Raw genomic sequence first — 72,089 nt, forward strand, 5'->3', positions numbered from 1 at the left:
TGAACTCCAAGTTGCCAAATGTTTAAAATCTCAAGTCGAACACATTATTTGTCATTTTTCAGTGGCTGTTCCACTCCGGACAGACTTAATACCCAGAAGTCCTATCGCCTTTTACCATCAAGATCTATTTTTTAAAAAAGTACCAGCTGATGACTTTGGTTACGTTTTCATTTGACTTAGCATGTCATTTGGAATTGAGGGATAAGATCCATGAAATGAAAATATGAATATTAAAATAGAGCAGAAAATGGATTATTTAGTCCTGCCAAAAATGCATCTGTTTAGAGTAAAACGTAATAGAATGTTCTTTGGAAAAATTATCCACGGGAAGAAACCCAAAAAGCAGCTTTTTTACCCTTGCTTTGCAATTCTTTCTTTGGCCTGGCATTCCATAAATAGATGGAGGAGACTAAAAGGTTAATCTGTAGTAATTCATTTTAAAATGTTATAATATGCTTTGCTAGTTTTGAAATATTTCTGCTATGTAAAGAATTTAGAAATAAAAGTATTTATTTTTGACGTACTTGCCTTCTCAAGGTATTTTTACTGGAGGTGTGTGTACCCTTGTGTATACACATGGGCACATATGAATGAACATGACGACATTCTTGTTATTTCTAGGTCTCTGGAAAAATAAATCTGATATATAAATTTTTAAAGTATATTAGTTGCCTCTGTTATATAAATAAATCACATTCATTCTTCCATCCTTCCTCCAATTAGTCATTTCTTTCAACATTATGTAGCCATATACCAGGCCCTATGGTAGGCCTGAGGTATGTGACCTAAAAGGCCTGGTCCCTATCCTTGTATTGCTGACTGTGTAGTGATGTCAACACCTGCAAAAATCATCTACAACATTCTTTTGCTTCTGGGTTTTTGAGTCATTGCTGACTTGATGTGTGTATGTCTTATTTTTGATACCATATTATTATGGATACTGTTATTATTATCTTGATACCATTATTATATATTATTTTTATTGAAAAATTTTTCTTATTTTTAATGTTTATTCATTTTAGAGACAGAGAGACCAAGTGTAAGCAGGGGAGGGGCAGAGAGAGAGGGAGACACACAATCTGAAGCAGGCTCCGAGCTGTCAGCACAGAGCCAGCCACAGGGCTCAAACCATGAACTGTGAGATCAAGACCTGAGCTGAAGTCGGACGCTTAACTGACTGAGCCACTCAGGTGCCCCTATAATATGTTATTTTTGATACCATTTTTTCCTGCCACTCTTCGATGCACTTTCTAAGCAAGCTATCTTCCAATCTTATTTCAGAACAATTGGACATTCCAGAATCAGTTGGTGATTCTATAGTAACACAAACTGTGTGTTCTACAAAATGTCTCCTTGGAGAGAACAAATGTTACACTATATAATTCATGGGTTTAAAACCTTCATAGTGCCTTAGGATTTACCTCCATTAAAAGAGCAGCTCAAGGAAATTTAAAATTAATAGATGCTATCTGGTTTGCCTATTGTTATTTTTGAGGCCCGTTACAGAAGAGAAATTATGCAAATGGCTGTCAGGCTGCTGCTACTGCACTCACACTGGGAATGCATTATAATTTGTTTCTCAGAAACACTTATCTGGAGCAGATTGAGCTCTCAGCCATTTTCAGGGCCATGTCCCTTCCTGCAGATGCTCCACTTTGAACCAATAAGTATTGTTAGAGGGTTGAGGTAGGAGGGGGGGAGGTGGGGAAGGAAGGGAGGAAAAATCACTAGGAAGGGTCCATAATTCCATAATCTGGAAGGGTCAGGGGCAAATTCCTGGTAAAGATGTTTTAGCCAGTCCTCCTGAGCAGGCTGTCAATGACCTTTGAGACTATATCCTGCTGACATTCTATATCCTCAGTCCAACTATATGATGCTATAATTATAGAAGATGCTGTATGTGAGCATCTATTATGTGCACTGTGGGTGATACAAGAACACAGAACACATTATCCTTATTCTTAAAATTCTTAATGACAGTAAATGGAAATACAAAAGGTTGCAATGAGTAGCAGAGGTGGGGTCTTCATTCTCTAAACCATGCTCTTATAGCTGCATATGTGAGTGCTGTTGTTGGCAGATTTCCTTCCTGCCTGTCTACACTAATCCTTTTCACTCCTTTCTCAGAATCATACCTAAATTTGCCTACTCCAGGAAGCACTCCCCCTGGAGTCTTGGTTCTGGGTTGAATGGACTCTTCCTCAGAAGTTATGGATGCAGCTAATCCAAAGTTATTTGGCTCTTGCTGTCTGCTGCTTTGCAAGATTCAGCTTATTTCACATGGGCTTTCATGCTCCCTCGGCTGACCAGAAAAGAAGCTCCCTGCAGGCAGGTGGGCCCTGCCTTCCAGTTCCTAGCTCCTCCTCTGTCCTCTTAGCCTGGTGCTCTGCACACAGGGCATGCAGGGCATGCTCCTGAATGCTGTTGAAAGTCACTTTTCTTTCCTTGGGAATTCAGGTCAGAAACTCATGGGTGCATCCCCTGGGTGCTTCTGCCACTTACAAAAGTGAACCTGCTACAGGCTTTCTTAGTCCTTGACTTAGAAGAAGATGGGTAGTTTGATTGTGCCATGTCTGAAATGAAGGGGCAATGCAACCTAAAAATTGGGGGAATATAAAATTAGAGCTATTACATGATGTGCACATGGGGCCTGGGATTCTGCTGCTTCTGCTGTTTTGATTCTGCTGCTTGTGCTGGTGGGAGACACTAAATAGATTAGGTTCGCTACCAATTAGCATCATGTTAATCTTGGCTGTCAGGGAAGCAAAGCCACCAAGGATTTGGTAGATTTATCAGTCCCTCCCCCAATAGCTGTCTGAGGCTAACACCACTTGGAACCTGGGTCAGAAGATAGTCCTCTGCTGACGATGTGTCATACATTCTGGTCCATGTGCTCCTCAAAGGCACCATTTTCTGGGCATGAAGTGTTCTGCTGCTTTTTGGAGGAGTTAAGAATGCAATCTCGGATAAGCCGGATTCAGAAAATAGGTCATCGGTGTGAGTTGCAATTATTTTCCTTCCAGCTTTCTTTTCTGTGCTTGGTTTAGATCGCTTTTCTGCAAAGGGCAGGCGCAGCTGCCTTGACTGGTGTGCAATAGAGGTGGGTGACCACAGCCACTCTAGCCTCAGGCCCTTGTGAGGCACCACCCAGATTCCTAGGTCCACGCATGGCTAGCATCTGCCTTTTGTTGGGGCTGTTAAAGTCCCATTAAAGGAGTGAAAAAATACCCTCCTCGAGTATTGACTTTTCACACACACACACACACACACACACACACACACACACACAGCTTAGTTCATAGCCACTTGATTTGCCACCTGCAGTTTATAATAGAATGGGACGTGTGGGATTATAAACCACTTTATTCTGCACAGAATTTCTCAGCTTGAGGCCAAATTGAAGGGCATTAGTCATCAGTAATTTGCAGTTATTTTTAATGTATTTCACTCAGAGAGGTTTAAGGCAGCTAACGCTAAGATAAATTTCCCCATGCTTTGGTGAGGAAGTGAAAAATCTGATCATTTAGTTAATCCTTTGTCATAGCTGTGGTTATGTATTGTTCCTAAGTGAGTGCAACGTCCTGACTGATTTGTGATTTGGTAACATGACAATCTGAATGATAGTAGATAAATTCAATTATGCCACGATTCTTCCCTCTCTCCCCAATATTTGTATAGGTTTAAGGTTTAAAATTCATAATACATTAGAGAAGGGAACCTAGAGATGAACTCCGAGATCATGGGAATTACCAAGGGAGCCCTGGCCAATGCCAGTTCCTGCCCCGCCCCAAGATTCAGTGTCAGCAGCCTTGGGTTTGAGCAAGTACCCTGAGTGGTGCGTGGAGCAAACTTTGAGAAACAGTGATTAATTCAACCACCTCATTCTTCAGATGAGGAGGGAAGAACAAAGAACTGAAGAGATTTAAGATTTTGCCCAGGGGCCCCTGGGTGGCTCAGTCAATTAGGCCACTGACTCTTGATTTTGGCTCAGGTCACGATTTTGAGGTTAGTGAGATCGTGCCCTGAGTCAGGCTCTGTGCTGACAGCCTGGAGCTTGCTTGGATTCTCTCTCCCTTTCTCCCTGCCCCTCCCCCACGTGCACAAACACTCTAAATAAATACATTAATTAAATAAACTTAAGAAAAAAATATTTTGCCCAGATCCCAGGAATATAAGGTCTCCTGCTTTCCAGTTCAGTGCACGCCTCACCAGCCAAGAGAGAAATCCCTTGCTTCCCCAGCTCTGGAATTAGCGTGGCACTGCGTGGTTCTCAGCCCCTTCCGCAGTAGCAGAGATCCGGTTCCCTTCACTGGCACGCGCAGGGGGGAGGGAGACCTTCCGGTGAGCATTGCCGCTGCTTCCTGGCCTCCGGGTCCTCCTCGTGGGAGGCCTCCTGTAGGGTCCCTCGCTGCTCCCTCGCTCCAGCAGGGCCACCTGCCCAGTTGGAGGTCCAAGAGATTCAACAGCTCAGAAGGACGCAAACCAACTTTTTACTTTTTTTTTTTTTCCTGCTGCTTGTGACTCCCCAGGAAGGGCCCCGCTCTGCTCAGGGGCCCTTCACAAAGCTCACCTCCTTCCTCAGGCAGCGCCTCCTCACTCCTGTCCCAACCGCAACTTTTGTACCCCTGCTGGTGACGCCTCGGGGAACCCCAGCCCAATCCCGCACGCTCAGCCAGCCTCCTCGGGCTCCGCCGTGAGCATGGTGGTTCCAGAAGTTTCCTGGAAGGCCGAGGTACGCCAGCGGAGCCTTTAAAGGTGGGAAGGAGCTGGAGAATGTTTCCCACCCGGGAATAGCAAGGTGCCTGAGGTGGGAAGGAACGCGGAGCACTGGGCTGGCTGCAAGATGGCAGGTTGCGGGCGAGAGACGAGCAGAAGGTGTGGCCCCAAAGGGAGAGGGGCCTTTCTCGCCAGGGTGGGAGGAGACTGGATCCTGTTCTAGTTGCAATGGCATTTTATGCAACTTTGAAAAAAGAGCCCAATCGTAGCTGTGTGGAGAGCAGACTGTGGGGGGCAGGGGGCAGAACTGAGGCCGGGGACAGGAAGGGAGCCCGGGGCTGTGGGCCAGGGGAGACGAGAGTGGCCTGGACACCTGGAGGAGGTGGCGGGGCTGCAGGGAGCGCCCTGGTGGAGGTGCCTGGCCGAGGTGATGAGTGGTCAGTTTTCTCATTTGCCCAAAAGGCTCTGTGGGGGCCTGCGGTGGCCCTGGTGGTAGTGGTGGTGGTTGTGGCAGATATCCAGATTCAGGAATTTATTTTTAGAGTAGAGCTGACAGGACTTACTGATTGTCCGCAAGGAGTGCTAATTGATTACTTACATCACATGTGAAATAATTGGAACTTGTTAGGAAAAGAAATCTTGTAAATCTGAAAGATTTTCTTCCCATCCATACATAGCCTTAAAATGATCAAATCATATAGTTTTCCATTTTGATCCACGATGTAGCTTGTTGACTGTCTTAATCAGTTTGGGCGATCACAACGGTATATCATAGACTGGGTGGCACAGACAACAGACATTTATTTCTCATCGTTCTGAAGGCTGGGAAATCCAGATGGGGGTTCCAGAACAGCCGAGAGCCCAGGCCCTGGTCTGCTTTGTCCTCACATGGTGGGGATAGAGCAATCATCTCTCTAGTGTCTCTTTTTATAAGGGTATGAATGCCATTCATGAAGTCTCCACCCTCATGACCTAATCACTTCCCAAAGCCCTCACCTTGGAATACCGTCATACTGGGGGTTAGGGCTTCAATGTAGGAATTTTGGGATCATACCGATAGGTAAAAAGGTTTTATTTACCTGCCTAAAAATAGATTTCATTTTTGGAAGCAATCGTACTTTACAAAAACCGTGAGTAGCTGAAAAAGCATTAACAAATAGAACACATTCTGTAAAATCCTTGTGTTTACTGAGAAAAATAACTTCATTTTTCTCTGGTGAAATCCTATGCTTGAAGGTGGAAAGTCATTACTTATACCCCATGGATTGAATCAGTTGTAAATAAACAAATAGATACAAAAATAGTATCTATAGCAATTAGTGCTTAGAAGAAATAAACAGGATTATCTGAGAGAGAATAATAGGGGAAATTACATGGGGTGTTTTTAACTCATCTCTACCATTGTTTCTCAAAGTGGGTGTGGAGTTGAGTGGAGAACGTTAAAATTACTTGAAAGTCCTTGATAAAAATACAGATTCCTCCACCCACTATTGGCTCAGAATTGCTGGGGAGTGGGCCCAGAATCTACATTTTCAATAAGTTGCTGAGGGATTTTTATGAGTGTTGCTGGGTCCTCCCAAACTATCCCAGCCGTGGTTCCCAATTTAAGTCCTCCATTTTCCGGTCTCTCCTTTTGCTTCATCTGTCTGGCAAGCCTTCTGAGCATCTGTGTGTCCAGCTCCAGCTTCCTCTTGAAAGCCCAAGTCAGATGCCATCCCCAAATCCTCCTGGCTGGGTGGACCATCTCCCTCCCAATGTTAGTTGTCGTTAGTCTGTAGTCTACAACCTATAGTGTATACTTACTGCTGTGTAGTGATTTGTGTTTAAGCTGTATCCTTTCACTGTGTGAACCATATGCCCACTTAGGTCAGGACTGAGTCTGATTCATTATAAAGTCTTTCAGTGGCTTGCAAAGAGTGGGTGCTTGGCATACACTTTGTGGAATGTCTGGCTAAGCTCAAGCCTCACTCTCTGGACTGTGGGCTTCTGCCACTTGACCATGTTCTAAATGTCCCAATCATAGCAGGTCAACGCTGTGCTGAGATTGGACAGCCAGTTTTGTGTTCAAGTTCATCTTCTAAAATGAAGGTAACACTGAAGAGTGATGAGGGAGAGTGCAGTGATTTCTAGCCAGCTGCTGTGGATGCACCCTGGCAGCTTGTTTTAGAAAGGCTCCCAGTTGCAATATAATTGAATGAGGGCTCCCCACAACTGATGTATTCAACAAGACATCATAGGATAGGTGGAAAGAGGCTTCCCCAGCACTTTGTTCTGAAAAAACCAATCCATTGTGATCATACCTTCTGGGGATCCTTTTTTGTTGCAATAGCTTTGCTCTTAAGGGATCTTCAAGTGGCACCTCTTTCAGTCTACTATCTGTGTAGCCACCAAAGTAACCTGTTAAAACATGTCAGATCATGCCCTTCCTGCTCAGATCCCACAAATGGCTTTTGATCTCAGTCTAAGTAAAAGCCAGGTCCTTACCTTACAGGGGCTGATAAAGACCTACGTGATTTATCTGCTTCTCCCTCACCTCATATCTCTCTGACTCCACCACCTACTTCTCTCCCTTCTCTTCTCTTATTCCAGTGTAGCCTGCAACTGGCTTCTCGCTATTCCTTGAATATGCTAAGTAAACTCCTGCCTCAGGGCCTTTGTACTTACTGTATCCTCTGTCTGTAATAGTTGCCCCCCAGAGTTTTACTCTTCCATCTTTTTCCTGTCATTTCTCAAATGTATCCTGCTCAGTGAGTCTTCCTTGGTCTTGTTACCACCCTGCCTGTCACCCACTCTGACTTTCTGGTCACCTTTCCTACTTTATTTTTCTCATAGCAATTGATTACTACCTATCATCTATATATTATACTTATTTATTTTGTTGATTGTCTCTCTCCCCCTCCTAGAATATAAGCTCCATGAAGGCATTGTTTGGGTCTGGTTTTTTTTTTAATGTTTTTATTTATTTTTGAGAGACAGAGAGAGACAGAGCACTAGTTGGGGAGGGGAAGAGAGAGAGGGACACACAGAATCTGAAGCAAGCTTCAGGCTCTGAGCTGTCAGTACAGAATCCTACCCAGGGCTTGAACCCATGAACCGTGAGATCATGACCTGAGCTGAAGTCAGACGTTTAACTGACTGAGCCACCCAGGTGCCCCATGGTTGGTTTTGATCATTGTTGTATCTTCAACACCTAGAAACATGCCAGACACATAGCAGATGCTCATTAAACATTTCTTAAATCAATGAGGCAGAGTAGGGTAAAAAAAAAAAAAATTAAATCCTGGCTTCTAGCTTAACTTCCTTAATCTTTCCATGCATCAGCTTTCTTATCTGTAAAATAGAAATAGTAATAGTTACTTCCTCATGGAGGTGTGGCATGTGGTATAATGTCCAACATTCAGTATTTACTCAGCAAATTCCCTATGATAGATACGGTTTTACAATGTTACGAAAAGGGTATCTAGTGGTGATATTCCTCTTTTCCAGCTAGCAGATTTTTCCACGATGTAATAATAAATAATGTATTTTGTGCTTCCTATTTGTTGAGACTACCACACAACTTTAAGAGGTGAGTGCTTTCATTATTTCCATTTTATGGATGAAGAGACAGAGGCACAGAAGGGTGAGCAATCCTCCCCTTGCCAGTATAGCTAGTAAGTGTAAAAGCTGGGATTTGATCAAGTTCAGGACTAGAGACCATATTCTTTACCTTATTTTTCATTGCTTCTCAGTATGTACATGAGTGGAAAAGAGAAGAAAAGGAGTCGTTGTCGGTTGACTTATCTCCTCCATAGGAGCATGAGAGAGGTTCAAAGATAGATGGTGTTGGGTGTTCTTCTCACCTCTTTGGTGGAAGTAATTCTTTTGCTCCAGCCAGATCTTGTCAGGGCTCATTAATTCCCTCTCCAGCTGCCCATGGTCCCTTTGTCGTGCCTTCAATTAATCCTTACCTGGAAGCGGTGCCAGGGGATGTCTTTGGTTGTCACAATGGAAGGGGTATACAGTCTTTCCCACAATCCACACTCGACTAATCCAAGGCATGCACTTTCTTCAGGGGTCAGCTGAAGTCATTGCTTTGAGACTACAAAATACAGCCTTCCATATTTAACTATACTCAACCTCTTCTTTTGTTTCACAAATGTCTGTTGAGCTGATATAAAAGTAGAGGGGACGCATATGAATTAGTCTCTCTGCCTTGTTTGGGACCTCATTTGGGATCTGAGGTTTATTCACAGACCGACACCACAAGGCAGCTTATCATATATGAATACTATAGAGTTTCAAAGGAAAAGGAGCTGCCTATTTGTGGAGGGATAAATGAACATGAGCTGGCTCTTGACAGGGTGGTAGGACTCCTGATTAATGGATATGGTGGGATGAGCATTCCTGGTGGTAGAAATCATTCAGACAAAATTACAGAGGTGCAGACATCCAAGGATGGTTTAGGAAATGGTGAGGGGTTTAGTTGAAATTCATCATAAGCTTGATACAGGGAAATAAGAGGAATTTTTAAATTTATTTTTTATTTTTTAGAGAGAGAGCATGTGAGTGGGGGAGAGGGGCAGATGGAGAGACAGGATCCCAGGCAGGCTCCATGCTCAGCATAGAGCCCGATGCAGGGCTGAATCCCACCATCCTAGGATTGTGACTTGAGCCGAAATCAACAGTTGGATGCTCAGCTGACTGAGGCACTCCGGTGCCCCTGAAAAGAGTTTTAAGATAAGATTGGAAGGCTGCATTTAGGTTATGGAGGTCTTAAATATGTGACTGAAGAATTTGGACTTTAATTTAGCAATAGGAGGCCATCACAGGTTACTTTTTTAAGTAAGCTTGTGACATGAATGAATCAATGGTTGTGTGTGTTTATTTGCAATTATATTTACAGTTAACAGTGGTTATTTCGAGTGTTGTAGTATTTTTCTTTGTTTATTTTTCTTCATTTCCTTACTGTTCTATGAAACTACAATGGTTTTTTAATTAAGAAAACCTCACTGGTTCTTTTTTTTTTTTTAATTTTTTTTTTTTAATGTTTATTTATTTTTGAGACAGAGAGAGACAGAGCATGAACGGGGGAGGGGCAGAGAGAGAGGGAGACACAGAATTGGAAGCAGGCTCCAGGCTCTGAGCCATCAGCCCAGAGCCCAATGCGGAGCTCAAACTCACGGACCGCGAGATCGTGACCTGAGCTGAAGTCGGACCCTTAACCGACTGAGCCACCCAGGCGCCCCAAGAAAACCTCACTGGTTCTTAAAGTTCTGATTTTTAATCTTGTATTCGACAAGCATTTATTGAACACTTATTATACAATGGACATTTGCCTGTGAGGCAGAAAAAAATGAGGAAGGCATGACACGTGTTCTCTAGGAGCCCACTGGTGGAAAAGACCAACATGTGAACAGTGAATGTCAGGCAATGTGGTAACTGCTAGAAAAGAGTAGGTGATACATAAAGGAAAGGTCACCTCTAATGGGAAGATTAAGAAAAGCCTCCTAGAAGAGATGACATCCAAGCTGTGCTTGAATGTATTCTTTGTAGCCACGTGTAGATGGGTTCTGTTTGTTAAGCCAGTTCCTAAAAATGGGCCTAGTCTCTTACCAGCCTTTACCATTGTATCACACACTTGCTTATATGATAGTTTGGAATTATATTCTAGTTTGTTCAAGCTTATATGATATGTCTTTTCTTATTTTATGTGTCTCTGGGTGTTTATTATATTTAATATTTATGCAAATTCCCTCTGAGCTTCCACTGTTTACTTTTCTGATTGCTTTTTAAAAGCTATTCTCTAGTTTAAAAACATTCTTCTATGGTTTGTAGTTCATACAGGGTATATTATAACACTTAGACAAGTTATTCTGAATAACATACTCAGAAATGGAAATCTTAATCATAAATTTTCTCACAAGTCTAAAATGTTGCTGGACAAGTTTCTATTTAAATCATACTCGCTAGGCTTGACTGACTGCAGGAGTTCACAGGGTACATGCTTCAGATTGCTTCATTTTCAGCAAGGTAAGGCTGCACCTCCACTATAAAATAATGCAAGATATTCAAAAAGGGTACAGGCCAGGCTTCTTTGGGGTTCTTAGGAATTAAAACCAGTTTATGCGGGAGTTAGATTGGCTTGTGAGAAGAGAGAGCTTCTTAGAAGAATGTAGTAAGAAATTTCATGGATGTCTAAGGACAGACAAAGCTTAGCAGACCTCAGAGGGCCTGGGTGTAGAATTGGTAGGGAACCCACTTACCAATCCTCTTTTAAGCATGGTCCTTTTGGTTTCTTTCTTCTCTACTTTTTTGGTTTCTTTCTTCTCTACTTTCTTCTTCTCAATGTGGGTTTCTACTGCTTCACATGATTTCTGTTCTCCCACAATCTCAGCAGGCATCTGGGCCAGAATAATCTCCTTGTAGGGATCTCTTATTTGTTAAAAAAAAATTATTTAGTTTTGAAAATAAAATAACATATGCACTAGCTCAAAAAATAACGAGTAGTATAGAAAGGTATAAATTTTCTCAAAATTATATTAATCTCTCCCCTTCCTGATAGCTCTTCCTAAAGTGTAAGAGTTTCTTTTGTAGTTTTCTGGAAAATTCAAACATAAAGATACACCCATATATAGATACACACACATAAACATACACATAAAGTAGCTGTAAGTATAAACACTTTTATTTACAGAAGTTACCATCTTTACATACTGTTCAATGCTTTTTAAAAAACATAATTGTTTATTTTGTTATTCTTTCCATATTAATTGACACAAAACTCATTTCCTTCCTTTTAAATGATTATATGTGGTTATATGGTATTTCATTTTATGTAATTATTATGATTTATTGCATAGTCTCTTCATAATGATGGACCTTACAGTTGTGTCTAGTTCTACTAGGAACAGTGCTACAATGAACATCCTTGCATATTTATCTATTAGAAGTTTCATAGAGTTTTAGCTCTTTCATTTGTTCTATGATCAATTAAAGTTACTTTTTGTATGTGAGAAGAAGAGGTGGAGAAACCTCTTTTCTTTCTGTATATGGCTATACAGTTGTTTCAGCACTGTTTGTTGAAAAGCTTTCCTTTCTGATAATATAGAAATATGATTGATTTTAAAATACTGACCTGGTATCTTGTATTTTTAATAAACTCACTAATTAGTTCTACTAGCTTTATTGTAAATGCCATCGTATTTTTTAGATAGATGAACATGTCATCTGCACATAAAGTCTATTTGCTTCTTCCTTTCTAATCTCCAATCTGGATGCTTTTAATTTCTTTTTCTTGCCTTATTGCACTGGCCCCCCCACAATATTGAATAGAACTAGGGAGAGCAGACATCCTTGCCTTCTTCCTGATCTTAAGGTGAAAGCATTCAGTTTTTTACAGTTCAGTGTGATGTTAACTCTAGGGTTTTTATAAATGCCTTTACCAAGTTGAAGAAATACCCTTATATTTCTAGTTTGCTGAGCATTAAATAAAATCCTGAATGGATATTGAAGTTTTTAAGTGCTTGTTCTGTATCTGTTGAGGTGATCACATGGTTTTTCTTTTTTAGTCTGTTCATATGATGTATCTAAGTGTTCTTCTCTGACTGAAATGAAATTTAAAATTAAAAAGTACTTGAAAAGAAGTTTTATGTTGGATTGTACTCTGATCTGTATCTGTTGGGTTAACCATATTGATTGTATTATATATATTTCTTATTTTGTCTTCTTGTTTTGTTATGGGTGGCAATGTCTGTTACTATTACTGTGTTTTGTTGGTTTCTCCTAGAGGTTTAAGTTTTTATGAATTTTGACACTTTGTTTTTGGTGGTGAAAGATTTTATAACATGTGTAAGCACATTATTGATTTAAACTCTGGTGATTCTAATAATGTGCAGAACATTTCCTAGTGCATAGTAATTGCTCAATTATTATTACTGAATGTACAAATAACCCTTTATGTTCTTTAATAGTTTTTTCCTTGAATTTGCTCTTTTCTGATATTAACATTATGATTTTTTTTTCTTTTTTCTTACCATTTGACTGGTTTATCTTTGATATCCTTTTTACTTTTAACCTTTCTGAATTATAAAGAGTCTCATGGAGAGTTTATTTTAGATGTGGATCTCTACAGATTTGGTTTGTTCTGTATTTTGGCTTCATTGAGAAATCTTATATTTATTTATTATAGGATGCATGCTTCTTAATTTACATTATATTTTCTGTTTTTAATGACTCCCCCATCCCTACCCCAACCCCATCTCTTTCCCCATGGATTGTCTTTTCTTTGTATGTTTTTTTTATGTGTCAGAAGAAGTAAGTGTACTTTTTATGATAATGTCAGAGATTTATAGTCTATTTTTTTGTCTTTTAAACTTCTTTTATACATTGACATAGGGGTTTTAAACTCTGTTTATCAATTTATCAATTATCTGTTGCCTACTGAGATGGGTAAGAAAATTAACACATATATTTTCTCCTTATTTTTGCTAATGTTGGTTAGCTTTATAATTTCAAGTAGTATCCTTAAGTATCAATTTCTTGCTTTATCATCTTTAGAAAGTAAAGAAATGTGAGGAAATTCTACCGTTATTTTTCCCTCTACCTCCCCCCATACTGTTGAATTTGGTTTATTATTAGTTTTTATTGTTGAAATGTATAATGTTCTCGGTGTGAAGTAAATGTACATCATACTGTTGTTTAACCTTATTTCTAAATGTAAATAGGTTCAGACCTATCGGACTTTTTACTAGAGCTCCATGTTTATCTCTTGATTTGCTGGATTTGGCATTCAAGTCATTTTTTTTTTTTAAGTGGGACTCACGGAGTCACTGAGCTGTTGCATGTCTGAAAATGTCTGTTGTCTTTATACTTGAACGACAAATTGGCTAAATATAAAAATATTTGTTCACACTTTTTTCTCCTTCAGAACTTTGTACATATAGGTTACATATATTCTCATATTGAGTATTGAGTGGAGGGGAACCTAAGCTTTTGTTCTGTTGCTTTTTCTTTGTTTTGTGGTGTGTGTGTGTGTGTGTGTGTGTGTGTGTGTCTATATTGGTTCTGTGTACCTGAAAGATTCTCTCTCTGCTGTGATATTCAGTAGCTTTATCAGGAAATGTCTGTCTCTCTGAGACTTGTTCACCTTGTTCTCTGATGTAGGGGCACTCGCACTGGGCATTAGGTGCAATCATGGTTGATGGATATTGATTTTGCTCTTCTTTCTGAAATACTGTTTAAAGTGCTGTGCTAGGGTCATCCCACCTGGCAGGAGCCATCTTTTCTGCATATCTTTAGAAATGTAATTTGTTTTAGAATAGAACCTGGTTACTTCTTCTACTTCCTTTTAATGACCCACATAGCCTAGTTTTGAGTAATTATAGAATACTTTCTTAATAAATTCTTATTGAATATATAAGTGAATGAGCCTTGACTCATTTCCCTGCTGCTAATTCTCCCCCTCTGACTATTTCTTTCTAAATTGGGAGTGTTGCTGAGGTTTTTCAGAATTTTGTCTGTTCACCGACTCCCAAACCCACCACACCTCTAGGAAAAGAGAGCCTGGTTGAGAACAGCAGTTGACTGTGGGATCTCCCATCTCTCACTCTCCCTGAATTCTGTTTTTCACATATTATGGCATGACATTGTGTCATTTCTTTTGTTTAATCGCTGCTAATGTATCTTTGCTGGATTTCAACATTTTGTTGTTAACTTCGTTCATTCACTTAGTTTTAGAGAAAGTTGTTACCTGACTTCACTGTTGCACCTTACCCCAGAAGTCTTAAGGGTTTTCTAAACAGGTTTAGAACCTCAAAAGCAGAATTGAGTTTGTTATTTTTACTTATATTTGTTGTAGAACCTAATCTAGGGCTTGCATACAATTAGCGTTTAAAAACTCCATACAGAATACACAGTGATAAATTTCATGGTAATTTTGTCTAATCTATGACCTGTTGTTGAAAGAAAGGGAGATGGTGTACAATCGCCTTGGAATCACCAGGTCTAGTTTTTTTGATTAATCCAAATTAGTCCAAAGAATTGACAGGCAAAGCACAAAGAAAGAAAGAGCAGTGGGACAGGGAAGAAAAAGCCACACTTCAGAATGAGGATGTTTAGTGCTCACTTCAACCCTGGAAGAATTGAGCTCATCTGTTTGTTTTTGACCCCATGTCGATGTCAGCTCTTAGAGCCTCTGAAAAGACACAGGTGAATGAACAGGGAATTTTCCAAGAGCATTTTCCTCCCTTGGATTAGTATTACTTTTTCCTTCTTCACTAAACACATCCGTTTTAAGGGCACCAGGTGAGATTTGTTGCATGGATTCTCTTTCTTGCCAAAGTCAAAGCTCACCATGGACTATTCTTTATTTTTCTTCTAGGCCCTTCACCAGTGGCATAGGGACTGCCCACCCAGCTGGTTAGTGTGTGTTTCTCTCTTCTTTTATGTGACTCTGTGTTTATAGCCTTGGGCAGATTCAGCTTCATGCCATGGGGCAGTTTCTTTCTCAGGGACAAGATGAAAAAGATTATAGATCTTTGTGGTGATGAGTCTTTTTGTTCATTTCAGCGTCTGTAAATTGATGTTCTTTTTCTTTTCTTCCTTCAAGAAGAAAGAACAGGAGTTGGATGGACAGAGGAAGGTCACTTGCCTTCTTCTGCCTATTGATTTTCTTGTGCTGTTCAGCAGTTCACTAGTTCCTCCTAACTATAGTTCTGTATTTAGCGGCAGTTTGTGCTGGGACATCAGCCACAGAGGGGCATTGCCTGTGCCTCAGTCAGCTAGAGGTGGATTGGGAAGGTGACTTTCTGACAGTATGAATGTGGGTGCTTTAGAATCAAATGCTGGTGTGTATTTTTGTTGGTTAAAAATTTACTGTTTCTTACATGAGTAAAGTGCTAGCCTTCATGAGACTTTGAGACTTTAGAATATCATGGAGAGTGGTGGTGGAGAAACTCTTTAGGGAGGTAGGTTTGACCAAGTGTATAAATTCCAGAATGTACACTGACATACATTAGTTACACTGAATTTTAAAAACTTTTTATTATGGGGGGCACACTTGGTTGAGTGTCTGACTCTTGATTTTGGCTCAGGTCATTGATGTCACGATTCGGTTCATGGGATGGAGCCCTGTGTTGGGCTCTGCACTGATGGTACGTCGTAGCCTGCTTGGGATTCTCTCTCTTCCTCTCTGCCCCTCCCCTGCTCACACACGCTCTCTCTTTCAAAATAAATAAACATTAAAAAAAATAAAAATAAATAAAAACTTTTCATTATGGAAATTGGAAAACATACAAAAGTAAACAGAATATAATCATGAACCCCCATGTATTCAGCTTTAGTAATTACTCCTCACGGCCAACGTTGTGTCGTATAAATGCCCCTTCTTATTTTTTCCTCATATTGTGGCACCTGTAAATATTTCATTGTGTATTGCTAAAAGATAAGGAAACTTTTAAAAAATATAACCACAAATACAATTATCACAGCTAAAACAAAATTAACAATGCTTCCTTAGTATCATCAAATAATTAATCAGTGATCTGAATATCTGATAAATGTTATATATTTTTTTGTGTGTGAATCCACTTTACTTCACATTTGGTATGTATTTTAAGCCTCTTTTAACCCTAAGGTTATCCTTCTCAATTTATTTTTGTTTGCAACTTAATGTTTGAAGAAATTGGATCATTTGTCTGGGAGAGTTTCTTGGAGAGATTTAGGGTCTGGATTTTGCTTACTGTACATGGATGGTATTGTCTAACATGTTGCTCTGCCCTTCTTATTGAAATACAGTCAACACACAATGTCACATTGGTTTCAGGGGTACAACATAGCGATTCAACAGTTCTGTGTGTTATGATGTGGTTGCCCTGTCCCTTTTTATTCCTGTAAATTGGTAATCTGGAAGATCAGATTTGGGTTTAATTTTTTTTGGAAATACCATTTCTTAGGTAGTGGGGTGTTCTTCCATTAGGAAGCCTAATGCCTGACTTTGTGTGTGTGTGTGTGTGTGTGTGTGTGTGTGTGTGTGACACTAGAAATCTATGGAATCATGTTTGACAAAACCTAACTATGGAATATTCTGTGGCTTATTTTTTAAAACCATGTTCTCTGCTGATGATTGAAACTAGAACTCTTAAGGAAGTCTTTAGACATTCAATCCTGATAAGATAAAGCAGCAGCTGTGCTATTAGTTTACAGCCATATGTGAAACTCCTCACCACAGTGTGATGTGTAACCTGGGCAAGCCACCCCTCTCTTGTCGGAGCAGGGATCTGGAACTGAGCTGGCGGTGTGAGATCTGCTCCCGTTGTTGGCAACAGGCAGAGGTCATGTTTGGTCCATTTGTACTTACCAACAGAAAGAATATTCTCAACCACCAAAAAGAGACATAGCTTCTGCTCTCCAGGAGTTTGCCTTCACAAAACAAAACAGGACAAGAAAAAGACAATTATTCTTAGCTTCCAAGGGATTGTGTTACCACAAGGATAGAGTCTCTTACTAAATCAACCAATTTCCCGGTCGGTCTGTCTCTCTCTCTCTCTCTCTCTCTCTCTCTCTCTCTTTCTCCCTCCCTCCCTCCCTCCCTTCCTCCCTCCCTCCCTCTCTCCCTCTCATCAGCTTAAATAATGAGAAGTTTGGCTGTTTCCTAGATAATTGGCTAATGATGTGTGACAAAGATAGGAAAATATTGCTTTAATACTGTGTAACCCCCTTTCACTCAATGAGGATATCTTTCCCAGGTGATGTCCTCTTTGCCTTGCTAATAGCTATTCCTGATAGTGGAAGGATGTGGGTGCCACAGTAATACAGGGCAGCAGAATCTTGCTCTGAGAGAGTGGTGACTTTGATAAGAAATCCATTTGTGGCATCAACTTACATAATACGACTACATGCAAAAACAAAAAGTGTTCATCAGGTCTCATTTTAGAGCAGCTGCACACATAGACACGGCCAGGCCGATAGGACTTCGGTTTGGCTTGTAAACTGCTCAGGCCCACCCTGTGCTGACAAATGTATCACTTGCTTGTGCCAAGACAGACTAGTCCTGTCTGTCTTTCAAAGAGGGTAGTAGCCTGTATAACCTGAGGTTGGTAGACTCCTGAGGGGTTACCCCTTCATTTCAAGTCCACACAAATTCCAGGGATTGTGGGAGGCCCAGGTGCCTCTGTGGGGACTTCAGAGGTTCTGCAGAGTCCTGAGGTCTCAGGTTCATCCCCTCACTCCTGGCTCTTTTTCCGTCAGTCCTGACTATTTCCATGAGGTCCAGCTCTGTCATGCCCCAAACAGACATTGGCAGAAGTGCAGTGTCCCCTCAGGGTTAACATTCTGACCAGGAGCAGCTTTTTGGTTCTCAGAAGGGCTATTCCAGCTGCCTCCCCGGAGCAGATTATTAACCACGTTTATGGAGCTGTATAAACAGCCACTGTTTGGGCTGACTGTTTAATCAATTGTCAGAGAGTTGATAGAGTCGGGTATTGATTTTAAAGAGAGAAGGACTGGCAACCTTATTCTGTTGCACTTTTATTTAACCTTGTCTGTGGATGCCCAGATAGACATGGTGGGCATGGCAGTGGAACCTGGTCTTCCTCAACTCACTCGTCCTTGCTGCTAACTGTAGATGAGTCTCTCCATGTGAGTTGTTTTTGTTCTAGGGGGTGGGGGGCAAGGAGTGCAGGTTGCCGTCTGTTAGGTCTGTGGGCATTTGGCTTCCATACGATTGGGAGTATTTCCACCACAGAACTTTTGAATATTTGGTGCAGTTGGTCAGACAGGATCATTGTTAATTAGCTGACTCCCTTTCTTCTATTCTGTGGAACAAAGATCACAGGATCAGGCGTAGGGAGGCCCACGTTGCCATTCCTACGTTGCTAGTAAGCAGTCGTGACACCAATCTGGGTTTTATTTTCTTCATCTGCAAAACAAAAGTGTATTGGTTTGCTAAGGCTGCCATAACATAGTTCCCCAGAGTGGGTGGCTTAAACAACAGAAATGTATTTCCTCCCAGTCCTGGAGTCTGGAAGTCTGAGATCGAGGTACTGGCAGGGTTGACTCTTTCTGAGGTCTCTCTCCTTGGCTTGTACATGACCCACCTTCCCTGTGTCCTCACATGGTCTTCTCTCTGTGTATGTGTGCGTCCTAATCTCTTACAAGGATACCGGTCATATTGGATTAGGGCTCTGCATATGACCTCATGTTCCCCTAATTACCTCTGTAAAGGCTCCGTCTCCGAATATAGTCATGTCTGGAGGTACTGGAGGTTCGGACTTCAACGTATGAATTTGGGGGAATACAATTTAGCACATACCAGAGGGGAAGGGAGGATGGGGTGGGGGTGCTTAAACAATGACTTTCTGATAATGCTCTGAGGAGGCCTCAGAGACTAGGGTACAGGCTATCTCAGTGTGCCTAGTTGTGAGAGGTTTCCCAGGACACAAGATTTTTAGTGCTGAAGCTGAGGCAGTCCTAGGTGAACCAGGATGGTTAGTCACCCTCCATGTCTCCCATACGGGGCACAGGGTTCCCCAGCCTGCCTCAGCCAGACCTGGGCTATTTCTTTCTGCTTAAACACCAGCATTCTAAGTGTTTGAATTTAACAAAAGGGTTTGTGGCCAAAAATCATTAGAAAACCACTTTTTTTTTTATTTTTTTTATTTTTTTTTTTTTTTTTTAATTTTTTTTTTTTTCAACATTTTTTATTTATTTTTGGGACAGAGAGAGACAGAGCATGAACGGGGGAGGGGCAGAGAGAGAGGGAGACACAGAATCGGAAACAGGCTCCAGGCTCCGAGCCATCAGCCCAGAGCCTGACGCGGGGCTCGAACTCACGGACCGCGAGATCGTGACCTGGCTGAAGTCGGACGCTTAACCGACTGCGCCACCCAGGCGCCCCTAGAAAACCACTTGATTCAATGGCCTTCAGGGTCCTCTCCCACTGCCACATTCTGTGATTTAATTTCTTTTGCACACACCAAATTCCAGCCATTTTTCTGAAACTGTTAACTGATTGGAGTAAAACTAATTTGGTTCTCGTTAGTTCATGGCTAAAAGTGAAATAAAAGAGGAAACTGTTGAGCCTTGCCTATTCTGAACCAGAACTAGGTGCTCTGCTTTTATGATGCCAGATGCCCTCTTTGGGCTCCCATTATGCTCACTTGACTCTGCTATCATCTTTTTTTTTTTTAATTTTTTTTTAATGTTTATTCATTTTTGAGAGAGAGACAGAGTGTGTGTGGGGGAGGGTCAGAGAGAGAGGGAGACACAGAATCCAAAGCAGGCTCCAGGCTCTAAGCTGTCAGCACAGAGCCCGATGCAGGGCCCAAACTCACAAGCCACGAGATCATGACCTGAGCTGAAGTTGGACGCCCAACCAACTGAGCCACCCAGGTGCCCTGACTCTGCTGTCATCTTGCAATCCTTCTTGCAACTCTGTGAAGATGTTGTATCACCAGTCACAGCAGCCCCATGATGCCAATGAAGAAACTGAGGTGCAGAGACATGAGTAGCCAGTTCACATCTCAGGGCTGGTCAGGGAAGGAAGGGCCAGGATCATGCAGACAGTTTGACTTGAGCACTACTCTGTCAGGACACCGAGCCTAGGTGTGAGTGTCCCTGCTGGCGGGGGAACGGGGACTACCCTGGCAAGTGTAAAGTAATTCCATCTAGGCTGATGGGCCAGATTCTTCTCTCTGGGAAACACATCTCTCCCCTCCTCACAACTCTCCCAAACCTGTCTGGCCTTGACCAGTAACCCTGGCTAGTCCAACGTTTTGCTGTTGTAGAGGCCAGGCCTGGAACAGTTCTCAAGGTGTTGAGAGGTTTTAGGGATCTCACAATAAGAAGCACTGAAACACACGGTGACATAGTTATTTTCTTGCTAATTCTTTTCAGGTCTTCTGATGACGTTAAAGGAGAACCTTGTGCTTGTCTTTAATTCCTTTCCAGCATTTGATGAGCTATCTCCCTTTTTTAGAAAGAAAGAGCATGGGGTAGCAGAATCTGGCTGAACTTTTGAATAGCTCTTTATTATTTCTAGCATAATTATCGTTTTGTGGTTAGTTTCAATATATGGCAGATGATACTGGTTTTGCATTTAGGGTAGAGATAAAAGTGCCTTTAAAAGATATTTACTAATATGAAAAAGCAAGTAATTTAAACATATTTAGTAAATAATAGCATAGGTAATGTACAGATGGCAAAAATAGTGAAGCATGTGGTGAGAAAGATTGATTTTGTTAAACACTGGGCAGGAGGAAAGGCTGGAGTTTATTCAAAACTTGAAACTAACCGATGAAAGGCAGGAGCTATTTGACCAGCCAGTCTTTTGGGGTCAGTGCCTCAGCCCAGGGTAAATATTGCCTGGGCTCTTGAGGTACTGATTGTAGGCTCCTTTGAAGCATGGTGTGCCTGCCAGGTGAACTCTGGAAAGACAGTTTCTTTCCAGCATCAACCCCACAGTCACTGGGATTTTATTTTGTTTTGGTAATGGTTTTCAGTATCTTTGAAATGCCCCCATCAGAAAGGTTAGGGATAAAAACTGGATTCTTGTGGCAGGTCAGAAAGCTGCACTGTGAGAGGATGCAGTATCGAAAATGATTAGAATTAGAAGTGCAGATTGGAATGCCCAAGATGAGGCAGAAGTGCTCAGCCTGGGTAGCTACCAGGCCCCTGTGTGGGGATTGGATGTCATGACTTTTGCTGTTGGAGTCTGGCCCCTCTGCTGGGATTAGAAGCAAACAGGTTTGGGACCCTTCATTAAGGAGCAACCGAACTTAAAGAGGATCAGTCTTGGGGACTTTATTTGCCTGTCAAGCTGTTGGTACTTAACTCCATAGGGCTGTGTTCTTAGCCTAAATAGGCTAAATAGGCAAAGTGAGTTTGCAGCTCCTGGTTAACTACTCAGTGTGATTCCCACACAGGGCTATTGCTGTATGGGTGGAGTCTGAGCTTGGCTAATCCTTGCAGGACCCAAGACCTGGGCAGCAATGCTGGACTTTGACTGATGCCTGGTAGGGGCACCAGGTCCTCCTTCCTAGTAGCCTACACTTTGCACATGGAGGTTGGAGACTGGTGTCCAGTGACCATCAACAACGAGGTCTGGTCATAGTTATAGAACCTGAGCACAAAGATCTTAGTCCTTTAGCTTTCAGACACTTCCCCTAGAGGTAGCCTAAAATGAGAACTGTCCAGTCGTGACCAGTTGTCCTCTTTGGCCCTCTTGCTTCTTCCTGTAGTGCTTATAGAATCTCCTCCTTTAGAATCATGTTGCCCACTCCTCCACTTTCTACCACCATTACTTAAGAAAACTTCAAATACCCTTTGTTTTTTTTTAAAAAAAATCTACTTAAAATAAAAGGGGAAAATAAAAAAGAAAAAAATACCTTAAGATTGCTAGTTAAGAAGTGCAACAGCACATAACTTTTTTTCTCGCCATCAGGAAACATCTGTATGGATTGTTTCATTACAACCCCACGATGCTTGGACTTGAATCGCTTCCAGATCCCACCGATACCTGGGAAATTATAGAGACCATAGGTAAAGGCACCTATGGCAAGGTCTACAAGGTAACTAACAAGAGAGATGGGAGCCTGGCTGCAGTAAAAATTTTGGATCCAATCAGTGTAAGTAATGGTAGTAAATTGCAACCACAATATAGTGTTTTATGCACATTGAGCATTCAGCTTCTTTTCCTGGTTCTAGGGATGATTTTCATGAAACCTGGCATGAAATCTCAGAATGAGTCATGATTTGTCAGCTCATCTGCATGAAGGGACTCCATTTGGAGTTAAAAATCTCCTTGAATTTCTGTTTCTTGTCCATTTTACTGTTGTTTTAGTTTTGACCCTCTGAGTTCATCAGTAGTTATTTTCTTGGAAAGAATAATGTATTTCACTCCTTTCTACAGAGGCTAGTCTCCTTGTAAGCTACAAAGATCTAGATTTGTGGTATTCATTCATCTTAGCCTGGCATCTTCTTCCAGAGCACTGAACACCGAGGTTATAATGCTGGAAGCTGTCTTGCACAGTGAGGTTATAGGTGTTCTATCCTGGGTTGGGTCCCTTCCAGCTACTTCTCCTTAACTGCTTTGAAAATTCAGACATTTAAAAATAAAAATAGATATTTATAGTAGTATTATTGAAGAAGAAAAGATATAATAAAGACATTTTATTGTTGTAATAATTAGAATGTTTTAATTGGGATCTGAATGTCCATTGTTAAGTATTTTCAAGATACAGTAATGATAACATTAAAAATATACAATATGCTTTATTAAGTGATATCATGCCTGTACCCACCCTGACACATTAGACTTAATCTGGCATGTATTTTTTACCCTGTGCAGGATATGGATGAAGAGATTGAGGCAGAATACAACATTTTGCAGTTTCTTCCTAATCATCCCAATGTTGTAAAGTTTTATGGGATGTTTTACAAACCGGATCACTGTGTGGGAGGACAGCTGTGGCTGGTCCTGGAGGTAAGAGGCCCCCGTTGGGTAACCATCCATTTAAACAGAGCACCAGGGACAAGCAGATGCAATGTTGCTTAAATAGTGTAAGATACACATGTGAGGAGTTGGTCCCTCCTGTGTGTCATAAGTACCTTACCAGATGTGGCGTTCTCCTCCGGAGTTCTTATAGGTAGGCTGTGTGCTGAAAATGTTCATGTTTCTCTGCTTCATGTTAACAATCTTTTCTTCTCCTACCGAGTGAATATAGGAGTGCAGCTAGAAAAGGTTATTTTCTTCCTTAAACTGGGAACATTTCGTAGAAAACACGTTCCAATTGATTGCAACTCATTTTCAAAAATTGCTAACCCAAGGTTTATTGGACTCATCAAGTTGGGATTAGTCCTTTCATATTCATTAATCTTCATCTTAGATCAGATTCCCTCAAAACAGACTGAGCATGATGTGTGGCAGGTTTACTGGAGAGTTCTTGCAGGAGCTAGACCCGGAAGGAAGTGAGGAGAGCAAGACTGGGTGAGGGAGACCTGGAATAGCAGTGCAGTTGCAACAGAGGTCTCTGCCCATCCTCTAGGAGTTAGAGAGCGTGGATGCTTTTGTAGAGCTGTCCTGGGTTGTACCTCTGCATCAGCCACTCACAGCTGTGTGCCACCCTGAAGGGGGTGTGGCCTTAGGGGAAGCAGTTCCCTGGAGCCAGGGGAAATTCCTAGTGAGTGGTGCTGTTGGGAACTGGGAGTAGCCAGTGTTCCTGGCAGCATTCCCTCTGAAGAAGAAATCTGAAAGGAGCACCACTGTATCCACTGTGATCCTGCCTTTTTTCTTCCTTATTAATGGTAATGAATGTGTGTATCTGGGTGTAAAAGAGTCAATTACCTACCATTCCATTCCTCATGAGACTAAAATAGCTAAGGTGTAATAATGATAACATATAAAGTTAGTAAATTAAGACAGGTCTGTCGCCTCATGCTCACTAGGCCCAGCCTGATTTGTTCTGGATTCTGCCCCTCTGAACCAGCAGATGCCCCGTGCCTGAGCTCCCATATGCAGTCCAGGAGCACGTGCACACATGTGAAAGCTTAAGAGAGAAGCACCAAGCAAGAAGAGGTCAGGCCTCAATTCATCATCTACCCTCTTGCCCGAATCTTTTGCCTGGCTGTGAGAGGGCCTGGGCATAGAACAATATATACTGGCTGCCATGGCAACTGTGTATGGAGAATTCATTTGTTATATTCAAATGGGGTAATCTGCAGGGACACCACTTTGTACATTTCTGTCGTATCAATTGCCTTCCTCAGAATATGACTATGTAAGTGGCTTTGGTTTTCAAAGATCATCTTTGTCTATTTAGTTGTCTGCTTGTCATATATCACGTTCTCATAGTATCATCTTTTGGATTTTATTATTCCCTACCCCTTCCCTGAAAACATATTTTATCCGGACAGTGAGCTCTAGAATAACATTAATTTTTTTTTAATTTTTTTTTAACGTTTATTTTTGAGACAGAGAGAGACAGAGCATGAACGGGGGACGGTCAGAGAGAGGGAGACACAGAATCTGAAACAGGCTCTAGGCTCTGAGCTGTCAGCACAGAGCCCGACGCGGGGCTCAAACTCCCGGACCACGAAATCATGACCTGAGCCGAAGTTGGCCGCTTAACCAACTGAGCCACCCAGGCGCCCCAACATTAATTTTTAAAATGCTGTTTTTCTTAGAACATGGAAAGTATTGTTTCTAGGGTGTCTGATTATATTCTTCTTCAGCTCTCTAAGATCTCCATGTCTTAAATCTCATTGCAATTTAATAATGGAAGTACAGTGACCAAGAAATCTTAGTTTCAGTTCATTTTCACCCCCTGACTGAAAAAGGCTGTATGTTCAGACATGGAGAACTGGAATTTCCAGGAATTTTCCAGGACTTTAAAAGAGGCCGCCCCTTGATGTGACCAGGCAGGCAGGTAGGCTTTTCAGGCCTGTGGCCACCTGGAGAATAAATGCTCTTCCTGATGAGGATATTGAACATCAGCCCCTCAGGCATGGCCACGGCAGCCAGAAAGGGCTGGGCATGGCCTTGAAAGACGAGAAGGAGCCCAGAACTATGAACTAAGCCTCATGCAAATGCTCCCCTGACAGGTGCTTGCTTTTTCAGGGTGACCACAGACAGGTAATGAAGTTGCCCCGTGATACTGAATTATTCATACACCAGCAATACAATATGCTGACATTTATGCTTTTTGCAAGTTGTTTTGGCCCATGCCAAAGTTGGTAGTATGGGGAACCAGATATCCTTAGTCTTTTTTGTCCCTGAATGGGCCATCTGTGTCAGGCTGCTGGGTGGTTGGGTGTGTCCAGTGCCTATAATATGCTTATAGAAAAAGGGACTCCTAGGCTTCTAGAACTGGCCTTGACCTTTCTTTAGGTCAGTCCCCTGGTATTCAGTTGAAGAGCAGAGGCCCAGGAAGGAGTGACATGGCAGAACTGGAGGGAGAACCACACTTGAGAACTTGTCTCCCGTTATGTGTTGCTGCTGCCTGTGGCACTGCCAGTCCTGGGAACATAGACTTGGCTTCTCTGGCTGGGAGCAAAACAGTTTCTGGACACACACACACACACACACACACAGCAGGAAGACCATGATGATCTACATAGCACCCTCATTATTTTGCTTTATCTGCAGTTTTTCAAGGCAAGCTTTAGGAGACTCACACAATAAACTTATGATCTGTTTAATATTGTTCATATTATGTATATTGAGATTAAATTTATGTTACTTTTGCTCTTTCCTTGCTGAATGAGATGAAAGGACCAGTGAGAAGCTACTCTATAGAGCAATTTGAGAGGACAGAAAAATGTTATTAATAGCCCCCTTAAATCATCACAACTCTGAAAACAAAAGCAAATAAAAATGTCATTGCTGAAATTCATTACTAATTGTTAGCAGAAAGTAAACCAAAGGTCTCTTTCATGACAGACACCTATTATATTAGAAAGGTGTGGAGAGAAAACACACATAATAACATTTTGGAAAATTTGTGAATAAGTTTTCATCGAAATGAATATTAAAATTTAAAACTCCGTAACTCCTATTATCTCTCACCTAAATGAAATATAATAAGAATTTAGACCTTTAAGAAAAACATGGTCGGGGCGCCTGGGTGGCTCAGTTGGTTAAGCATCTGATTGGGCTCAGGTCATGAATCTGCAGTTCATGGGTTCAAGCCCCATGTCGGGCTCTGTGCTGACAGCTCAGAGCCTGGAGTCTGCTTCAGATTCTGTGTGTCTCTCTCTGTAACCTCCCCTGCTCACCCTCTGTCTCTCTCTCTCAAAAGTGAATAAACGTTAAAAAAAAAATAATTAAAAAAAAAAAAAAAAGAAAAGCATGGTATTCAGAAAAAATACCTAGTATGTGCTAAGGCATAAACTATATTTTCTCTTTTTCCCTTTTAGCATAAAATGTTCAGCAGATAGAAACTGTTAATTTCAATATGAATCATGTGTTAAACTTAAAAGAAATGGTTTGGAGTTTAGTGCACATAAATGAGGCTGTAAAGTAAAATATTTATAAAACCGGATAAAATAATTAGCTTTTTAAAAAATTGTTTTATTTCATCGGAGATTTGTGTATAAGTTCAATAACTAAGCCAGGTTGGAGTGGGGGTGGGGAGGGAGACACCTGTGTCCAGTTTTTGCTTCTATTTAAGGCCCTAGAAAGTCCTGGATAGGCCTGAATTTCATTGCAAGTGTTATACTTTAAAGCTGTTCTCACCCACTGATATTGTGGCATGAATCAAGTTTATCATGTGAACGAACCAGGGTTGCAACAGGGCTCTGATGGGTTGGAACCTAAGACTGGTACTTTGGGTTGACCAGAGATGGTTAGCAAGCACTGCTTCAGACAGCAGCCTCTGGTGGGGTTCTAGAATGAGAGTCACTGGAGTGCTGGGCGTCAGAAGGAAGCTATAGGAACCCTGGGAGTGGAGAGGAATTTGCATCCTATGTACATGTACTGTCTGTGCTCAGAGAAAGCAAGGGAGAGTTTGAAGTGTGGCAGTGACCCTGTCCACCCTGGAGAGAGACAAGATGGAAGTAGGGAGTCTTGCGGCCCACCTGCCTCTCAGAGTGGGAGCATCTCTCCACTGTGACTGGAACTCTAGAGTTGCAAGTGACACAGTGTTCATTCTTCTTGGTGCAAGCCATTGGCTTCAGCTGGTGTCAGCAAAATAAACACAATCTGCCCCAACAGTGTGGAGGAAAAGTATGTTGTTCTGGACTTACTGAGAGATGGACGGTGTCCAACAGGGTGCTTCCTGAGGCATCTTATTCAGTAGTTTTGACAATTCTTATCTTTTGCTTTATGCCCTCTGTAGAGCCTAACACACCTGAAAGATAAAATCCACTGAACAAAAGGGCACCAAAGAGAAATTCCTCTGAATTCTGCAATCTGACTAGGTCAAATCAACATGCCAGTACAGAATCTAGTTGGAGCTTTGCAAGTTGGAGCTTTGACTAGAATAGAGGCCTGTTGATTGTACTGCATGGGCCATTCTTTAATAACATGGAGGAAAGTTGATGGCTTATTGAGCAAGGAACATTTTATTGCTTGAAATTATGGCCACCTTAGCAAGTGCACATACTGTGATTGAATCAATATTCAACGGTGTTTTGGAAAATAGATGTGGTACATAAATGATTTTTCTATTTTTCTTGGTTTGCAGCAAAATGCTCATTAAATTCTAGATGCATCCAGCTGCCACATTTCCTGAATGCTGAGGGCATAGGGAGGAAAGCAGGGATGGTGACACACCTCTGTGTTTGAATCTGATGGCTGGCAGAGTGGGTGGGAATGAAGGGCTGCAGGTGCCAACATTCAGGGGTGGGGCGGGAGGCACGGTTGCCTTCTTACAGTTCTAAGGGGATTATTTATTTAATGCAGGTAAATGTAATTCCTTGTCATGCTTTTAAAATATTCATTTCACTGAACATTTGTACTGGTAGGACAATTGTCAGTGTGTACCTGCTTTCCTTTTTTGTACCAGGTACCCACAGTCCTTTTTCTGTAACCCACAGGTTGCCCTTTAAAACTTTGCTGGGGAGCTTTTCAATTTCACAGGACAGCTTCCTCTTAAGGGGCCCTGAACAGTTTAATTGTATGTTTTTGTGAAGCACAGGAAGTCACACAGCTCTTAAACTCTGACATTTAGTGAACAAAAGGCACCTACCCAGTAAGATCCTTTTGTTGTTTTTAAATCCACAGCTCAGTTTTGATCCTGCTGACAAAATGGCTGCTCTTAATCTCTTCACAGGTTCTAGAGCTATGAAGAAAGTTTGTAAGTTGGCTACCTTTATAAAATATCGCTGAATAGGCTTCTGTTGCAAAAGTGGCCACTGTTAAAGTAGGGCAGGAGATACTAAAATGAGGTTTCAGGGAAAAATTCCAGGGTTGAGTTAGCTTGGATCATCACCCAGCATTTAATTAAATTTTCTCTCAGTAGAATTTTAATAGTGCACTTGCAATTCAACAAAGCATGTGCCTCCCTGAGACAGGGGCCAGGCTGAGGGGAGCTCTGATGAAGGGGTTATAGTACCTTGTACTCCTATTACTGCTTTGGCTTTAGAGGATCAAAGAACTTTATTGCTGTTTTCCTTAGTCTCACAAGATTCCTAGGCTCTCTTCTTTACTTTCTACATCCAGCTGGTCAGAAATTACAGCAGATTCTATCTCCTAAAAGCCTCCTGTATCTGCCCCTGAATCTTCATCCTCATGACTTTTGCTTTTTGACCTTGCCTTTCTTGATTGCTTCAACACCTCCTAGCAGGTGTTCAGTTTCTGATGTCTTCCTATTCTGTCTGCTCTCCAGTCTGCTGCCCTGGTCTTTGTAGAATACGAATCTGAACAGAGACCTCTTGCCTAAAACTTGCCATAGCTTACCATTCCTATCTAATGATCTATTATGGTGTTGTAATACATGTGTGTATAGTAATAAAGCCCATACTCCTTAGCAGGGCACACCTGTCATTTCTGCTCCCCACCTTCCTTCCCCATCTCCCTGCCCTAGGATTCTGGCACCCTTTGTTCTTTTTTTTTTTTTTTTTTTTTTTTTTTATTTTTTTATTTTTTATTTTTTAATATATGAAATTTACTGTCAAATTGGTTTCCATACAACACCCAGTGCTCATCCCAAAAGGTGGCACCCTTTGTTCTAATAGTAGCTCAGTATTTAGATGATAGATGATAGATGCCCTTCCCTTTCTTGTCCACCTGCTGTAAACTCATTTGTTCCTTTAAAGTCATTGTAAATGTTACATCCTCTGAGAAGATTTCCCCCGACTGTCTCCTCCTCACTCTATCTCAGAAGACGCCACCATTCCCTTTTTTGTGCCACCACACTCCCTTAAGCACACCCCTGCTTCCACATGCCATACCCTTATTACTCATGTGTCCATTACTGGTGGTGACCTCTTTGAGGGCAGGGACTATATTGTATTCATGAATGAGTAATGGGTCATAAGCTGGACAGTCACAAACTATTTAGAACAAAGAGGTAAATTTCTTTTCAATAACTGAACTCAACTTTGTTCTTGAGCCCCCAGCCTGCCTAGAGAAGACAACTGGTTTTAATTCATTCTGTTAAACTTAGTCCAATGGAGTGACTTCTTTGGAAAGGGGCAGATTCTGTTTATATCCCGTTTTCACAGTCTGGGTCAAAGCTTAATCGTTTGGGTAAGGACTTAAATTTTTTAGAGCCTCTTCTTTTCTTCTTCCTCTTCCCTTCTCCCTGGGTGGCACCTGGATCTGGGTACAGGAGATGCTCAGATAAAGCTATAACATTGAGGACAGGGGCCTTGAATTGTGTGGTGAACCCTAAGTCCCCGTACCGTCTGGCTTTGGTATCTCTCTATGTCCTTGGTCCCTGATACTCCTTCCTATTATGAGGTCCTCACTTTTTTTGTCCTTCTCATTCAGCCTCTAGTCTTGTCCCTGTCTCCAAATGGAGCATAAAGTTCTGAATCTTCTGCAAGTCATGAGTGGGCTGTAGGGAACTATCAAAATCCCAGCCTTGGTCAGCCTCACCTTGCCCTGCTGCCATTTCTGCTCAACATGGACACCTCTTTGTTGTCATGAAGCCTTATAGATTGAAAGATTTATAGAGTGAAAGAGGGTCATGAGAAATTAAAGTTTTATTACAGTTGTTTCCTTATTTAACCCCTCAAGAGGGAGCAATGTCACTCTAACCTTGTTCTCTCAAGCTCTCTAAGCTCTATGCCACCAACTTTAGAAGGGGTTTTCTTTTTCTTGAGAACTTCCCTTATGTCACGTCCTATGTTGTTCATGATCACCATTTGATTCTGTGGTCAGTTCTCCAGTATTTGTTCCTTGAAATGTAGAATCTAGTTTATTAAGTTCTGAAAATTATTTTTGTCTGGTGAAAGAAAGCTGAGCTTTTAAGACTATTATACAAATCATGGTACTAAAAATGCATTCATTGCCCAAAAGGATATTAGGTTGAATATTGAATGTTATTTGCCCTTTCAGGGTCACACAAAACATAGAATCAAAAGAATGAGGAATCCTTTGGAAACCATTATTACCCTGGTACTCAACGTTAGGGCCATCAGAGTGATCGGTGTTGACTGACAAGTTACACCTGACATTGGTAGAGAGTAGATTCCAAGGGAACTTCAGTTGCAAACCGATGGGACTTTTGTCACCTTCAGTGCATTTCACTGTTTTCAGGGTGCCTCCTAAATCGTTCCTGATAGTAAGTTTGTTGTAATTTTAAAGACTGCTAATTCTGTATTAGATTTTTAGTCATACTGTTGCTTATGAGCAATTTAAATGGTAAAAAATGGGCAGATTCAGTTCCAGGTAATTTTGATTGTTAATGTGTATGCAAGGTATCTGCCATATATGTAGCAGGGAATGATACACACGTAAAATAAAAACATCTACTCACCCTTTATTAAAACATTGCAGATATTCATAATTAGAGTAAAATAGATCCTCACGTATTATTATCTTGATAAAGAGTTGTCTTCTTTTTTCTTTTTTAATATATGAAATTTATTGTCAAATTGGTTTTCATACAACACCCAGTGCTCATCCCAAAAGATGCCCTCTTCAATACCCATCACCTACCCTCCTCTCCCTCCCACCCCCCATCAACCCTCAGCTTGCTCTCAGTTTTTAAGAGTCTCTTATGCTTTGGCTCTTGCCCACTCTAACCTCTTTTTTTTTTTTTTTCCTTCCCCTCCCCCATGGGTTTCTGTTAAGTTTCTCAGGATCCACATAAGAGTGAAACCATATGGTATCTGTCTTTCTCTGTATGGCTTATTTCACTTAGTAGCATCACACTCTCCAGTTCCATCCACGTTGCTACAAAGGGCCATATTTCATTCTTTCTCATTGCCACGTAGTACTCCATTGTGTACATAAACCACAATTTCTTTATCCATTCATCAGTTGATGGACATTTAGGCTCTTTCCATAATTTGGCTATTGTTGAAAGTGCTGCTATAAACATTGGGTGCAAGTGCCCCTATGCATCAGTACTCCTGTATCCCTTGGGTAAATTCCTAGCAGTGCTACTGCTGGTTCATAGGGTAGGTCTATTTTTAATTTTTTGAGGAACCTCCACACTGTTTTCCAGAGTGGCTGTACCAGTTTGCATTCCCACCAACAGTGTAAGAGGGTTCCCATTTCTCCACATCCTCTCCAGCATCTATAGTCTCCTGATTTGTTCACTTTGGCCACTCTGACTGGCGTGAGGTGACACCTGAGTGTGGTTTTGATTTGTATTTCCCTGATGAGGAGCGACGTTGAGCATCTTTTCATGTGCCTGTTGGCCATCCGATGTCTTCTTTAGAGAAGTGTCTATTCATGTTTTCTGCCCATTTCTTCACTGGGTTATTTGTTTTTCGGGTGTGGAGTTTGGTGAGCTCTTTATAGATTTTGGATACTAGCCCTTTGTCTGATGTGTCATTTGCAAATATCTTTTCCCATTCCGTTGGTTGCCTTTTAGTTTTGTTGATTGTTTCCTTTGCTGTGCAGAAGCTTTTTATCTTCATGAGGTCCCAATTGTTCATTTTTGCTTTTAATTCCCTTGCCTTTGGGGATGTGTCAAGTAAGAAATTGCTATGGCTGAGGTCAGAGAGGTCTTTTCCTGCTTTCTCCTCTACAGTTTTGATGGTTTCCTGTCTCACATTCAGGTCCTTTTTCCATTTTGAGTTTATTTTTGTGAATGGTGTGAGAAAGTGGTCTAGTTTCAATCTTCTGCATGTTGCTGTCCAGTTCTCCCAGCACCATTTGTTAAAGAGACTGTCTTTTTTCCATTGGATATTCTTTCCTGCTTTGTCAAAGATTAGTTGGCCATACGTCTGTGTGTCTAGTTCTGGGGTTTCTATTCTATTCCATTGGTCTATGTGTCTATTTTTGTGCCAATACCATGCTGTCTTGATGACGACAGCTTTGTAGTAGAGGCTCAAGTCTGGGATTGTGATGCCTCCTGCTTTGGTCTTCTTCTTCAAAATTACTTTGGCTATTTGGGGCCTTTTGTGTTTCCATATGAATTTTAGGATTGCTTGTTCTAGCTTCGTGAAGAATGCTGGTGCAATTTTGATTGGGATTGCATTGAATGTGTAGATAGCTTTGGGTAGTATTGACATTTTGACAATATTTATTCTTCCAATCCATGAGCATGGAATGTTTTTCCCTTTCTTTATATCTTCTTCAATTTCCTTCATAAGCTTTCTATAGTTTTCAGCATACAGATCTTTTACATCTTTGGTTAGATTAAGAGTTGTCTTCTTTTAGGAGAGGTGCTAATCTGTGCCCATTTATATTTCCTTGTTTACCAAAAGCCATTTGACTCAAGCAGCCACAACCCAGGGGACCCCTGTTCCCCCCACAATGTTCACTAGTTAAACCTTTCCCAAAATTTAGACAAAGTGCCCAGAGGAAACTTAGGTCTAAAGTGGGGTCTTAACCTTTGTAAGAGAAAGGATTGCTCTGAGAATCTGAAGAAAGCTCTGAATTTTCTCAGTAGAAAAAATGCAAGATGCATATACAACATGCATACCTACAATTTCAAGGTATTTCCATGTCCTGCTCACACCAATTAAGAACCTTTGATTTAAGACAGCATGTAGCAAGCCCAAACGTGTATATTGACCTCTACAGTTAGTAAAAATTATCCTTGAAAACCCTTACATTTCCATGAAAGTATAGTATGCCTGGTTCATGTGCTCTCAAATCTCAGTAATATATAATACATAACAAAGAGCAAATATGCAAGATTTACTTTTATAGTATTTTTAATTACAGAAAAAAAAGAAGGGCATAAAGTTGCTGAACACCCAGGGTGGAATACGAGAAGGTTAAATGCTCATATGAGGCAACTCCATTCCATAAATTTGACATGCAATGGCAACTCTGGAAAGAGCTGCTTGGTTGGGCTTCTGATGCCTGCAGTGCTAGCCCTGGAGACAGGAAGGTTTGAATTGAGATTTATTTCCTCCCAGTAGCAACGGCATCCATCTTTACCTCTTCCCATCTTTTCTTATCTTTAAAATGCATATGTTTTTATTTTTTTTAAATAGGCAATATTCATGTAAAATTAAAAGTATCCAATAAGTCACCATGATTACTCATATGCCTTCTCTTTCAAATGTCTAAGTAACTTGTACTTTTATATTTCACTTGACAATCAACTTTTTAGACATGTACTTTGTGTAATCTAAATCTGAAGTTTAATTATTCTGACCTGGAGTTTTGTGATCTGTAAATTTACTACATCAGGTCAATAATTAGTGAGCTTTTCTTCTTAACGTCTTTTTCTTTTTCTTTTGTATGTGCTCTGCTGTCTCTCTCTCCTCGGCACTCCCTCTTGCAGTTGTGTAATGGGGGCTCAGTCACCGAGCTTGTCAAAGGTCTACTCAGGTGCGGCCAGCGGTTGGATGAAGCAATGATCTCATACATCTTATATGGGGCCCTCTTGGTAAGAATGTCCATCAAGCTGGGGATGACGTCAGAGGGGGCAATTTGTAATCTATCGGGATCACCATTGCATATTAACAAGTGGAAATGGCCCTATAATATACAAGGTGCATAACAGCAAGGAGGTGTAACCAAATGTGGACTTTGATTGGATTTTTAATAGTAGGGTAAAAATTGTCTTAAATAACCATTCAAATTTACCCTTTCTCTTTCCTGTTGTTTGGTCGTGGTGGGATGCCATGCAGGGCCTTCAGCATTTGCACAATAACCGAATCATCCACCGTGACGTCAAGGGGAATAACATTCTTCTGACAACAGAAGGAGGAGTTAAGCTCGTTGACTTTGGTAATGACTGCTTGTCGTTTGTTTTCTTGATGTGTGCAGTTTAGCCCAAGGTGACAATTTATTGGAATCTCAGAAGACTGGGGCCTCTCTGCTATCCATAGGCTGAGGGACTTTTCCAGTCAAACACAGACTGGAGAGTGGGGGGGTTACCAGATGGATCACCCTAGGAGATGCTGTTTGTTAATCTATTTTCAGCTTTAGAAGCAGTTTTATTAAAGATAGAAAATAAAAGTGTTTTAAAAGAAAAATTTGATAGAAAAACTTTTTGGTTTTCTGGGAAGAATTTTGCATCTCAGGGCAATTGTCTATAATTTACATTTCGTCATTTCTTCTTTTGCATATGAAAAGAGAAAGCAGTTTGGTCTTTCAAATGACTTTTTCTAGCCTCAGGCACACTTATTCCCAGTGAGCAGAAGGTAAAATAGTCCTTTGGGTCTGGGAGCTAACATCCCTCTAAATTGTGATTATTGCTGCTACATGTGAGGCTGGTTGAACTGGAAACATTAAGAGGAAATGGAAATGTGAGAGGAAATGCAGAGCAATATCACCTAAGGCCAGAGACCTATTAAAATCTCCTTGCAACACTCATGTATTGATAGTCACAAACCATCAAACCATTTGGTTTTCCTTTTTAAGTTTATTGAATGGTTTAATCTTCTAAATGTGTTCAACAACAGTTAGTACTTCAGTATGATTATTACAAATAATGAGAAAACATTTACAGAAGCACTTTTTAAAATGTTCTTTATCAAAGTCAACAAAGTAGGAGAAAAGATTGATGATTTTGAATATGCATTATATTTTTGTTAAGTAGGAATTCAGTGTTAAAATGTGAATGATTAGCTCAGAAGAAATTTCTCAAAAATAAATGGAGTTACTTTAGGTGTATTGATCTATTTACTAAAAGAACAACAAGCAAAGAAAAACAGCAAAGGGGCACTTTGTTCAAGTCTTATGCTCCTCTTTCTGAATAAGGAATGGTGTAACCTTATGAATGTCCTATGGATAACATCAGAGATGCATTTTACACATAATCCCAAGGGCAGTGAATGTATTGTGAGGGAAAGAGCCTAGAAAGATGAGGATGGGGATTAATGCTGATTTATCTGCTTACCAGTTTTGTGATTTGAAATGAGTCTCCTATCTTGCCAATAGAAGGTTCCTAAACTTCCAGTTGCTGGAAAAGGAATTTCTAGCAATTAAAAACAGAAAAGTTTAGTTTTTTCTTTAAAGCAAAATCACAGTAGAGAACTTGGCAAAATAACAAATTATCCATGGTCAATAGAGTTTAGAGAGCCCTCTTTTGATTTCTAATAAAGAGAATGCAAGCATCCAGTACAACAACCACCCACCCAGAGCAAGGCATGAGTCCTTGGCAAATCTGTGCCTGATTCAGGTTTTTAAGTTCTCATCACCAACAAGCATTAATGACAATGTTTGTCATTATGTTAAGGGCTGCATTAGATTTCTTTTATTTTTTAATTAAAGATTTATTTTTTTTTAAGCTTATTTATTTATTTTGAGAGAGAAAGAGAGAGAGCATGAGTCAGAGAGGGGCGGAGAGAAAGGGAGAGAGAGAGAATCCCAAGCAGACTCCATGCTGACAGGCTTGACCTCATGAACTGTGAGATCGTGACCTGAGCTGAAACCAAGAGTTGGATGCTTAACTAACTGAGCCACCCAGGCACCCCTACATTAGATTTCTGCTTGGTATAAAAGAATACCTTATATTTGTAAAATACTGTACAATTTATAAAATATTTCACATTTATTTTCGTATTTGATCTTTAAGAAGAACCCTTATGGAAGCGCCTCGGTAACTCAGTTGGTTAAGCGTCTGACTCTTGACTTCAGCTCAGGTCATGATCTCATGATTCATGAGTTTGAGCCCCACATTGGGCTCAGTACTGGCAGTGTGGAGCCTGCCGGGGATTCTGTCTCCTTGTTGCTGTCCCTCCCCTGCTTGCTCTCTGTCTTTCTCTCAAATAAAAACAAACTTTAAAAATTTATTTAAAAAAGAAGAAGAAGAAGAACCCTGGCATTAGGTGTGACAGGTATCATTATCTCCAGTTTGAGGATAAGAAAATTGAGGCTCAGAGTGAGGGAGTCTGTTTGAGGTCATACAATTAGGAAAAGGCATAATTGGGATGGAAAACAAGTCTTCTGACTACTAATCCAACACATCTGTGCTTCTACTTCACTCCCTTTTGTATAGAGAAGAGAGCTGTCTGAAGACTAAAATAGATAAAATACATTGGAATTACATTAAAATTCAGGTCCTCAGCACTGAGTCCTAGATAATAATATTATTAGTCAACTTTTTTTTCCATTTGACATGGTTGTCTTGCCAGGTTTCCAGGCTTCTAGGTAAGATAAGGGACTAAAAAGTTTTTATGTCTATACTGATACTCTATTATAGATAATACATGCCAATTTTCTTCCTCTGTAAAAAGAAGCACCACTTTAAGAAAGAAATCACCTGGAGTATTTTGGAAATGTAATAGGAAGATATTTTGGGTTTAGTTCTTGATATTTTCTTTTGATTCCAATTTTACAGCACTATAGATAGGAATATTCATTAGGAAAACAAACTATTCTAGTGGTTTGGGTAGAGTGGTAAATGCTTCCACACGATGGTTGGCAAAGTACGGTGTCTCAGCTGAATCTGATCTGCCTCCTGTTGTATGACATGTGAGAGAAGAATGACTTATACATTTTTAAATGAGGGAAAAAAATGAAAAGAATATTTTATGACGTGAAAATTATATGCATCCATAAATAAATTTTTATGGCAACACAGCTGTACTTATTTGTTTCTGTGTTGTCTGTGGCTGCTTTTTGCTCTCCACAGGCAGGGTTGAGTAGTTCTGACGGAGACCATGTAGCTCGCAAAACCTATCGACTCTCTGACCATTTATGGAAAAAGTTTGCCAGCCTCTGGTCTAGCATCATCCTCTGCTCACTGATGAATTACGATACCCTTATCTTATAGGTGTCTCAGCTCAGCTCACCAGTACACGTCTACGGAGAAACACATCTGTTGGCACCCCGTTCTGGATGGCCCCTGAGGTAATCAGAAGGCACTTATTTGTGTTTGTTGAGTACCTTGATACTGTGCCTTTTTATGGGAAAGTCATATACTTCACAAAATTTTCAGAACTGTAAGTTCTGCTTTGGTCAGTGTTAATGATGACACATAATCTCAAAAACGCAGGATTTAGTCACAGCTAACCCATAGGGTACCTTCATGCAATTAGAAAAAGGTATTCCCCCCAGAAGATGCAGCCCTTTCCAAGGGTCATGGCTTGGCAAGTTTACCCAGCCTTTGTGTAAATTAGAAAAAGTTGCCTTCCCTGGATAGATGCAGCCCCACAAACACATGGCTTATTGATAAAGAGAAAGATTTCAGCTCCAAATGGATTACAGCAGCATATACAGAAGAAGTCCTGGTTGTTTTTTGCTACCAGGTACATAGTAACTTCTCTTGTGTACTTTTTTGGCTCTCTAGCAAAACCTGGGATTTGATCCTAATTTGGTTCTGGCATCATCACAGAACCCTCTGTGAGATGATGCATGTAGAAGTTTGGGGAATTTTCCAACTAGATAAGGCATACCCTGAAATACTGATACAGCTTTGCTTGCCAGGTCAGCATTTAATTCCACCATACTGAGGCCTGTGCCTTGAGCCGGTCTCTGGGATTAAGCAAATGGGTGCTTTTAATAAGAGGACTCAGGCAGTCATCTCGTTAGAGGTCTTTCTATCTATTCTGTCCCCATGGCTGTCTTTCCTCTGTGTGACTGTACGGGAGGTCTCCTAACACAGTAATCAGTTCACATCAATATGCTCATAGTTTTTCAGTGGCTCGCCATTGTCTATGGTCCTCTCTTTCATACTTGGGTAATGGACAGGCTCATTTTAGAGAAAAAGAAAACGCCTGCAGATTCCAGGGTTTACTTAAATCTTAAATGTTTCTTAAGTAGGATTTAAAAAACATGAAACTAGATATAAACTCCTTACTGCTTATATTTATAGAGCTATGAACCTAAAAGGAAAAAATGTGTTATAAAAAAACTACAAAGCCAATATCATTCAAATAAGTACCTTTAATTTAATGAGACAAATGACACTGTTTTGTGAAACTCAGTTGTCCTTTGCAGTGTAAGTATGTTTCAGAGTGTGATAGTACAAATTACTTTGAGTTATTTTGTCATACTTAGTACTGTACCACGTGGTGGCCCACCACTTTACTCTATTTCAGCTAGGGTGATCTTTGTTCAAACGGCATCTCCTTTGGTCTCTAACTGGTACATGTCTCTTGGCTTATGCCAACTTAATAATAAACATAAATACAGGCACTGAAATTGTGAGGCAAATGGTCATCCATATTTGGAATATGTTTTTATCACTGTTCTCTGATTTTATTACTAATAAAGTCATCACTGCAGCAGAAACAAAAACATAAGAATTTTCATAGGGACCTTGTGAAGCCTACTTTGAGTAACACTGCAGGACAGAGTCAAAACTCCTTTGGATGGTAAACAAAGCCCTTCATATTCTAGCCCCTGTCTACCTGTCCAGTCTCATCTCAAGTTACTGTTCCCCAATTTACTTGTTCTTAAGCCTCAACAGTAGTGAACAGGTTCATCCCAAATCCATCTTGACCCTTCTACGCATTGCTATATCTTCTGGAGTAGGCCTCAGACCCCTGAAACATTCCTTCTCAGTCTTCAAGTCTCAGCTCAAATGCATCTCTATCCCCTAAGAAACCTTCCCTAATGCATGGCTGACACTGAGGCTCCTATCCCTAAGTTTCCACTGCAACCTTTTAGTCTCCATTAGTACACCATGATCATCCCATTGTAATTGTTGGTAGGGTCTTAGGATGTCTAGCTCTCAGCATGGTGCTTGATACAGAGTAGGTGCTCATAAGCCTCTATTGGATGAATGAATCCATTGGTTAAAAAAAGCCAAAGGAGCAGATGAAATTGGAGGGTAGTTTGAGGAGGCTTTACAACTAGTATTAAAAAATTTCTCTGTAGATTTTGATTGATCTGTTATTGAAGGAAAGCATAACTGAGGCCACTCAACTCACATTTAGGGTGGCATAACACAGAAGATGTTGTTCTTGTTCTAACAGCAAGCTGGTGTTCTTAGAATCACACAATGTAAATAAGAGAAGCCTGCCTTTGGCTTCATACGTTTCTTATGAGGTGTTTGTGGCTTCTCAGTTTTAGCCACGTTGAATAAAATATGTGGACTTTTTCTGTAAGGGGCAGTTTTGTGGTCTGTGGTGAGCTTCTATTGCCCAGATTGTCTGGAGCTGGTTGTGTTATCAGCAGGGAAAAGCCAGTGTCCCATCTTACCTGCTGTAGTGGTCAAGTTGAGGAGTACGCAGATTGCGGTGTGGAAACCTCGACAGTGCCTTTCAGGAGCAAGTGCCCAATTGCTCGTGCATGCCTCAAAGACTCTCTCAGGATGTGTGCTGGTGCCCAGTATGCTCTGAGTTCTAGGCTGCAGTTCTTGGGATTCAAGCCTGCACAATCCTCACATTTTTATTTTCTTATTTTTTTTTTGAAGTATATTTATTTTTATTGACAGAAAGAGTGAGCAGAGAAGGGCAGACAGAGAGGGAGAGAGAGAATCCTAAGCAGGCTCTGTACTGTCATTGCGGAGTGTGACGTGGAGCCTGGTCTCACGTGACATGGGGCTCAAAATCACAAATCATCAGATCATGACCTGAGCCAAAACCAAGAGTCGGAGGCTTAACCAACTGAGCCACCTAGGCAACCCCTATCACATTTTTTTTTTTCTAAATGGAGAATTACTTTTTCCAACAAGGCTTCTTTTTGCTTCCTATTTCTCCCTAAATATGTCCACAGGAACAGTCTTCCATTAGTCAGTTCAATTCCACAAATGTGTGCTCTCCCTGGTGAGCAAGGCTTTGGGTCAAGAGCAGTCCTTGGAAGTATAATCAGTAGTGGTTGAAATGAACATTGTCTTCAAGTGATGGCCTGCATAGCATATTGATCTTAATATACATTTACTTCTCTAGTGTGAATAAGTGGTGTTTAGATTAAATATGGCGGGGCGCCTGGGTGGCTCAGTCGGTTAAGCGTCCGACTTCAGCTCAGGTCACGATCTCACGGTCCGTGAGTTCGAGCCCCGCGTCGGGCTCTGGGCTGATGGCTCGGAGCCTGGAGCCTGCTTCCGATTCTGTGTCTCCCTCTCTCTCTGCCCCTCCCCCATTCATGCTCTGTCTCTCTCTGTCTCAAAAATAAATAAAACGTTAAAAAAAATTTAGATTAAATATGGCAACAATGTATGCAATGCCAATACCAGGGGAATGAAATAATTGCAGGTGACCAGTGCTTTTATTTTGCAAATGCAGCTGAAAGATCCTTGATCCTGTTTAATTCTGAGAAATGGAACCGACTTATTCTTTTCCCAATTTTGTTTCCATTTTTATTTCACCAGCTTGAGTAACTTCAATATTTAATTCTAATAGGCTGTACTACAAACCAGGTAGCTAATGGAATGTGACCATACCACAACCAAATGTTGATGAGCAGTCCAAACGCATAGTTCACTGGGACAGCTCAAAGTTGTAGTGTGAACTGACTCTTACGTTGTCAACACTCTCCACTTATTTCCTCTCACTGTCTCATTTGGATACTACTAAAGTTGAAAAATACTGGGTAAAAGCGGTATCAACTCAGCCATATAGAATAAGAAAAATTCTAGGGAGTGCTCTTAGGGTGATAGTACTTGGAAGCAATGCTCCTGGGGAAATACTGCCTAGCATAGTAAAAGGGTTAATCTGAAAGTGAAGATCAAAAAAATAAATCAATAAAAGTCAAGATCAGTACAATTTTTTATAAACTGAGTATATTGGTAACGTACTACGACCCAGGGAAGGCAAGAGGTAGGTGGTTGCAGAGTGTGTTGGTTCAGCAGCTCAGTAAAGCCATCAAAATCCAGGATGTGACTGTTGCAAGCTGCATGGCTTCACTGTTGGGGACTGTCTTGGGGGCAGTCGTGACAACATTGCCTGTGAGTATCTGAGGGACAGTAGTAGCTCCAGCATTCCAGTAGCCACCAGTGAAAGTACCCTTGGTACAAATAGACACCCCCCTTTACTTCCATGAGGCTGATCATGTGGTCAGCCAAGAAGTTAAAGAGGGTTCTTCTCCTGTCCTGGAGTCAAAGACTGTCCACTCCATACTAGTTTTCTAGGACTGCCATAACAAAGTAGTACCAACTTGGCTTAAAACAACAGAAAATTATTATCTCCTCGTTCTGGAGGCTAGAAGTCCAAAATCAGGGTGTCAGCAGGGCTGTGCTCCCTCTGAAGCCTCCAAGATCCTTTCTGGCTTCTTCTTAGCTTCTAGCAGTTTGCTGGCAATCTTTGGTATTCTTTGGCCTGTGGCTACATAACTCTAATATCTGCCTTTGTAGTCACATGGCACTCTCTTTGTCTGTCTCTGCCTTAACATGGCCATCTTCTTATAAGGTCACCAGTCATATTGTATTAGGGGCTCACCCTACTCCAGTATGACCTCATCTTAACTAATTACATCTGTAGCAACTATTTTCAAGTAAGTTTTCATTCTGAGGTTCTGAGGGTTAGCACTTTAAAATGTTTTTTTTTGGAAACACAATTCAACCCATAACAGCCCTCCAAATACTTAGCACCCCTGCTTTGTAGTAATTCAAATTTCCAGGGGAATCAGTCAGTCATTTGGAACCTACAGGTCAGGTTTGCATGTTACAGGTATTAGCTTAGAGAGTTCAGCTTTGACTGTCTACACATGCACGCATGAGTGTGCACACACATACATACTGTTCTCTCTCAGCCTCAGGTGTTTAAGGCAAACATCGTTCTTACTGGATGTACTAAGCATAACATATTGCCTTCCCACATGGGGGCTTAATACCTTCAGAATTTTGTTCTGTCCTACCTGATCTCTGGCCAAGAATTTTATCTCCTGAGATGTTTGGCTCTGGTGACCTCCCTCAACCCTCTGTATACGTTGAGCCTCTGGTCTCCCTGATTCTTACTTTAGCCTATATCTTAGACATGTATATTTTTTTAATGCAGTCTTCCCATTAGCTATGTTTATTGTCTCTTTTCTCCTCTACTGTCTCCTGACAGCCAATTTCTTATAATAAATAATATGCATAATAGTGTTGCACATTTGCATAGAACTTTCACAGATATATTTTTTTTAATGTTTATTTATTTTTGAGAGAGAGAGACAGAGTGTGAGTGGGGGAGGGCAGAGAGAGAGGGAGACACAGAATTCGAAGCAGGCTCCAGGCTCTGAGCTGTCAGCACAGAGCCTGACGCACAGCTCGAACTTGTGAACTTTGAGATCATGACCAGAGCTGAAGTCGGACGTCTAACTGACTGGGCCACCCAGGTGCCCCTACAAATATATTTTTTTAGTGCTCACACCTACCTGTGAGGATGCCAGTTAGGCATGATTATATTGCCTTTATATGTAAGAATCCAAGCCTCTGCCAGGCTGTGTTCCCAGGGACACTGAGTAGGTAGGTGAGTAACAGTGACCAGAATCTATCTGTGTGTTTGACTCACTGAACTGGAACCCATGCCCATTGTCAGGATTGGTATTGCTCAGCTAGTGTTTGCATCATATACTTGCCTGGTAATATCCTGGGCTATAGCAAAAAGGGACACAAGCCTACTTTATGTTTATTTATGATGATGGTGGAGGGGGGTGGTTGGGGGAACTGATCCTCCGTCTTCCTTTCCCACCATCACACATAGCAAAGAATTAAACTGAAGGTTGTAAATGACCGAAACTAAAGAAAAAGGACCAAAGTTGTCATTATTGTTTTTATGGGGGACATTTGTGGACTGTGTTAAAATTATGCCTTATAGTAACTGGTATGCATAGGTGTGGCGTGCTGATTAGGAAATTTTTGAAAGACTTCCATTCTGGATGGTAAGTGGTTGGCATCCAGGGCCCCTTGAGTGCTCCTCGGCCACCAGAGGTGCCCATCTCTTTCCCTGGGAGCTCAGATCTCCTAATGGTCTAACACCTGCAGGTAATGTCTGGCAAGCAGGGACCTCAAGGAAGAGCTCCAGCTGAATGTCAGACAGTTTGAATATTGTACCTGCTAAACATGCATATGGTGGGAAGGAAACTTTCACTTGCTGAGGACCCATCAATGTATCAGGAACTAGGATAGGGATATTTAACACATTATTTTATTTGATTCTATATTAGACATTATTTTCTCCATTTTACCACTGAGGAAAGTAAGGCTCAAAGAAGTGTATAGGAGATGTCAGGCCCAAATTCACATACCTAGTAAGTAGAGGAATGGTTTGGCTTTTCCGAGAGCATGGGCAGGCAAGTCCCATTTGACAGATGAGGAAACTAAGGCAGGGAGAGGCTATTCTCTGTGATAGTTCAGATAGTTCAGTCTTGGTTCTAGAATTCAGGTTTCCTAGCCCACCAGCCTTGTACTTTTTCACTTTAATGCATTCACACAGAGTGTTCAGTGTGGAAAATGTGTGCTGAGACAGCTCAAACAACAAAGACCTGCAGAGATATAGCGGAAGAATACTCTGAAACTGGAGTGTGAGACACATCATTTTAAAAGACATACGTGAAGGACCTATCACCTGTAATTTGTAGTTGACTACACTTTGTAGTCCTACCAGTGAGAGAAGCAACCCATATATTAAGGATTCAGTTTACTTGGCATCTTACTAAAACCGCTAAAGGTCTGTTTCTGTATCAGAAAGCAGACTTGTGGATAAAGGAAACATTTGCTTCTTTTTTAGAAAAAAATTTTTTTTTTTTTTGTTTTTACTTCCATCTGCTCATTGTTGCAAACAAGAGCTAATCAGCTGAGCAGAGAAACAGATGTGCTGTGACGGCTCCAAAACTGGGTCTTTTTCTCTGCTTGGAAAAGGGTCGTTGGCAGGGGACGGTTGCCATAACGACAAGCTTACACCAATGCAGAAATATCACAGGCTTTTTGCAACCACTCTTGCCTTCATTAATTATGCCTTTCCTAGCTAAATGATACGATAATGCTATTTCCTTTGGCATGCCAAGACGAGAGATGACAAATGAGATATTTTGTGTCGAAGGGCTCAGAAAGCCATAAAACACTATAGAACTAAAATGTTATTATTGTCGTTATTATCATTTTTTTGTTCCCTAAGCTCTAGCTAATGGGTTTGGTCCCCAGATAAGTGTTAGCATTTATTGAGTGCTTACTAGTCACCAGGTACTAAGTGCATTATTTTTTATTTTTTTAAGGAAATGATTTATTTATTTTTTTATTGACGTATAGTTGACACACAATGTTATATTAATTTTAGGAGTACAATATAGTGATTCAACAACTCTATATGTTATGCTATGCTCACCACAGTCACTATGCTACCATCTGTCACCATACAATGCTATTAAAATACCATTGACTATATTCTCTATGCTATATCTTTCATTCCAATGACTTATTCATTCTATAGCTGGAACCTGTACCTCCCATTCCCCTTCACCCATTTTGCTCATTGCCCTATCCCTCTCCTCTCTGGCAACCACCAGTTTGTTGTTTGTATTTATGGCTTTGTGTATGCTTTGTTCTTTTGTATTTTTTTTTAAGTTTATTTATTTTGAGAGACAGTAGGTGAAGGGCAGAGAGAGGGAGGGAGAGAATCCCAAGCAGGCTCTGTGCTGTGCTAAACCAACTGAGCCACCCAGGTGCCCTTGTTCTTTTGTATTTTAGATTCCACCTGTAACTGAAATCATATGGTATTTGTCTTTATTTGTCTGACTTATTTCATTTAGCATAATACCCTCTGGGTCCGTTCATGTTGTCACAAATGGCAAGAGCTCATTCTTTTCTATGGCCATGTAATACTCCATTGTCTGTAAATACCACATCTTCTTTATCCATTCATCTATAGATAGACTTTTAGGTTGCTTCATATCTTGGCTGTTGTAAATAATGCTGCAATAAACATAAGAGTGTAGATATCTTTTGTTACTAAGTGCTTTATATGAATTAGTTCATTTATAATCCTCACAACAACTCCATAAAGTACGTGCTATTACCATGCAATGTTTTAGATGAAATAAATGAGTGACAGAAAGTACTATTCTTGTTCTTGAGCAGGGTATTATGTGATGCCACCAGGACCTGAACCCAGCTATTTAGCTCCAGAATTATTCCTCTTAACCACTATACTAGAGCAAACTGTTTAATTGTGACCACCAGCATACCAGATAAGATATAAATCTTTTCAATTTTAAATTATATAAGAATTATCCTTTCTAATATGTTGAGAAAAATGTAATATTTCAACATGACACTAGAAGCCAGTATGCTTAATGCCCTAGGGAAGGATCTGGGGAAAAAAATGACAAAGTTCTTCAGAACAGAATTTAGGATATTTGGATTTTACATTTATGTCTGCCACTCATTTTAAAAAACTGTGGTTCAGTTATTTTAATATGGCTTCAGTTTGGGTAAAAAAGTTAAGAGCACAAATTTTGGAGTCACATAGACCTGGGAGCAAATGATAGATACCTACTTACCTCCAGCAAGTTACTATTTATGATTAGTAAGATGGGAAGTTAAAAAAGGTAAAATGAGAAAGGGAAAAGAAAACAGTTTCAAAGGACAAAATTAAATGATGTACTGAACATGTTTTGTGCAGTTCCTGGAATGTTAAGTGCTTTAAAAAATGATGGCACATACTGCCTGAACACCACTCCTCCCTAAACTTGATCTCATCTGTAAGAAGAAAGGATTGTCTTGGGTAGTTTCTGCTTCCAGGTCTCTTCTGTTTTTCAGAGAACATTTACATTTTACAGAGGGAAAGGTGTCTTCTAGCTCACATGTTCCATGGCTCTGGTGTTCCTCTGATAATGAAGATATGATCTCTCTCAGTAAGGGTGAAGTGATGAAAAAAGGCCATTTTTACTGGACTCGGTTTTAAATGGCTGGGGATTATTGGGATCCCATGTGCCGGTCACATCACTGTAAGAAATGCAGGCCTTGGTTGGTCAGGAGTTTCAACTGAGGTGTTTAGAACCCAGATCACTGGCCGGTAGACCTGTGTGTCTTCCCCCAAAACATTCATTCCAGAGATTCTGTAGCCTTGTCTTCCCTGATTCCCTTCAGACTCCCATGTCAGCTTCTAAGAAACAGAGGGATTCCCTTCCTTCTTGTTCTGGGCTGACCCTGCCTGTATTCCCACAGTGGTTCTGCCTTAAAGAACCCTGAAGCACAGCCTAGATACTTGGGGCTCTGGGGAGTGAAGGGCCCAGGGCAAGGGTGAAATGACTAAGTGCGGCCCTGGCCTTAACCTCAGTTCCACCAATAGATACCCTCTCAGCTGGAGCTCTGTGGGGAAGTTGAGTCATGTGTCATATGTCAGTGCAGAGGTGGGGGGCTGGTCCTGGAGGTGGTGGTGACATATCATCTCCTTCCTCCTGGAGGGTCTAAATATAGGACTCCTTCTGAGAGCTTCAGCTTCCAGACGTGCAGAAGCATGTGAGGCCCAGAGCAGAGGCCTCATATCCCCTCCACCCCACCTTCCCCTGCTCAGTACTGAGCAAGAAACATCAAAACATTGGCCTCTGTGAACTTTTGGAGCTCTGCAGGCTGTCCTACCCCTTTCTGGGGAGGTGAGAAGGCTCAAACTGTTCTCATATGGGGGCAGAAGTGTTTGCTGAAGGAATGTCACAGCCGGCCTCAGCTCTTCCTGAGCTCCGAGTCCCAAATTACCTGGTGGCTACCCTCCTATCAATGCCTCCACTGCCCTGCCCAGGGCCCAGGGGCTCAGCCCCATGAAGGGGAATTCATGCCTAGGCCAAACTCTGCATTTTGTCTTTTGCCTGATGGTCACTGAGCTGTCAGAAGGAAGCAAAGGCAGGCTGGTCCCATTCAGCATTAGGATTGGGATCCTAGAGGAGCCTTGGGGTAGGGCGAGGCAGGATCAGGTGGAGGGTGGGAAGACTAGTATTTGTGGTGCTCTGTTATGTCCCAGGTTTTTTCCACCCTGTCTATAGTTTTAGAAAGTTAAAGGAAATCACTCTCTGGTAGGAATGTTTGACATTCCCAAGGGCATCCTGGTTTGCATGGTGATATCAGCCTGTGAGATAACAAAATCCAGAGACTACTTGCAAATAAAGAGATATGCCTTTATGAATGTTAGAGCATTCAGATATTCTGTTCGATTTGCTTCAAATCAAATAAAATTTGTGGGCTCATGCTTCAGTTCTATTACTTACTAGCTGTGTGACTTTGGGCAAGTTTCTTCACCTTTCTCAATCTGTTTCCTCACTGACCTAACAAGCAGTACAATGAACTGAATTGTAGAACTGCTGCTCTTTATTTCCTTAACTGTACTGTGGCAGAAATGGAGCACTAGCTGGCAAAGGAAAGGGGCAGCAAGGAAGCAAGAGGTGGCAGTAAATCTACCTGTGTGAGTGGGAGGTGTGCTTACACGTTCACAGTATGGAAGTTACTGTGGCTATGGCTATCTGAAATGGCTTTGGCAATGACCCAGTGTTCTCTGTTTAGTAAGAATTCTCAGGAGATGCCTCAGTCGGGAAGTTAGTGGGGGAACCATGGAGCTTGCTCCTGGTGTGGCCACAAACCAGCTGTGTAACAGTAGGTCTCCCTACTCTGGGACCTCAGTTTCCAAGGCGGCTGAATGAATCCTAAGATCCCTTCTAAGCACCCATCCATCCAGCAGGGGAAGCTGCTGGAACAAAGGAGGGCAGTGGGGTTATCCTGGGTTTCCAAGCAAATGTGCTCCTTTAGAGCATTTTTTCTTTTTTTAAATAAACAACAGACATTTATTTCTCACAGTTCTAGAGGCTGGAAGTCCAAGATCAGCATGTCAACATATTCAGTATCTGGTAGGGCCTGCTAGCCTCCTGGTTTATAGATGCCATCTTCTTGCTGTGTCCTCACATGGATTCAGAACCTTTTGAGTACTGAAGACACATACAGAAATTGGGGCACACTGATTTATCTTTCATAAAGGAGTTCTGTGAACACCAGTCCTGAGTTTGAATATGGGGCTTATCACATAATTAAGAATAAGTGACACATTTCTGGGGTTTTGGGGAATTAAATTTCTTTTTTTTAACATTTATTTATTTTTGAGAGACAGAGACAGAGCGTGAGTGGGGGAGGGGCAGAGAGAGAGGGAGACACAGAATCTGAAGCAGGTTCCAGGCTCCGAGCTGTCAGCACAGAGCGCGATGCGGGACTCGAACTCACGAAACGTGAGATCATGACCTGAGCCGAAGTCAGATGCTTAACCGACTGAGCCACCCAGGCACCCCTTGGTTTTGGGCAATTTAAATGCAAAAATTGTTGTGTGCTGGCATAAAACCCAGAACCAGTCCCCCTCTATCCTCTACTACGATGGTGGGAAGTTAGTGTTGTACAGGCATTAATTTGAACCTTGTTTTATTTCTCTAAAGGTATAAGCTGAATTTAATAATCCTGAGCAAAGTCTTGTAGAACATCATATTTTAATTAAAGACCTTCCTGAATTTTGTAAGGACAGTATAATTTAACTTATTTTTGGCAATTTCTCAGTGTACAAAATATAGATTTAATGCTAGCTTTGAGTTTTATAAAAGAACCAAAAAAAAAAAAAAAAAAGCAGCAACCTCATCAATTTCAATTCTTCTAGTCCACCTCCTTTTTGGAAAAAAAATTTAAGCAAATCTCAAATATATCCTCCATTGAAGTTATATTTCATCCAAGGGAAGAGACTTCATTTGTTTATTTAGTATCTCAGCTTGTAACACTTCAAGATTTTTATATGTAAAGCTGATGAATGATATTTGCCACTGGAATATTTATAACTGAAATTTCTAATTCCAGATAAGTTCTATTTTAGAAATCTTTAAGATCAACAAGTATCAATTATGCTGCATAAATTACATAAGCAAAATTAGGAAACCTATTTGCCTTCCTCCCTCTCAGCCCATCTTATTTGCCAGTGTGTTGACTGCATTTCTGGGCTCAAGGTCAGCCAAGGATTAATAGCTTTAGGTCTGTTTGCCTTGCCGATTTCAAAGCTGAATTTAGCTCTTGAAATAACAACATTTTGCCTGTGTACTTGAGTGAAATTTTAATATAGAGCTTTGGTTATAATTGTAGATCACACAATCAGTTCTAGTAAGATGAGAAATTAGAACAAATAAGGTGAACCTAACTGCATTTTTGGTGACATTTTAAAATATTAGTGGGAAAATGAGATCGTCTGAATAGGATCTATTTTTTTAAGTTTGGTAAGTTATTTTTTATAAGAGTGTAAAATATTTTTTCCTTATGTTAGATGGTGCTTCTATAATATTTTTACTTAAGAGTATTGGTTAAAATCACATTATTGAAAGAGATTTCAGCCCAGCAGCTCTTTGATATATAATTTGATACATGGTATAAGTTAAATATCTTGTTGGAAAAATCTAGGTTTTCTGAATGCAGGAGCTCATGTGTTACTGTCTTTTATCCCCTTTACATCTAATCTAATACAGGTGTTCTTTTCAGATAATGAATACCTTGAGATGAGGAGAGACTGTTCCCTCAGGTTCTAAAGCCCAAGTCTTTTTGTAGGAGATAGAAAGTGGATCTCACTCCTATCTTCAAAGCTTTATCAGCAAGTCCTAGTTTTGGCCTAGGCTGAAATGAAACTCTAATCATGGGGCATTTCATGGGATTGTGATGGCCTGAGAAAGTGAGAGTAGTACCCCCAGCCTCATGGTTACAATAGAAAGGGATATTGTTGGGAAAGGAATTTAACTCTTCTTGTATTAGTCTCACAGGAACCTAGTGTTCTGACCAAGACACTCCTTTAACGTGCCAACTTGTTGATGAAGAATCTCAATAGCCAGCAAATACTCTGAAAGAAAGGCTCCCTTGAAAATTGAAGCAAACTTTGCAGTACTTATTCACATTTTCAAGACAAAAAAAAACCAGACAATATTTGCTCTTTTTTGTTATAGAAATAATTCATGCTCCGTCTAGGCATTTTAGAGACTGCAAAAAAGTTTTAAAGAAGTAAATAAAATAGATGTTATGCATGCATCATTGACCCCGTGATATCTACAACTAACATTATGATGCCATAGAAAACGGTGGGTAACCAGCATTTTCATAAGCAGTACTTCAGACAAGGCCCAGAGAAAGGGATTGCTTGGTTTGTATGGGAAGAAGAGGTGCAGGGAGATTAGGTAATTTGCTAAAGTAACCTAGTGAGGGGATGGCGAACCACAATGAAGATGCCTGGCTCTGGGATTTTCTTTGACCAACCAGGAGTACAAACCTTTCCCACAATCCAGGTGCTACTGACAGTTGTTTTTTCTGTCATTCCCCTGGTAACTGAAGAAAGGGTCAGCCATCCTCAATGGAAATCAACCAACTCTATGCCTAAGGGTGGACAAGGAGATGATATTTGTCAAAGCAGTTGTGTTATCAAGTGGTGGGTACAGTTTTACCCCATAAACCCCTTCAGGAGAGTGGAGGAGGTGCTCCCTCTGTGGGGTGGGAGGAGTGACAGGCAGATTTAGAGAGTTTGGAACTTTGGAACTCGTTAGCCTGAAGAAGGCTAAAGAATACTGCCCTAACAAAGAGGGTTGACTTGCAGCCTTTGCTCCAAAGACCAGTGGAACTAAACTCTTAGTGAAAACTTATTTCTAGTTCTTGTGCCCTTCCAGAAAGAAAAGTTTTTAGCAGCCAAGGTGGTAATGACCCACATTTGGGAGACTCAAGCCCACCTCTGGCTAAAGTAGCTATGGCCACTGGGCACTGTGGCTTCTAATGCATAGATATTGTTAGTAATCCAAACATTAGTGCTTTTCCTCTTCCTAAAATAAGCAGCAGTGTGGTCTAAGTGTACCAGAAGAGCTGTAAGTTTGCATTTCAAGGTAGGAAACTGGACATGCTCCATTAACCAGCATCCAAACAATTGCTCTGTCACTGAAGCTCATCTTCCCTAACATAGGCATTATCACAGCAACCAGCATCTTTTCGTAGACCTTAAGACCTTTTACAAAATATTGGCAATAAAATCTCCTGACAAAAAAATTCCAGCCTTCTGGTTCACACCCCAGAATAATCTGTTCACTCTAGCTAATTTGCATGGAGAGGTTAGCCTGTTTGTTTGAAAACAGTCCCAGAATCACTTACTTGGAAATTGTAAAGCCATAGAGTATGAGAGCAGGAGGGATAGCAGAGATCATTCATTAACACCTTGCCACTTTGTAGAAAGTGAGAGCCCTATAACTAAGGACACTCAGCTCAGAGTTTTCAAGGGACTTGCTCAAAGGCACTCAGCTGTATTTATAATAATGGAGTAATGAAGTAAATAATGGAATTCAGACTTTTATTTTATTTTTAAAATTTTTTAATTTTTTAATGTTTATTTTTGAGAGAGAGAGAGAGAGAGAGCGTGTGTGCGTGTGCATGCTAGTGGGGAACGGGCAGAGAGAGAGGGAGACAGAATCCAAAGCAGGTTCCAGGCTCTGAGCTGTCATCACAGAGCCTGACGTGGGGCTCGAACTCAAGGACCACAAGATCATGACCTGAGCCAGAGTAGGATACTTAACCGAATGAGCCATCCAGGTGCTCCAAGAGTTGAGATTTTCTAATTCCAATCTGAAGATTTTCAGCATAGCTTCTCTGAAGAGTGCCACAAATTGATGTGGACAGGGAGGGAAGAAAGATAAGGATTATAATCCTCACCCTGGGTTACTTCTGTTTACTTCAAGGGTCGCTTTGATGAGATCATCAATTCTCTGGCCCCTTTAAAACAGAAAAAAATGATGCGGTTAATGGTAGATTAACACCAAGTGGATAAAACTATTCATTAAAATCAGAAACAGTATAAACACTCACTGATATGTCAGAGAATTGAAGATTGTTAAAAGTGGCTATGCAGAAGTATGTAGGGATTTATATGCCACTGAAACTCATTGAGACTCAGAGAGATAATATTTTAATCTTGGAGTGATTATGCCACTAGCAATTACTGTGCTAGGACTCTGTCTCCATTTTGATTCATTTAATGCTATGTTCTTAGCCTTTACTGGGTACACTAAACATTTTGTAACAGTCCATACATATGTCTCATGGAACATTCCAGAAGACATATTCTCTTCATATCAACCTCCAACATGCTGTGGGACTTTAAAATCAACTTTGGAGAATCTATACTTTGTAAAATTGACATTTATTAGCAGGTTTTCTATTCACAACACTGGATTAAGATAAATACACATATCTGTTCATGATAAACAACCTGGTATCTGCTTCTGGTACTTAGAACTGTATATTAAAACCACAAATTGTGACTAGTTTGTTGGCAACTAACAATAGAGAGATTAAAATCTATTCAGTTCTGAAATGTAAGATGTATTTACTGCATTATACAACTTCAGGTAGTCACTGAAAACTTGTATTTTATTGTTACCCTTTAGTATATTGTGCTTCTGATCTTAATAGAATTTTGTTTTCTTATTGCATTTACATGTGAAAAGAAAGTGAGTTCCAAAGAGCACAAGATATTTTTCTGCATCTGGTGAGGGGTAGAACTCAGACCCAGTTTGAACTTGTTATACTGCCTGCCAAACTGACTTCTCTTCTTGACATCCCTGATGGCACCATCATTCTCCTGATCACCCAGGATCAAAATGTCAGTCTTCCTGGGTGTGTCCCTTTTCCTAACCACCCATATTAAATCTCTGTGCATATTAAGTCCTTAAGGTCTTTCCCCGAGCTCTCTCTTAACGATTATTCTATCTTCCCTCTTCCCTATTCCCTATCAACATCACTAATACTGCTATGATTGAAGCAAAGGCTCCAGGTAAAGGAGCATATACACTTGCCTTGGTGGGTCTCCTCCTTGGGCTGGCTGAGGTGAGTTGGAGAGGTATGAAAGAATGAGGTGTTTGGGGTCCTGGCCTGAGTCAATGCCATCTCACCCTGTCTCTCTCCGTCCCTTTAATATGACTTACAGAACCTGGGAAACTTGGTCTGACCACCATATACTTATTTGCCATTGCCACTGTCCTTGGTGGAGGCTGGAACATCTGATTCAGAGTGTTCTTTGAAAGGTTGCCTCCTCCTCCTGGCAAGGAAACCAAAGACCAATGGGACATCTAAGCATTCTTTTAAATTTTTTTTTTTTTCAACGTTTTTTATTTATTTATTTTTGGGACAGAGAGAGACAGAGCATGAACGGGGGAGGGGCAGAGAGAGAGGGAGACACAGAATCGGAAACAGGCTCCAGGCTCTGAACCATCAGCCCAGAGCCTGACGCGGGGCTCGAACTCACAGACTGCGAGATCGTGACCTGGCTGAAGTCGGACGCTTTTCTTTTCTTTTTTTTTTTTTTTTAATTTTTTTTTCAACGTTTTTTATTTATTTAACATCTAAGCATTCTTAATTCAGCTTTATTTTACCTAGAAACAAGGAGAATGCTATGCTAAGGAGAATGAGATTACTTCTCCTTAAGAAATAGTTGTAGATTTTGGTGTTGGATAGATAAGGAATCCAGATCCAGGATGTGTTGACCTTAGTTGAGATGCATCCTCTTAGAGTGCATCTGTAAATCCCATCACACATGTGGCCCATATAAGGGTCTTTCACTCCTCTGAAGGACTGGTCCTGAAAAAGAGATTCCTTCTGAGAAGATGGAGTTGAGGTGACAAAAGTCTCAAGAAACCTGGTTAATTTATTCACAATATGAGTACAGAAGCTGATAATTCAACCATTCTTTGAACATAAACTTTATTATGTAGCACATTTATCATATTATAATGATTTGTTTGCTGGTCTCTTCTCTATGTTCAAATTCTGGCCCTGACAATGACTCACTGTGGGCCATGGATAAGCTATTTAACTATGCTGTGCCTCAGTTTCTACACCTGTGCTAGGTGATGATAGCACCTACCTCACAGAATGATGATGAGGATTCAATTCAGTGTGAATTTAGCTTTCTCTCCCTGGGGCCTAGTACCATGACTGGCTCGTGGGCACTCTGTAATTATTTGTGAATTATTTTAGTAGCAAAATTTTCTGTAAACTTCTTTGGAAGGCTGAGCTTAAAGAATTTGTCACATTACTTACTGAGTTTTGGGAAGAGGATTTGGCCAAAAGATACTTTTCAATCAGATGGAACTGAAGATAATGTCTGTCTGCAAAGAGAAATTGAAACCAGATGAATGTTTTGAATATTTTACGACTGCATTTGAGAAACGTTAGGATGTCTCCATTCCCACATTTGGATGGGTTCTTGGAACTACCTTTTGTGTCTCATCCAAGATGGCTAGAAGTTGATTTGAATTTCCTCCAACTTCATTTGAAGCTGTGCTCAAGCTCCAACATATTTGAAGATGTGGAGTTTGGGCACTAGACACTTTTTGCTGTCTTGTTTCCCCTGGCATGATCTCCCTCTAATATCCCAAGCATTTGGAGCCCATATCCTTCACTGGACATACTAGTACACATTGTCTTAGGCCATTTAGAGTTGCCATGGTTTGTCATTTGATTATTATAGGTTCACTTTAAATCTTAATTGACTGTAACTTTTGTTGGGGAAGGACAGAGTCTTATTTTTCTTTCCTTCACACGAACATGTAAGAATGGTGAGCTATTTGCTCTGATTGATAGGTTTAAAATTATGTTTGTCCCACATGTTTAGAGATGTCATTTCTGAAAGGAAAGGTGTTTGAATAGCCTTCTCTGGAGATCTTTAAAAATAGTGATACTTCTCACCTGATTGGGGTGTTGAAAGTGAGGTCTTGTGGGGCAATGAAATGGCTTCTGGTCCTGAAGTTGGAATTATTTTAACTTTAGTTTGAATGCACATTTGAAAATAATGTGTAAAAAGTATGGCAGGATATTCTGTGGCAGGTAGTCTATCAGATGGGGCTGGGCTCAGGCCAGGGCTGCAGGTACATGGAAAAACGTTCTTCAGTTCAGAAACCAGAAGAGAGGGTAGAGGGCAATTATAGGAGCAAAAGCATCAGGTCTCAGGCAAGACAATAGGCACGTTTGGCCTTGTAAGTCCAATTAAGTGGGTCTGAGCAGTGTGTTAATTTTCTGTCATTGCCATAGTAATATTGCACGTGTGAGGCTTAAAACAACACACGTTTATTCTCCAGGTCATTAGTCAGGTACAAGACCTACCTGGCTAAAATGAACTTCTCCATCTGGATTCTCACAGGGATCTCAGACTTAACATGTCCTAAATGGAACTCCTGCTTTCAGCTCAAACCTGCTTCTCTTCCTGTTTTCCCCGTCTCATTAAATATCAGTTCCATTCTGGAATTGCTCATATATCAAAAGCTCTGGACTTGTCCTTAATTCCTCTTTCTTATAAGCCCCAGTCAGCCAATCTGGTTGGCTCTGCTTTCAAAATTATATAATCAGTGTGATTATTTCTCACTGTGTCAATATCTGTAGTTTGGATTCTTGTAGTAGCATTTAAAACTGGTTCTGCTCCTTCCACTCATGTCCCATTTCAATGTATATCGTCAGCACAGCAACCAGAGTGACCCTGCTAACATGTAAGCCAAATCTCACCCCTCTGCTCTTCACAACCAGTTGGCCCATCTCACTCAGAGTTAAAGCCAAATACTTTCTGGGGCCTAACGGGGCAGGCAGGCCTGTCGCTCTGGCCCCTCACTGCTCTCCAGTGATGTCACTTGTCTACCTCATAGGCTGTTTGGACCTGTACATCATCAGACTCTCAAAGTTTCCCACCTGTCCATAGCCAAAGATCATCCTTGGTTAAGAAGGCAGATTTCAGGTCAAATAGGGATGCTTGGTTCTTCCATTCTCTGGGTCAAATAGTAGGGACATCTGGTTCTTTCACTCTCTCGCCTACCCCAACCTTCTTCCAACCCCATTGTGATAGCCTCTGAGTCTGAGTAGAGGGGCTTTTCATGTTTGACTCAAAGATAGAGATTTCCTCACAGGGTTCCATGGTCTCCAAACCGGTGACAAACCCAGGGGCATTTTCTGGTTCTGTTGCTCTTGTATCCAGTCAGGCCAGTCACTGACACAGCACCTGCTGCTGAAATACAAACCAGTTGTTGGGGTTTGAGGTGGGGGCAGATGTTCCTGGAAAAAAGGGATGGGAAGGAGTGGTTCCTATTTTAGGTTAACCACATCAGTCTTCCAGTCTTCCAACATCTTTCTGCTCAATTGGCTACACTCCTGGGGATTTTGTGCCGGTAACAAGCATCTTCTCGAACAACTGTTCCTCATTGTTGAATTCAGCAGCTGGCAGTGAGGTGAGGGATGCAGACAAAGCCTTAAGGGATGTCAGAGTGGGCTCAGTGAGGTGTCCACTCTTGTGTCTTCCCTTGCACTGTTCTTCCCTTGCACTTGTACCTAGAGGATTCAGTGTATGTTTATTGTACTGAAATGACACATTTTTAAAGGCTAATGAACATACCAGATGATAAATTAATCACACACAAATAAAGTCTAGGTAACACATACCTTATTATCTCTGGAATTCAATATCAGTGTAAATAAGGGAACTAAGAAGGGGGCTAAGATTGGCTGAGGGTCTTTTAGGACATCTGAGGTGGCAGTGGGATTGATGTGTCTTGTTTTTGTCTGATAGGTCATTGCTTGTGAGCAGCAGTATGACTCTTCCTATGACGCTCGCTGTGACGTCTGGTCCTTGGGGATCACAGCTATTGAACTGGGGGATGGAGACCCTCCCCTCTTTGACATGCATCCTGTGAAAACGCTTTTTAAGATTCCAAGGTAGGACACAAGATGGCGCTCTTGGCTTATTAGTTCTTTGTGAAAGAGTCTGGTTAAGAGGGATAATAAGTAGTTTGTAAACAATTTCTGGCCAAACCTAAGAAAGCCTAATTGTAAAATGTATTTCTTTTGGGGGGGAACAAAAGGGGGAGTGGGGGAAAAAAGAGATGACTGTTCGTTAAAGCATATCCCAAAGAATAATAGGACTATATTGTAACCATTGCAGATTTTCAGTACTCTTATTTTTCTGAGATACTCATTTATTGTGCTTTGCACAAGAGGACTAAAAATACAATTTTGGGTTAAATAATCTCTCTAAATGCTGATTTTCTCTTTTTAATTATATAATCACATCTGGTCATTCTGTTTATTGGAATCTTTCTCGAGTATTCAGGAAAATTTGGGGATAAGAAATGTGTATTATATTTTCGTATACACCCAGAGAAGCACTAAAAAACATCAGCTAAGCGAATCAGTTATAAGACTTACTCTCCATCCCCTGATTTCCATCTCAATGGGACATTGTGCTGAAAGAGGTCTGTTTGGAGGGTATTTAAATGCCAGTATATTTTCTATTGTATGTATTCATTAGGGGTTTGTACTAGAGATTTGGTTGTTTGTCTTTCATCAGAATTGGACTGCTGTTTGGCCGCTTAAGCTTCTAGTTACCGAAAAGGAAGCAATCGGGTGAGCTCTGTCCTGGTTGGGTGGCAGATTAAGAGATTTGTACCCTCCACATTTCTCTTTCAAAGGAAGGCTCTGGGCCGGCTTGGAGCTGTTTAACTACTTTAACAGTGCAAGTGTTAACCTTTCCTTATCTGCACAATCACACAGCCTTTAAAAATCTCTCCTGATTGCAATTTGCATTTCTGATTAGGTCTATTTAAATGCAGATGAAGCCTGCGGTGTTCATCATCATAGTGTTATCGTTTTATACCTAATCCAGATGTGAACCACTACCCACCATTATTCCAAAAATGATTCCCACCCAAGTCAGGATTGGTCTTTTTGCTTTTTCCAAAGTACAAACACAAGTCCAGGAGATTGGAAGAACAGACAAAGCTCCTGGCTTTTAAAATTAATAGTCTGGTGATCATTTAAAACAAAGTACGAATGCAGGACCAAAAGCACTGTTGTATGCAGTAATATGTCAGAAAATGAGAAATGGTGTCTGGGATGGTATGTGTGTATGCTTTGATTTTTTACAAATCATTAACTTTTCACCATTTATTTACTGTGGCCACATAATTTCCCAAAGATCAGAATTAAAGTGTGGCTTCTGATTAGCAAGATATATGTACTTCTGATAAGACATCATCTACTTGGGTATATATTTTTTTCTTTTTTAAAGTATGTGTTTGTGTACAGACCACCTGTTCAAAAATTTCATAGGGTGATAAATGTGAGGCAGCTTAGAAAGTGTGTGTGTGTGTGTGTGTGTGTGTGTGTGTGTGTGTTTAAATAGACTGTTCATCTCCAATGACTCCTCTGGGCTTGCTTCTGTGCCTAGCAAAGTCTCTGATCTCTAATAATCTCAGTACTTCACTTCTTCCATCTTGGGAGAAGCTCCCAGACCTTTGAAATACAAATAACCAAGCTCCCTTCCCCCACTGCCTGCTTCCGGACAGGGTGAATCCCAGGAACAGGACAATTGCTAGAAAAGGATTTTAGGGGAAACAAGGATTCTTACCCTAACATACGTTAAAGCTTTCTTTTTCTCCTTTTAATGTAATCTCCTGCCCTTTTACCATCTCTTGGTTCCTGCACAAGTGATGAATCAGATCAAACTGGGAAATGTCAACAATAATCAGTCAGCAGATCCTCAGTGAGATTCTATGTGCTGAATACTTGCCACTGTCCCAACCTTAACAACCAACTTGACGTTCCTGTGCAGGAAGGATGGATTTTTTTTTAAATGTAGCATATTTGCATATACTGCACAGCGTCTTATACTCCCCAAGTTATTTACTTAAAAATTACCCTTTCAAGGGGTGCCTGGGTGGCTCAGTTGGTTGAGCGTCTGACTTCTGCCCAGGTCATGATCTCACCATTCATGTTCATGGGTTTGAGCCCTGTGTTGGGCTCTGTGCTGACAGCTCAGAGCCTGGATCCTGCTTCATATTCTGTCTCAGTCTCTCTCTGCCCTTCCCCTGCTGGTGTTCTGTCTCTCTCTCTCAAAAATAAACATTTAAAAAAATAAAAAAAATTTACCCTGTCAATTAGAATTATGTATTGCTCTTACGAAGTATTTGTGGATTGACCAAGCAAGTGTGTGTGTGTGTGTGTGTGCATGTGTGTTCATACTATCTTAATTTTGAGTGCTAAAAATGTGCATTTCTTCAGAAAAGCTCTTTGATGGAGAGTGGAAAAATTAAGCATTTACATATTTTAACTGGGCACTCAAATTATTTACCTGTGTGTTTCATGGGGTACTCTCTCTCTCCCTCTCTCATTTTCCCATTCTTTCAGCATTTTCTTTCCTGATGGAGAAGAGAAAGTGACAAGTAATGACAAAAATCTGTTTAATCCATTTGGCTTCTGGTTTTTTTCCTATTTGGTTATGAGTGTCTTTGCTGTTCTGGAATTCCCTCTAGTTAAACAATGAAGTCCATTTCAGAGTATTCTAGGATCCAGAACATTGTATGTGGCTTCCTTCTTTGGCCCTCCTAACTCTCCTCTTCCCTGCAACCTTCCTTACTGGAAATAAGTACCAAATAAGGGAAGAAAAGAAGACCTTTACTGAGTCAGGGAAGATATAACTTTCACAGGTTCTGAAGGACTTAGGAAAGAATGAGGTGCTGGTTACATGTGAGATGAGAGCCTCAGGTGTCAACAGGCAGATAATTACACAGGTTCCCTGGACACTGTCAGAAAGCATGAAGCAAGACCTGCCTGGGTGTGGTTGACTTGCCTGCACACAGGGCTCCTTACTTTTCCCCCCTCTGCCTCCATTCCTTCTGGAGGCACCTTCTCCTTTCTTTTGACCTTCACTTTAGAAGATGACACATGGAGTATTCGTGACCTGTCTTTGAAATGCTGCGTGACTCACAGTCTTTCCTACATTGCAAACACACAGAAATTATCTGCTGATTGTGACAGCATCCACTATTTGCTGAACCCGTCAGCATGTGTCATCTTGTCTAACGCCTTTGCTCCAAAAAAGTCACCCCTCTCTGACAGTCACTGCTCTGTCTGCTGCTATTTTTCTCTAGGAGTTAGAAGAGAGGAAAAGAATGAAAGCCATTTCTTTGGGCATCAGTGGATTTGATAACATCTCTCTGATGACCCTCTCCTGAGGACTCCTTTAAAATGTCAAAGGCTTATTAGAAGGATCTTGCTGATGACCTGGATATATTTTTTTCATTTAAAGGGAGATCCATTTCATAGATGTAATTGCAAGAACCCATAGAGTTAGGAGAAATATACAATTATATTTCTCTCTTGGCAACTAAGTATCTTTCCTTAGCTTGGAATCTTTGCCTCATGACCCCTTTGACCTTCATAGATGGGAGTCAGGAAGGCAGTGGGGACCAGTGTGGCTGTGTCTGTTGGACAAGGGCTAAGAGCTGTGTTGCCCGCCCATTTATTTGGGGCCAGATAGAGGCTGACTCTTGCCACACATTGCATAGTACTGCCGCTTCATTCCTTGTGGATAAGTGTAGAATGTTTTCAGCATTCCCAGCAGAAATGTCTTTGGCTGGGAGTGGATGGGCCAGAATGGCCTGAACATTCCAGTTCCTAAAGCCAGTGGTTTTCCCTTTCTAAAGAGAAGTTTCCCTGCAGTACACTGCAAAAAGGAGAACTCATGATAATTTCCAGTTCACATTTGGGCTTGCTTTTGTCACCAAACTTAGGTTGTTCCAAGCTGTACCCAAACGGTACATTAGTTTCCTAAGGTTGCCACAACAAATTACCACAAATTTGGTGGCTTAAAATAAGACAGCTGTATTGTTCTAGAGACCAGAAGTCTGAAGTCAAGATGTTGGCAGAGCCACGATCTCTCTGAAGGCTCTAGAGGACAATCCCTCCTTGCCCCTTCCAAGGTCTGGTTACTTCCGGTCATCTTTGGTTTGTGGCAGCACAACCCCAGTCTCTGCCTCCACTTTCATGTGGCTTTCTTCCCCGTCTCTCTGTGTGTTCTTTTTTGTCTTGTCCTATAAGAACATTGTTACTGTTTTTAGAAAAACCCGTCCTAATCCAGAATGATCTCATCTCAAGATCCTTGTTTTAATTACATCTGCAAAAGCCCCTTATCTCAAATGAGATCACATTCTCAGGTTCCAAGTGGACATATCTTCTGGGGGCCACAGTTCAACCTGCTATACCATCAACTTTCATGTTTTCTAAATTCCCTGAGAAACTAATTTGGGGCAGAATACAGGATAACTAGCTAAATGATGATGGAAAAATAATAATAGCTTAGATTTATTGAGTGCTAACTGTGCGGCAGGCACAGTGCTGTGTGTTTCCCAAATATAAATGCATCAATCCCTACAATGACCCTGAGGTGGATACTATCACCACCCTTTTTTCTGGAGGAGAAAACTAGAAGCCTTTGGTTATGCACCTATGGAGGAAAATGGTTTGAATCTGAGAACTTTGACTCCAAAGCCCAATATTTTTGCAGCTATAGTTGACCATTAGACAGCATGGGGGTTAGTGGTACCAACCCCTCCACACAGTTGAAAATCTGTGTTTAACTTTTGAGTCTCCCAAAATGTGACTACTAATAGCCTACTTTTGACTGGAAGCCTTACAGATAACGTAAATAGTTGATGAACACGTATTCTATATGTTATATGTATTATATATTGTATTTTTTTCACATTTTTAAGAACTTATTTGAATTCCAGCTAGTTAACATACAGGGTAATATTAGATTCAGTTGTAAAATATAGTGATTAAATACTTACATACAACACCCAGTGCTCATCTGAACAAGTGTCCTCCTTCATACCCATCACCCATTTAGCCCATCCCCTTCCCACCTCTCTTCATTTATTCTCTATAGTTAACAAGTCTGTTTCTTAGTTTGTCTCTCCTTTTTCTTTCTGCATGTAATCCCTTGTTTTCTTTCTTTTTTTAAATTTTATTGTTATTTTTTAATATGAAATTTATTGTCAAATTGGCACCTGTTGGGATGAGTACTGGGTGTTATATGGAAACCAATTTGACAATATATATTGTATTCTTACACTGAATTAAGCAAGAGAAAAGAAAATGTTATTAAGAAAATCAAGGAAGAGAAAGTACATTTACAGTACTGAACTGTGTTTATCAAAGAAAATCTGCATGTAAGTAGACACATGCAGTTCAAACCCATGTTGTCCAAGGATCAACTATACATTGAAAAGTTAAAGCCCCTCTTCAGTTATATTTATTTATCAATGAATTATGAATTAAGCACTAAGGGGACTGGAGTATACAGAAATAAATAGGACATCTCAGTCTTTAAGAAGCTTATAATCCAGCATCCTTCTTCCTGCTCCCAATTTAAACGGACACTATAAACCTGAGAGAGTCTTATTAACATCAGCGATTGTGTCAGCCACAGAACTGAAGAATAGAAATCAAAAGTGTCATCACAGGTGAATATAGGTCTTGCTTGGCTCATTGATTTATGTATGACCCCCAAACCAAAAATCCCTTCCTTTTCCAAACTCCCTTTTAAGCAACTGCCTTCTAGTTCCTAATTTGGAACTTAAGACAAGTGTTTGAACTAAAGAATTGTAGAACATATGTTACATAAAACTGGCGAGGCATTTCAGGTTATCATTATTGTACCCAGAAGTTCCTGTCCCATCCTACCCTTCTTGGAAAACTTGCGTCTGCCACATCAGGGCTATTTCTGGTATAGCCAGAATCTCCTCCCCCTTCACCTTCCTCTTATTTTTTTGATTGGAAAAGCTCACTTTGGTTCTGGGGTAAATGGAAATCTGTTTCTGGCATTCTCTCATGCATTCTCTCATGGAAACTATTTTAAGTGGTTATTTAAGAGGAGGCAATGTAACACCTAAAGTTCTCACTTTGGGTGCATTATTAGACTCTTGTGGCCAACTAGAGTTTTATGGTCGAGTCTGAGGACTTAGCCTGTCTCTAGAACTTTATGCTTATGGGAAAAAAACTTTCCAAGCTCTGAACTACCCATTCACAGAAGTGTTTTGGAACACAGTCTGTTGGGTATTTGGGGATGGCTATGCCCTTTAACCTAGGACATCTCTACCTGTTCACTTTAAATTAGGCTTGTTTTGAGCGCTTGAGTTGTAAGGCAGGGGTTTCTTCTTTTTTTTTCCTCTCTCAAGAAGAACACAGTTTTCCTGTGCTTTCCTTATTCATTGTCACAGGTGAAAATGGCAGAAGTTGGATAGTAAAGAAAAGAGGAACAAGGAGGAAAAATCAAAAAAGATACTCTCAGGGTTCTTGAATGATGTGGGTGGTGCGCTTAGAAAGGGTAATTTGAAACATTTGTGAGTTTAATTGAAAGGTTTCTTCAGGGACCCAATGCCTACAATTGACTCTTGTTCTGAAACAGAATCCTTGCACTGAATTTTCATCAAATTGCATCTGAATTTCTATCCTTTTTTAAAGGTAAAGATTCTTTGTATTCTGACTTTACTAATTCAGGAACCAAATTGTTCCTACATGGGAAGCCTGCTCCTCAGCTGTGAGAGGATGCAGAGGCAGCAGGGAGCCCTGAGTCACCAGTAATTGTCTTACTATTACAGAATTGTCACAGGACATTTTCCCTTAGGGCTGTGAAATATATGGAAAAGAAATTAAAACTAAACTATTGTTGTTGAAGTGTAATGAGTGAGGGGGTTGGGTGTTTAATGGCACAGTAAGGCTAGATCTGCCCCCGGGGAATTTTGGTTTCTCTTCACCAACCCAGGTCGCTTAGCTATTGGCCTTTTGAGCAAGGAACCCTCACAATCCCAGCTTCCCTCATAAAGCAAGAAGAGCTAGAAGAATTAGCATCATTTAGCATTTATTGAGTTCCTAACAGGAAAAAAAAAGTTTTTAAATACTCCCGTAGAAAAACAGTAGTCTTTTATGAATGTTTTTCTTTCTTTGGGAGATTTCTAGTCCCATTTTTAGGGGATTGTGGTCCCTATCCCTCAGGATGCTTTAGGGGTGCCCCTTCTCTCCCCTGGAGTAGCCTTTTCATTTCCTTGGGAACACAGTAGCTGGAGGCAGCTGGAAGAAATGCCCCAGAAGGCCTCCACTCTGTGGAACATGTTTCTGAACTCTTTTTTAATTTGAGTTGAGCAGCTGGGGCTGTTAGTTCCTGTGGAGGTGCAGCTTGCTGCCCCCTGAATCCTGGCAGGCAGGAAGAGTTCAGCTTTGCAGGTTTTCATTTGGGGATCAGGTGGCAAAGGAGGAGTGTGCCTTCAGGGACTGCCTGCCACTCCCCATCCACGTTGAGTAAGAAGCCCATCCTGAGAGAAGGGAAAGGCCAGAGAATGAGAGGTGTTGATTTACAGCACTACCCGTGCTTTTCCCCCATTACCCTGATTTCGTTATTTTGGCACCACTCACTTTGGCTAATTCCAACTTAGCTCCTAAATGATGGCGAGATGGGCAAAGAGGAGAGACAACGAAACAGAGCTCTAAATAGTACCAAAGGGTTTGAAATACCCTAGTTTCCTCTTGATTCTAGAAAAAACAAGGGAGTAAAGGTGAGGAATATTTATAAACTCCTTTCATAGGTTGGCATAGTGGTATGGTAGGGGCAACACAAGGATGAAGAGAGGTAAGGTGGTAGTCTGGAGGAAGGCTTTTCATAGCTGAAGCTATCCATTCTGGGAGAATCCTAGAGTCAGATGAAACTAGTGAAAGAAAATAGAGTGTAATGGTTAAGCATTGGTGTATCCGTTATCTACTGGTAAGTAGCAAAACACCCCCAAACTTAGTTGCTTAAAACCATAATCATTTATTATTTTTCATGACTCTGTTGGGTCTCAGGGTGGTTCTGTGGATCTTGGCTGGGCTCACTCATGCATCTGTGGTCAGCTGGGGATTTGGCTGGGGGCTGGCTGGTCTAGGATGACGTTGGCTAGGATGACTTGGCTCTCTTCCATGTGGTTTCTCATCCCCTGGTAGGCTAGCCGGGGCTGGTCTCACATTGGTGACAGGGTTCCAAGCATAGACACAGAAAGGGGTAGAAAACTGGTCTATTTCTGCAATCAGTTTACCACAGCTGAGTGTTCTACAGTCAGTCTCTGTGGGTTCAAATACTACCATTACTACCTTCAAGCTGTATCAACTTGATGAAGTTACTTAATGTCTGTGCTTTAGCTTCACCCTCTGTAAAATGGAGATATGAAAACTATCAGCTTCACAGAATTGTTGTAAGCAGGGAATCAATGTAAAGTGCTCAGAACAGTTCATAGTAAACAATTGATTTTTGCTGGTTGCTAACAAAGAAAAAAAATCCCAAAAAAGCACTTTGCTTTCCTGTGTAGCTCAAGAATTAAAAATTTCTACTCAAAAGAGCTACCCATGAGATCAATCATTTGGAAGTTTAGCTAAGTGATTGAATGATGATTGTATGGGGAATTGAGAGAGAATCAAGACTGATTTTCAGTAAATCCTTGCTACTACTACTGTATCTGTTTGAAGGACTCTGCCATGAATATTCATGGTCACAACTTCTTTGTTAATAGACACACTCCTAGGAGATGAGGACCCTCCTCTTGCCCCCATACACACCCATAAGTGTATGACAGGAACTGCCCATTTTGAAGCAGAGCTGGCCCTAGTCCCAACTCCCAGTGTGTCTACAGTGAGTCGGGTGATGCTGTCATTCTCTGAAGAGAACTGGGGCCACAGTGTCTTTCCTTTCCCATCAGTTCCATCTTTGTGGTGACTTTGCTTGGTGGATGAGTTGTGTGATTGGGGGTTGTTTGCCTCCTTCTACAGGGTCCCTTTAGCCTCCTTGATAGGTACAAACTTCCTTCAGGTTCTGGAAATGTTTTGTCCCCAGGTAAAGGGACAGGAATAGGAGTTCTATGCAGAGGGCACTGACTCTGGATCAGGTTCCATTTTACTTCCATTTTTTTCCACCAAAGAGAATGACTTTTTTCTAGCCCAGCCTGGAAAGGCTAAAAACATTGGCAAATGGAGACAGAAACTCAAACCAGTCAAGGGGATTGTAAGGAGAGCACTTAGTTGTTTCAGATGAGTTCAGGTTTCTCTGCTGGGACGAGTGATACCCCAGGTACTGAGAGAATATACAGGTAAGACTGCTGACCCACTGTTAGTAATCTTGGAAGAATTCTGCAGCATAAGAACAGTGTTTGAGGAGTGGAAAAGGGAGGATATGCTACAATTCTTCAAAAAAGAGAAGAAGGGGGGCGCCTGGGTGGCGCAGTCGGTTAAGCGTCCGACTTCAGCCAGGTCACGATCTCGCGGTCCGTGAGTTCGAGCCCCGCGTCAGGCTCTGGGCTGATGGCTCGGAGCCTGGAGCCTGTTTCCGATTCTGTGTCTCCCTCTCTCTCTGCCCCTCCCCCGTTCATGCTCTGTCTCTCTCTGTCCCAAAAATAAATAAAAAACGTTGAAAAAAAGAGAAGAAGGCAGAATCTGCAAATTACTACCTGGTGAGCTTGACTTTCATTATGGGCTAATTACTAATATTCTTTTTTTTTTCCTTGAATGATTTGTGAATTCTTAGAAAAAAAAGTGGTGATAATTAGAAATTAGGATGGGTTCACTAAAAGTAAGCCATGTCAGATTAGTTTCCTTATTTGGCATTATTGAAAGGCTGCTACAAAAGGGGAATTGTCTTAGACATAATATATTTGTAATTTTGCCTTTAGGTAAAATCTGTTGTGATATCTTTGTGGCTAAAGTGGAGAAGGTAGGCTGGAGAATGGTGGTAGTGATGGATCATACCCAAGAAAGGTTGTATTAAGGAACGCTGGGTAATGGTGTCGATGTCAACATGGCAGAGGAAGTCCTAGAGGCCTTGGGCAGGGCTCTGCTGATCACCCTACCTGTTGAATGTTTTAAAATTTGTAATGAGTTGGAGGACATTGGTAGACTGTTGTTCACATAAATGAAGGGTAGCTGGTATGTGGGATGACAGACTTGGAACTCCAAAAGATCTCAGTTGTCAAGAGCAATGGGGGTTTCTAGCAAGCAACTCAGAAACCCTGGTGAGCTCTACAGACTGACAGCCATGGCCTTATAACCCACAAGGGGAAAATGAATTCAATTGTGGCTGTAAACCCGAGGAGTCAAACAGGAAGATAATCATGTGTGGTTAATATGAGGTTTAATAAACAGAACAAATACCACCCCACCCCCACATTGGTTCTGTCCCAGTCAGAGCCCTTTTGGAATGATGGCTTCATTCTGGGCACCACACTCAAACTCTGCTTCAGGAGAGTCTTATCTAGGCAGAACTCTAACTGGCCTGAAGCTAGCATTTCAAATGGGGATTTGGACACTTGGGTGCTATTTCCTCTTCTACTCTTTCACCAGTCCATCATTTCAACTCTCAGAGGGGCAGAAATGGCACCACCTGTAAGCAGAATGTTTTGCACTCAGATAAGTGGGCCTATGTAAACTATTTTCTTCGGCTTCCTCCCTGCATTTTGAAGGGGCTCAGTAGAGAGGGATGTGAGTAGTCACCCAACTGTAGGGCCAGGGCTGTTCTCTACAGCAATGACTCTCACCCAGCACAGGGTTCTTAGTTTTAGCTATAGGTTAGAATCCCATGGGAGTTTTTAAAAAAATACCAGCCCCTGGACACCACCCCCAGAGATTCCAGTGTAATTGATCTGGGGTCACGTGCAGCATTTATAAAAATATATGGGCCCAGCACGCTTCCGCTGCGCGACTCTGCTACCTATAAAAATATATATTTAATTTACACAAATACATGTTTGTAATAACATGCGTATTGCTTTATATTTCACAGTTTCCCCAGATGATTCTAAGATCAATTTTTAAAAATTTATCATTATTACTCTTGTTATTATTATTATTATTATTAGAATTCAGGTTAGTTAAAATATAGTGTAGTATTGGTTTCAGGAGTAGATCCCAATAACTCAACACTTCCATATAACACACAGTGCTCATCCCAACAAGTGCCGTTTTCCTTTTTTTTTTTTTTTAAATGTTTATTTATTTTGAAGGAGAGCACAAACAGGGGAAGGGCAGACAGAGAGGGAGACAGAGAATCCAAAGCAGGCTCCAGGCTCTGAGCTGTCAGCGCAGAGCCTGATGCAGGGCTCAAACTCACAAACTGAGATCATGATCAGAGCCCAAGTTGCTTAACTGACCAAGCCAACTGGGCACTCTGAGCCCCAACAAGTGCCCTACTTAATGCTCATTACCCATTTAGCCCATCCTTCCACTCAACTCCTTTTATCAACCCTCAGTTTGTTCTCTGTCATTAAGAGTCCCCAAAGTGATTACATTTTTTTTAATGTTTATTTATTTTGAAAGAGAGAGAGAGCAAGTGAGAGGGCACAAGTTGGGAAGGGGCAGCAAGAGAGAGAGAGAATCCTAAGCATAATTCTAACAGTGCAATGCCTCATGTGGGGTTTGAACTCATGAACCAGAGATCACAACTTAAGCTGAAGTTGGACACTCCTCTGACTCAGCCACCCAGACACCCCAAGTAGTTGTATTTTTAATTTTTTAGGAACATCCATACTGTTTTCCAGAGTGGCTGCACCAGTTTGCATTCCCATGAACAGTGCAAAAATGTTTACCTTTCTCCACATCCTTGCCAACATCTGTTGTTTCCTGAGTTGTTAATTTTATCCATTCTGACAGGTGTGAGGTGGCACCTCATTGTGGTTTTGATTTGTGTTTCCCTGATGATGATTGATGTTGAGCATTTTTTCATGTGTCTGTTAGCCATCTGGATGTCTTCTTTGGAAAACTGTCTATTCATGTCATCTGCCCATTTCTTCACTGGATTCTTTATTGTTTTTGTTTGTTTTTAATATTTATTTTTGTGAGAGAGAGAGAGAGAGAGAGAGAGTGCGTGTGCAAGCGGGGGTGGGGCAGAGAGAGAGGGAGACAGAGGACCTGAAGTGGGCTCTGTGCTGACAGCAGACAGCCCAATGCTAGATTGGAACTCACAAACTGTGAGATCATGAGATGAGCTGAAGTCAGACGCTTAACCACCCAGGCACCCCTGGATTATTTGTTTTGTGTGTGTGTGTGTGTGTGTGTGTGTGTGTGTGTGTGTGTGTGTGTGTTGAGTTTGATAAGTTCTTTATAGATTTTGGATACTGACCTTTTATCAGATAATGTTGCTTGCAAGTATCTTCTCCCATTTGGTTGGTTACCTTTTAGTTTTGTTGATTGTTTCCTTCTCTGTGCAGAAGCTTTTATCTTGATTAGGTCACAGTAGTTCATTTTTGCTTTTGTTTCCCATGCCTCTGGAGACATGTCTAGTAAGAAGTTGCTGTGGCTGAAGTCAAAGAGTTTGCTGCCTATTTTCTCCTATAGGATATTGATGGTACTGTCTCATATTTAGATCTTTCATCCATTTTGAGTTTATTTTTGTGTATGATATAAGAAAGTAAGTAGTCCAGTTTTATTCTGCGTGTTACTGTACAGTTTTCCCAGCACCATTTACTGAGGAGACTGTCTTTTTTTCCATTGGATACTCTTTTCTGCTTTGTTGAAGATTAGTTGGCCGTAGATTTGTGGGTCTATTTCTGGGTTCTCTATTCTGTTCCATTGAACTATGTGTCTGCTTTTGTGACAGTACCATACTGTCTTGAGGATTACAGCTTTGTAACACAGCTTTAAGTCCAGAATTATGATGCCCTCAGGTTTGGTTTTCTTTTTTTTTTTATTATTTAAAAAAAATTTTTTTTTAATGTTTATTTTTGACAGAGAGAGAGACAGAGCATGAGCGGGAGAGGGGCAGAGAGAGAGGGAGACAGAGAATCCGAAGCAGGCTCCAGGCCCTGAGCTGTCAGCACAGAGCCCGACACGGGGCTCGAACCCACAGACTGTGAGATCATGACCTGAGCCGAAGTCAGACGCTCAACCAACTGAGCCACCCAGGCGCCCCTGGTTTTCTTTTTTAACATTACTTTGGCTATTCAGGGTCTTTGTGGTTCCATACAAATTTTGGGATTGTTTATTCTAGCTCTGTGAAGAATGCTGGTGTTATTTTGATAGGGATTGCATTGAATATTTAGATTGCTTTGGGTAGTATAGACATTTAACAGTATTTATTCTTCCAGTCCATGAACATGGAATGTTCTTCCATTTCTTTGTGTCTTCTTCAGTTTCTTTCATAAGCCTTATATAGTTTTCAGCATACAGATCTTTTATCTCTTTGGTTAGGTTTATTCCCAGGTATCTTATGGTTTTTGGTGCAGTTGTAAATGGGATTGATTCCTTGATTTCTCTTTTTGCTGCTCCATTATTGGTATATAGAAATGGAACTGATTTCTTTAAAAAAATTTTTTTAAATATGCTTTTTAATTTTTTTAAATGTTCATTTTTGAGACAGTGTGAGAGACAAGAGTACAAGCGGTGGAGGGGCAGACAGAGGGAGACGCAGAATCTGAAGTGGGCTCCAGGCTCTGAGCTGTCAGCACAGAGCCCAACGCGGGGCTTGAACCCACCAGCCATGAGATCATGACCTGAGCCGAAGTCAGATGCTTAACCAACTGAGCCACTCAGGCACCCTGCTGCAACTGATTTCTGTACGTTGATTCTATAGCCTACAACTTTGCTGAATTCATGTATCAGTTCTAGCAGCTTTTTGGTGGAGTCTTTCAGGTTTTCCATACAGAGTATCATATCATCTGCAAAAAGTGAAAGTTTGACTTCTTCCAGATTGCCCAGTTTGTTGGCATATAATTTTTCATGATATTCTTTTATAATTATTTGTATTTCTTTGGTGTTGGTTGTGATCTCTCCTCTTTCATTTGTGATTTTATCTATTGCATCCTCTCTTTTTTTTTTTTTTTTTTTTTAAATTTTTTTTCAACATTTTTTATTTATTTTTGGGACAGAGAGAGACAGAGCATGAACGGGGGAGGGGCAGAGAGAGAGGGAGACACAGAATTGGTAACAGGCTCCAGGCTCCGAGCCATCAGCCCAGAGCCCGACGCGGGGCTCGAACTCACGGACCGCGAGATCGTGACCTGGCCGAAGTCGGACGCTTAACCGACTGCGCCACCCAGGCGCCCCCATCCTCTCTTCTTTTTGAGAAGTCTGGCTAGGGATTTATCAACTTTGTTTATTCTTTCAAAGAAGCAGCATTTAATTTCATTGATCTGTTTTACTGTTTTTTTTTTTTTGTTTTTGTTTCTGTTTTGTTTCTATAACATTTATTTCTACTCTAATCTTTATTATTTCCCTTCTTCTGCTGGCTTTAGGCTTTATTTGCTGTTCCTTTTCTAGTTCCTTCAGGTGTAAGGTTAGGTTGTATGTTTGGGACTTTTCTTGCTTGTTGAGATAGGTCTGAATTGCAACGTACTTTCCTCTTTGCGGCATCCCAAAGGGTTTGGACTGTTCTATTTTCATTTTCATTTGCTTCCGTGTATTTTTTGTTTCTTCTTTTATTTCCTGGCTAATCCATTCATTCTTTAGTAGGATGTTCTTTAACCTCCATGTATTTGAGGGGTTTCCAAATTTTTCTTGTGGTTGATTTCAAGTTTCCTAGCATTATGATCTGAAAATATGCATAGTATGATCTCAGTCTTTTTGTACCTGTTGGGGACTAATGTGTAACCCAGTGTGTGATATATTCTGGAGAATGTTCCACGTGCACTTGAGAAGAATGTGTGTTCCGCTGCTTTG

At 41.0% G+C, this 72,089-nt stretch overlaps 1 protein-coding gene across 1 annotated transcript; it reads left to right on the top strand.

The window, feature by feature from the left end:
* Positions 1-4,518: 4,518 nt before the first annotated feature.
* LOC122226222 (myosin-IIIb-like) lies at positions 4,519-57,303 on the top strand. The gene is made up of 7 exons (XM_042949073.1): positions 4,519-4,755; positions 22,136-22,319; positions 23,042-23,176; positions 34,050-34,154; positions 34,399-34,498; positions 37,491-37,567; positions 57,154-57,303. The coding sequence occupies exons 2-7, from the start codon at positions 22,173-22,175 to the stop codon at positions 57,301-57,303; spliced, it is 714 nt and encodes a 237-aa protein (XP_042805007.1). The 5' UTR covers positions 4,519-4,755; positions 22,136-22,172.
* The last annotated feature ends 14,786 nt before the right edge of the window (positions 57,304-72,089 follow it).

This window comes from Panthera leo, chromosome C1, assembly GCF_018350215.1.
Source record: "Panthera leo isolate Ple1 chromosome C1, P.leo_Ple1_pat1.1, whole genome shotgun sequence".
NCBI lineage: Eukaryota > Metazoa > Chordata > Mammalia > Carnivora > Felidae > Panthera > Panthera leo.

Bases quoted from the DNA above. Each gene is read 5' to 3' on its own strand.
- LOC122226222 (XM_042949073.1), top strand. From the start codon at position 22,173: ATGCTTGGACTTGAATCGCTTCCAGATCCCACCGATACCTGGGAAATT. The intron at 22,320-23,041 runs GTAAGTAATGGT...TACCCTGTGCAG, and splicing joins AAATTTTGGATCCAATCAGT to GATATGGATGAAGAGATTGA. The intron at 37,568-57,153 runs GTAATCAGAAGG...TTTGTCTGATAG, and splicing joins CGTTCTGGATGGCCCCTGAG to GTCATTGCTTGTGAGCAGCA.